This window comes from Rhamphochromis sp. 'chilingali' (genome assembly GCF_963969265.1).
Source record: "Rhamphochromis sp. 'chilingali' genome assembly, chromosome: 5".
In the NCBI taxonomy this organism is placed as follows: domain Eukaryota; kingdom Metazoa; phylum Chordata; class Actinopteri; order Cichliformes; family Cichlidae; genus Rhamphochromis; species Rhamphochromis sp. 'chilingali'.
Genome location: NC_137932.1, coordinates 37,239,188 through 37,308,212, shown reverse-complemented (window position 1 = coordinate 37,308,212; position 69,025 = coordinate 37,239,188). Strand labels below are relative to the sequence as shown.

General features: G+C 41.7%; 6 protein-coding genes across 16 annotated transcripts in view; 4 read left to right on the top strand and 2 right to left on the bottom strand.

The window, feature by feature from the left end:
- The window catches only part of LOC308397702 (uncharacterized protein), a 10,199-nt gene extending 4,740 nt beyond the window's left edge, over positions 1-5,459 (top strand). For all 3 annotated transcript variants that reach the window (XM_080883770.1, XM_080883771.1, XM_080883772.1), the window contains exons 3-5: positions 176-736; positions 1,279-1,492; positions 3,222-5,459. In XM_080883770.1, coding sequence (XP_080739896.1) covers positions 176-736; positions 1,279-1,492; positions 3,222-3,453 — 1,007 coding nt within the window. In that variant the 3' untranslated portion in view covers positions 3,454-5,459. The remainder of the gene's footprint in view (positions 1-175; positions 737-1,278; positions 1,493-3,221) is intronic.
- Positions 5,460-6,965: 1,506 nt separating this feature from the next.
- On the top strand, positions 6,966-14,177 carry ndufs7 (NADH:ubiquinone oxidoreductase core subunit S7). Its single transcript, XM_080883342.1, has 8 exons — positions 6,966-7,016; positions 7,860-7,896; positions 10,125-10,196; positions 10,295-10,415; positions 11,432-11,611; positions 11,922-11,968; positions 13,030-13,118; positions 13,792-14,177. The coding sequence occupies exons 1-8, from the start codon at positions 7,001-7,003 to the stop codon at positions 13,887-13,889; spliced, it is 660 nt and encodes a 219-aa protein (XP_080739468.1). The 5' UTR covers positions 6,966-7,000; the 3' UTR covers positions 13,890-14,177.
- A 5,155-nt stretch (positions 14,178-19,332) lies between these two features.
- Positions 19,333-22,523, bottom strand: gamt (guanidinoacetate N-methyltransferase). Of its 2 annotated transcripts, none has more exons than XM_080883690.1 (6): positions 22,075-22,523; positions 20,666-20,811; positions 20,482-20,545; positions 20,291-20,358; positions 19,954-20,064; positions 19,333-19,488 (listed from the first exon to the last, which is right to left on the bottom strand). In XM_080883690.1, the coding sequence occupies exons 1-6, from the start codon at positions 22,250-22,252 to the stop codon at positions 19,348-19,350; spliced, it is 708 nt and encodes a 235-aa protein (XP_080739816.1). In that variant the 5' UTR covers positions 22,253-22,523; the 3' UTR covers positions 19,333-19,347. The 2 variants fall into 2 exon arrangements, with proteins under 2 accessions (XP_080739816.1, XP_080739817.1); XM_080883691.1 differs by lacking the exon at positions 22,075-22,523 and adding an exon at positions 21,852-21,938.
- Positions 22,524-29,765: 7,242 nt separating this feature from the next.
- On the top strand, positions 29,766-47,766 carry dazap1 (DAZ associated protein 1). 5 transcript variants are annotated; one of them, XM_080882331.1, is made up of 13 exons: positions 29,766-29,922; positions 31,028-31,068; positions 32,741-32,907; positions 33,312-33,377; positions 34,518-34,625; positions 34,857-34,905; positions 38,627-38,709; positions 41,514-41,661; positions 41,848-41,880; positions 42,505-42,564; positions 43,047-43,211; positions 45,359-45,451; positions 46,883-47,766. In XM_080882331.1, the coding sequence occupies exons 1-13, from the start codon at positions 29,891-29,893 to the stop codon at positions 47,053-47,055; spliced, it is 1,218 nt and encodes a 405-aa protein (XP_080738457.1). In that variant the 5' UTR covers positions 29,766-29,890; the 3' UTR covers positions 47,056-47,766. The 5 variants fall into 5 exon arrangements, with proteins under 5 accessions (XP_080738457.1, XP_080738455.1, XP_080738456.1 ...); XM_080882329.1 differs by having other exon boundaries at positions 29,767-29,922; positions 34,521-34,625; positions 42,415-42,564; XM_080882330.1 differs by lacking the exon at positions 46,883-47,766 and adding an exon at positions 45,904-46,874 and having other exon boundaries at positions 29,767-29,922; positions 42,415-42,564.
- A 334-nt stretch (positions 47,767-48,100) lies between these two features.
- LOC308396503 (dipeptidyl peptidase 9-like) lies at positions 48,101-62,496 on the top strand. 3 transcript variants are annotated; one of them, XM_080881861.1, is made up of 21 exons: positions 48,101-48,263; positions 50,511-50,596; positions 51,636-51,880; positions 53,459-53,571; positions 54,737-54,910; positions 55,515-55,683; positions 56,049-56,159; positions 56,348-56,476; positions 56,629-56,690; positions 56,783-56,883; positions 56,993-57,170; positions 57,347-57,506; positions 57,710-57,789; positions 58,837-59,007; positions 59,360-59,495; positions 59,649-59,794; positions 60,072-60,218; positions 60,376-60,528; positions 60,970-61,112; positions 61,359-61,470; positions 61,591-62,496. In XM_080881861.1, exons 3-21 carry the CDS (start codon positions 51,658-51,660, stop codon positions 61,681-61,683), a joined length of 2,601 nt encoding a protein of 866 aa, XP_080737987.1. In that variant the 5' UTR covers positions 48,101-48,263; positions 50,511-50,596; positions 51,636-51,657; the 3' UTR covers positions 61,684-62,496. The 3 variants fall into 3 exon arrangements, with proteins under 3 accessions (XP_080737987.1, XP_080737986.1, XP_080737985.1); XM_080881860.1 differs by having other exon boundaries at positions 48,102-48,263; positions 50,511-50,601; XM_080881859.1 differs by lacking the exon at positions 48,101-48,263 and adding an exon at positions 50,174-50,362 and having other exon boundaries at positions 50,511-50,601.
- Positions 62,497-64,864: 2,368 nt separating this feature from the next.
- Positions 64,865-68,603, bottom strand: LOC308396875 (angiopoietin-related protein 4-like). Of its 2 annotated transcripts, XM_080882509.1 has the most exons (5): positions 68,112-68,603; positions 66,289-66,826; positions 65,948-66,055; positions 65,768-65,855; positions 64,865-65,372 (listed from the first exon to the last, which is right to left on the bottom strand). In XM_080882509.1, the coding sequence occupies exons 2-5, from the start codon at positions 66,727-66,729 to the stop codon at positions 65,194-65,196; spliced, it is 816 nt and encodes a 271-aa protein (XP_080738635.1). In that variant the 5' UTR covers positions 66,730-66,826; positions 68,112-68,603; the 3' UTR covers positions 64,865-65,193. The 2 variants fall into 2 exon arrangements, with proteins under 2 accessions (XP_080738635.1, XP_080738634.1); XM_080882508.1 differs by having other exon boundaries at positions 66,289-68,603.
- Between the last annotated feature and the right edge of the window lie 422 nt (positions 68,604-69,025).

Sequence of the window (69,025 nt, the reverse complement as noted above, 5' to 3'; positions counted from 1 at the left end):
GTTCAACCACGTAAACTAGAGGTGCCACTAATTGCTAATCTTGTAAGAACAGTTTATATGAGTATTTCGACTCTGCTTTGTATTTTGAAAGTAAGAAAGTGAATGATTGATTGGAGTAAGTCTGCAGCTGATTGCTTTTGATGTTTTTTTTTTAAATGTGCTCTGATTCGAACAGGCTCTGCTCCTTGCCACCAGCAGTCTGGCGTCATTCTCCCACAAGAGCCTCGAGCGCATCGTGGGGAGGAGGGGGAGCTGGATCAAACTCTTTCCAGTCCTATCATCACGGCGCGCAATTTGGACGCCGCCACGGAAAACTGCGTCGGCCCTCCAACCCCGGCCTCTCAGGGAGACATTCCCAACGGCACAGACGCACCGAGATGGAGTCCAGAATCCACCAATCTGGACTGCACTGTGGACGAGGGTCGGCCTCTGATAGGGCCGCCGCCGGAGAGCGTGGAGCTGGCTGTGTGGAGCTCCGAGGGCCGGGGAGAGACTTGCGTGGCTGCGCGGGAGGCTTCGGATCGGGGGCAATGCCGCTGCTGCCAGTGCACATGCTGTCAGAGCAGCCGAGTCCCCGCTTTCTTCTCGGTGCTGGCCTCGCTTCTGTGTGCGTCCGGGATCCTCTATGCACTCTATTTCTACGTGCCCATCAAACCCCCTGACTTCCCTGACGTAACCAGCCGCATCGTTTTCACCTTGTGCTGCTGTGTGGTGGCCGCTGTCCCCATCCTGCTCGGTATGCGTCTCACAAACACACACACCTGCACGCTGACATTCAAAAACAGCCATGTGAGAGCCTTGAATGAAAGATAATGATTAAGAAAGGATTTGGTTTGTCTGGCTGCTTTGTCTTGGAATGCTTCAGTGTCTCCTGTCCTCTTTAATTTCATGCGCTTTCAGCCTCAGTAGCAGCAGACGTCTCCCAGGCCTCTGGGGAGAAGCATAATTTCCTTCTCCTTCACATAGCTTTAAATGGAAACTACAATAAGAGGCTGGCTGTGTCCTTCATCTCCCAGGCTGTGGCCTAATTGTTCGAGAACATTTTAATCACTTCCCAACCGAGAGTGACTCGGAATAAGAGGGCAGGTGGTAAAAAAAAAGGTCAGGCTGGTAGCTGTGAGGAGCATTTGCATGTGGGCCAGTCTACTGGCGTTTGCTTCACATTCAAATGATGGAATTGCAAAAACAAAGTGTGCTGTCAGGATGAGCGCGCTGTTTGCGGAAAGATGGCCCAGATTCAAGATGCTAACTGACTTATTGCTCCTTTATCCCTCGCAGCGATGCTCATGGGTGCAGCCTGCCAGTTCTGCAACGGCTCCTTCGATCTGCAGGAGTCGTTTCCCAGAAGAGGTGCGGTTCAGCAGCTTTTCGTCACCACATCCCTGGAGCAGTTACTCCTCTATGTCCTGAACCTTGTTGTTATGGCTGCGTTACTGCCTCAAGACCAGCTGAAGTTGGTGCCTATCCTGGTCATAATGTTCATCTTTGGAAGGTGAGGCTCAAAAGCGAGAAAGGTGGAAAGCTCCTGTGAGCCAGTGGGGTTGGTCCGACCTTACCGGATGCACGATTTGTTTTTCCTTTCTTCCCCTTCTGTGGTCACTCTCTTCCCCATTCTAGCCATTTGAATTACCCACTGTGGATGGGCCTGCTAGCTGCTGGCTTGTTGGAGGACTTTACATAAACGTCTCAGCAGCCTCCACGTCAGCTGAATTTCCATAATCCTTCTATCTGCGTAGCCGGAGTGCTACACAAATAAGGACCAATAAATCCGCCTAAAAGTCAGGTCTAGAATAACTCCAAACTGTTACACACAGATCACTTTGTTCCCAGCAAAGAACTCTGACATTTTAAGATGAGACCGTGATGTCCCCACGGAGAGTTAACCCTGTAACGCCACGTGTATCATATTTGACTTTTTGAGACCTCTACATCACCAGTAACACATTTTTAAGTAATAAATAGTGGATTTGGCAAATACGATATAAATTAAAACCCATATATGGAGATTAATATTTAATATCTTATTTTTTTATTTGGCAGAAAAGTCGATAAAGACAGGCTTTATTGAATATTACACCTGCAACAACCTAAGAGTTTCTAGCCATGCTGGCAGCCAGGCTTTCCTGTGAGCCCAGTGTTGTCATCAGTGTGCAAACGTGCTAATTAGTGACACTTTTTTCTGCTTCACAGACCAGAATTGAGAAAAGTCCAGAGTTAGTACACTGAATAGGAAGAGTGCAAAATGCCAACCCCATGTTGAAACTAGACAGAGGTAAAGGGGACCAAGACCAAAAGGTTAATGACTTTTTGTTACAGTTGCAAAAATAAAAAGGAAACCCATTTTGAGCCAGCACTTTAAGGAAAGGTTATTGAAAGATGTTTCAGTGATCAGTAGTTCACGCAAAAGTGTGACAACCACACACGTTTTCTCCAAAAGGAGTTTATCCTCTGTGCACCATAAATGACTGCGATGGCGTTGAGATAGTTACTTTAGTCCAAAGCGATGCACTGACAGGCTGACACTGCCGTTTGTAGAGCCACGCCACTGACAGGGCTAAAAATGAACACAACCACTGTCATTAACAAACCCAAAGAGAAGCTCTGGCTCTGCGTCACAGAGCGGTGCAGAGCTCAGACTGCGAGCCTCAAAATTTGCCAGTTTTACAAAGTGAAGTTGGTTTGTGCATCTGATTTATCAACCCTCTTATTAGATATTAGTTAGGCCTCATTTGTGACCTCCTGAAGTTTTGTCTCCTTTACTTTGGTCTCTAAGATCTGAGTGAAATGCAGCATCTGTCTCTTAACCTGCTCATTTAAACAGCCCGTCGCTGACTGCGTCTGCACTGCTGTTTGATGCTGGACGGGTATTACTCAGTTGGTTTTTAAAGCTGAGCAGCTGTCTGCTGTGGCCAGTAAAAAACGAGAGTACAAAAAACCCCAGTAAAACTGTGGTTTCGAAAGTTGCTATAAACTGCTGAGAGCTGTTTGTGTTATTGCACCCACTCCCAAAAAAAGGTCAATTTATGAGCCTACAAATCGATTGTAGCAACATTTATTGCAGTGCAGTGAAAGGCGTATATGTATTTTGGGAGACTTTATTTAAAAATATGGAGTTATTAAACATGTCTGGCAGACTGAGCTTAGCCGATTGGAGGTAACGCTGGTGGGGAAGCTGTGAGTGTCTGATTTCCTGTTTGATGTTTTCTTTTCGTGCTCCTCAGGCTTGTTTACTGGGTCGCCCTGAACACGTGCGTCTCCTGGCGAGGCTTCGGCTCCGGCCTGAGCGTCTTCCCACTCCTCGCCATGGTGGCTCTTAATCTGTTCCTTGTGTACATGCTCCATCTCAGAGAGCCACTTTTTGGCTCTCAGGACGTCCTCTATAATCAGGTCACCCCCTCTTCCTGGTCATCACAGAGCCCGAGTGCCACACCAGACATCCTGGACGCTCAGTGAAGAGGCGAGCTGCCTGCTTCCTTCTCCGAGAGGAGGAGATTTTTCCAAAAATAGCCCATTCCTGTGGTCTGCAGTTCAGCACAGCTACCCGTGCTGCCACTGCAACCTCCAACTCTGTGACGGCTTGACTTGTGTTTTCTTGCTCCTCCCTATACACAACCTTTTATGTGGATTCATGCTTATTATCTGAAATGCAAGAGCTCCGCCTGCTAGTGGCTGGGGACGCCTTTGAACAATGCTGTAGTCATAAAACATTTGTCCTTTTAAGCTATTCCTGTGCCTACATTTAATGTTTTGAACTCTAAATACTTAAAAGCTATATATACATACATATATATGGCTGGATTTGGTTTGACCGAAACACGAGCAAAGCAGCTGCAGTTGTCAGACTTTATTATTATTTGACAAAGTTTGTACATGATGAAGACAGAATAAAAGCCATTTTGTAAAAAACAAAAAAAAACAAAAAAAACCAAATGAAAAAATGTCTTCCCGTTGTTGGTTTTCCATTGACCGCTCTTTGCTTTTGCCTTGGCTGGGCGTCTATTCCTGGAGAGACGGCGGCGCGCGTTTTCAGAGCTGGGACTGTCATTATGTGATAATAACGTGCTCCATCTCCACCCTGCTGGCGTCCTCGCTGCTGCTGATGAACTTGCTCGGTTTGTGGCACCAAAACGGGGCCAAAACAAAAACGAGATGAGACGCAGTGCGTTTCGTCTGACAACTGACACTCAACTGAAGAATACCCAGGGATCCAGATTACTATAATTACAGCAGTGTTGACCCGAGGTATTCACTGAATCTGAATGCATATTTTTCACCGTCAAATCCAGAGATTTATTTGAGTTTTCCAAATAGCAGTAAAGATTGAACCACACTCACGCACGTTACAAACAACCAGCACACAGGTTTGTCAGCGTCAGACTAAATAACCGGCTCTAAAGGTATCTGAGCACAGAGCACGGTGAGAGGGGAACACAGACGTTTTGATGCGTTTCAGAGTGAATGCCTGAAATTACTTTACAAATGACTGTTTATTAAAAGACCTTTAATTTCCTTTCTTATAAATTAATGTGCAAACGTCTTGAGCCACCACTCTTTTGTTTTTCTTCAAAATATTTTGCTTCCAAGCAGCCAGACTGTCTGGTCATTTTTCAAAGTGATAAAAAGGCACCTAACTCAGCAGATGAACCTGCATTGTTTAAATGTAACACTTGGCAAAGAAATTGTATCTTAGTAGCAGAATGTTACAATAACTCATAATTTGTTCCAGTTTCTTTAGTTGAATCCACAAAAAAATCCAAAGAAAGTAACATTTTTGCCATAACAAAGTGAATCCCAAAGAGCCACGAGCCAGAAACTGGGCATGGTGAGCAGAAACAGGACAAATGGGGGACTAAAGAAGAAGTCATGTCCATCTACTGACCATCAGGCGTGGTCTCAGTGGGAGGATGGACCATTCTTAAGAAAGGGAAACGGGAAGAAAAGGCAGTGGTATGTCAAAGTATGTCAACTCTATGGAATCAGAAAACAGAACGAAAGAAAGTCGACATCCAAAGAAGAGCTTTGAGAAGTCTGGAGAAATATTCCAGAAGAAAGAAAGTTTGCCTGAGAGTTCGGACTGTGTTGAAGAATAAGTCAAATCAACCATGTACAGTGGTACAGTACAGAGTGAAATGAGACAACACCAAATAGAATTGTACAAACTGTTTTCTGTCTTCTGTATTTCCATGCATGTTTGCAGATGTTTCACCTATTTCCCATTTTCCGAGCAAAATACAAAGAAATTAGCTCAAGACTTTTGCACAGGACTGTATATAACATCAAATTTGGGGATTTCCTCAACATGTTTCCAAACAACTTTGAATAAACTTCATCTGTTACAAACTTCCTGCAAGCTGCTTTGAGAGTCAGCTGAAGTTCTGGATTTTTTTGGCAAGCAAAGTAATTCAAGTTTGAGCTTCTTTTTTCACACTCATAGTAAAATAAATTGGAGATTAATCGACGATCTGCTTGCTGCGCTGCTTCTCGTCTGTTCTGCTTTCATTTCATTTGAGATAAATTATTTTAAATCTGCACATAAAGATGTTAGATTAGCTTCCCATTCATCATCTCCATCCTCCTCCTGATGGAACCAAGAGGAAACAAACCATCACTCTAGGTCAGCAAATGAACAGAATATTAACCATTTAAACACTTTTAGACATTTAAATCTGTTTACAGAGATGGATCAGGAGATTAATGAAACACAGGTTAGACCGTGCAGGACCTCTCGCTCTCTGCTATCAAACTGAAACCACAGACTGCTGCTTTCAGCCGTTGAGCAGCTCCAATAATAAGTCAGGCGCTCCTGCAGTGTTTGATGTTATTGTGCTCTCATGCTGGTGCGAACCTTTGGCATGGCTGTGCTCTGTTTTCATGGTGCAACACTCACATGAATGGAGACAATAAGTTCAACTTCATCTGTGATCGTAAAGTAATAAAAAAAAGAGTCAACACGGACATATTTTAAATATGATCAAGCACACACACAATCATATGTGTTAGTGCAGCAGATATAAATCAGCCCTGGTAACATGACAGCGTTATTCGAGTGTGATAAATTTGATTTAATAAATGTATTTGTTATGACAACATGCTCCTGAATGCAGCTCAACCAGTAGAGCCAGGCTGTTCCTGCTGCTGCTCTGATTACCTGACATGTAAGTGAAAGTCAAAGCTCTGTTAATGCACTCTAATAATCTCCAAAGTAAGAGTAGCCACAACCCCACTGGTGTTTTTCACGATTTCTGAAGTACAGTGTAGTTGGCCAGTAATGAAACAGAAATGTGTTGTGTGGTTTTGCTCTAAAAAATAGATAAAATAATAAATAAATTAAATAAAATGGAAATGTTTTATTGACTAATGACATAAATTATGTCCCTCAAACGGTTTACTTTTTGTTTCCTCTGCACAGAAACTTAAGTTGCACCTCAAACTGTGGGGTGGGCCCCAGTGATGGGACATGGAGCCACTGTGGGTGGGATGTAACTGATAAAATCCTGCATCAAATGTGGGGCATTTCAGAAAACGTGTGAGGCTCAGTGAGTTAACCTCAGTCTGAATGTGTCACGGTGACAGTATCTGTGGATACTCTTTAGCATCGCAGAGGTTTTTACAAATGCATACATACACATATACATGAGAAACCACAGTCATAAATCACCCTTGGAGACGTTCAAGTCTGTCAGTAGCAATGTGCCTCCACTGGAGGCGCCAAACAGCTACCTAAAGACTCAATAACTGTGATCAGTCTATTTAATAATATATAGACATCTAGACACGAAAATTCAGTATTTCTAAAAGTCAAAGTCCAAAAATGTTCCCCCAGTATTGTATTAGTACTTTTAGGGATTATTGTTTGTCTGTTATTTTGGTTTTTGATTATGATTCTCTGAGGATTTGAGCTGGTTTAAAGTGCGCAGCTCGAATATGTAGCAGTAGCGCCCTCAGCAGCTCGCGCTCTGACACGACAAGAGCCCGTTTGACGTAACCAGAACCTCCAAAGATGGCGGCGTTGGTAGGTGAGTGATGTTTTGACTGAAACTACACGCTTTTCTGTAGTCGTTGGTGTCTTTTTATACTCATGCTGCTCTGAGTATTTTAAAAATGAGCCCAGGGGAGTGAACTGCACAGCGACTTGGCTGCGTTTGACGGCCGGTTTGTAACTTTTAAGGAAAGCGCCGCTGACCTTGCTCTGTCTGTGTTAGCATAACGGCTAGCCATGTTAGCGTGCAGCAGTCACATTAAACAGGTATTAAAACAGGCTTTGACAAATGTCGTGTTTAAACCACCCAGACTGCTGTTATTTTAGTTTACTAACGACTGCTTCCATACTGGATTAAAGCTGGTGCCTCCCAGTGCAAGACGACAGGTTCGAAGTGCTGATCATGGAACCAGACTTGGTGTAAAAACTTTACAATTTTAGGATTGTCACCCGAGTTTGCGATCACCACAGCTTGAGAAGCACAAGTTAAAGACTTTTTGAAAAGAGGCAGAAATTTACTACTTTTCGGCTTTGATTTGATATGTTACAGACAGCAAGAAAACTAATACATTTCTATTCCTAGATCCCCCCCGAAACCATAAAGTTATAATAACTTTTAAGTGTTACACTTTGTTTCTGGTGGATTGTCAACAGCTGGGTGCTGACATTACTTTAAGTGAACAGATGTTGCAGTGTAGTTTGGCATGCAGAGAAAGTGTTTTTCGTGTGCAGACATGGTGCTGCTCCTATAGCTTGCAAAAATCCTTCTTTGCATAGTTTGAGCAAAGGCCCCATTTATACACCTCTAGCTCTTGCACTCTCTCTAGTTGTTAAAGTTTCTTCACCTTGTGTAATAATGCGTTCTGTATTTATTTTGCAGCACCTCGCCTGGCCATATTTGGCTCTTTTTCAACAAGGTAAGAACCTTCTAATCTGGTTCCTTGTATTGAAACCGATGCTAATCTGGCCTTGTCCTGCTTACAGCTGTTACAGCATCACACTTCATAAGAGGTTCTCTTTATACTTGTGTACAAATGCATTCTGTATGCGGTCATCTTAAAAACAAATAACAAAAGGTAGTCACACACATAGAGTAGACCAGGGCTGTGCAGAGAGGTTTAAAGGGGCGGGTGCTCAAAGTTAAAAAGGGGCACATTGAACCAGGCTGAATAACAACACACATTCATCAAGAATCTAATATGGGAGGGCAGGGCTGTGTTGATCTGAGACTGTAGACATTAAAAAGTCCATAGGAGAGATGGTAGCTGATTAAACAAGTGTCATGAGATAATAACAAAATGCAAAGATTGGTGACAGCACTTGGAACCATAAGGCAACAAAAAAACTGTGAGAAATAATTTAGGCTCTGCCTGTGAATCACTCTTTGCTTCTCTTCTTCCTTCCATCCCATCATTTCATATATCACTCTCCACTTGCTGTCTATCTGAGAACAAGGCACAACTTGCTATTGCAATAAACTATAATTTAATTATCCACACCTAACAACTCTTGCACTTAATCTATAATAAAATGATGACAGAAAAATGTTATAGCCCTGCCTTTAGTAGCCTCACACAGCTCCTGCTGTTTCCTCCTCATGTCCTTACCAGGCATGTCTGGACAATGTTATATCATGAGTAATAATTTAAAATAATCCATATACATAAAACACACACATGCACGCACACACAGTGACATTTTAGACCTTCTTCAGAATACTGTATATACTATGGGCATCACGGTGCTGATCCAGAATCCTTACATTATTATTTATTACTAGAGCTACAATAATAAAGCAATGAGGAGGGGGAAGTAATAAATATGAAGTAATGTATTTATGACGATTCCATTTGTTTCACTATCCACTCTGTGCAGGGGCAAAGCTTATTACATTTTTAAACTGTAAAGATACAATAATTTTACTGCTGTAAAATCCAAATTTTGTCTTATTTAAAATATAAATCTAATATAATCTGCTTCTTAATGTATGTTTTTTAAAATACAGCGTGTGTTTTTTAATATATTATAATTATAATAATGCATAATTATGTGGACATGCATATTAGATCGTTTTTTAGTGAAATATAATCCCTCCAGAAAGGCAGGAAAAGCCCGGAAACTTACTTTAAAACTAAATATGTTCCCTAAAACGGTGACAGAGCTACAGACCCATGACAGCCTTACACAGGTAGCCAGCAGCTATGACCAGCACTACTTGTGCAGTTAATAAAAGGACAGGTAATGTTTGTCGCGCTGTTGCACACACAGCACGCTCGTTTGTTTCAGTTCGTCAGTTGCAACAAGACAGTTTACCAACGTGTACGTAATAAGCTAATACTCCTGTGTGCTACACACTACAGTGTACGCTGTACACCTACTTACTGGTTTTGTTGCATCAGTCTGTGTCTCTGAGTAAACTTGTGTTTCTCCTACAGCTCCGGACAACAAAAAATGCGCGTGTTCTTTATGAGCTCGTTCCCGGCTCATAACCAGCGCGTTCTGCCGTCAAGGGCGATCATTGGTTAAATGTGATCATGTGACTGATGCAAGCCAGATCCTTTTACGTATTTAGCAAAACTGTGATTAATAGTTAAATATTATTGTTGAGGGGCACAGACAGGAGTCCGCACGCACACACACATTAAAAATAAATAAATAAAATTTTAGTTGCCTCAACCAAAGGGCACCTTGGGCACCCATCAGGAAAGGGGCGGGTGCTCAAGCCCCTCTAGCCCCCCCCCCCCCCCTCTGCGCGTGCCTGGAGTAGACCCGATTTTACTTCTCAACGTTCTGAATTTGTTATTGGAGAAAATAACAAGATGAAGCAACCTCCAGAAAAAAACAAAGACTGAAACATTTGCTGTTAGGTTTTATTCCTCCACACTGGCAAGCAGCAGCAGCCGGCCTGCGAGTTAATCCTTTAAAGCACCACCAGGTTTTGAAGGCTCAGGCAAAATTGCCATCGCATCGCCCTCAAAGAAATCCCCCCCATCTGTCCGTCACCCGGTACCATCAAATGATGATAGCATTTCAAATGTTGTCTTTTTGTGAAGCTGAGAGCTTTTGTGGTGCATTATTTTATTGTTAGGAGTGGCTTTAACATTTAACATCCCGCTATGTCTAACTGTTACTTCTGTCCCCGCAGGCCCATTTCAGTTTTTGCTCTTCAGCACAAGAGCCTGCACAGCACTGCTAAAAATGATAACAACAGCACAAGGTGAGTTTATGAGAGAGATTCTGTGGTAACAGATACATTCAAACTAATGCGCATGGTAAAACTCTACTCTCTCTCATTCCCTCCTCCTGCTGCTGCAGCGTGGTGCCGGCTAGAGAGAAAAGCACGGCGGTGGCTGTAGCCAAACCGACGTCTGCAGCCAGCAGCAAGGGCGAGTATGTGATCACCAAGCTGGACGACCTGGTTAACTGGGCTCGCAGGGTGAGTAGATGAGAAACCGTGAGCTGTGTTAACATGCTCATGAGTATGTGCGCTGTGTTTTCATTACATGCCAAATGGAGAACAAAGCAGTCTGATATAAAGTACACATCTAGAAATAAAACCAAGTTCTCTGTCAGCATGTGATGTGACCCCACCATCAGCTGAAGAACGTTGTAAATGTGACACTGTAACTGGGGTATTATGGATCTTAACCCCCTGGGGTCGACTACTTCTGATTTTCTGTTTATATTTCACCTTTAAAAACTATTGAGCTTGTCTTGTTTGATATCATTCGTCTCAGTACAACCTCGGTTTTCTCTGTTCAGTTATTTTCTTATTTTCAGTGACCTTATTGTTTTGCCACACAAAATCAAACAAATGACTAGAATACTACACACTAACCATTCACTCCAAACACACTCAAAACTCACTATCAATATTGCTCTTGCTTTCTGCCGTCACTCCCCAAACTTTCCCCTCTTTCTAAGCAACCGAATGCCACGTGTTGTCATATAATTTAGTTTGGTTGATGTGGTGCATTTTCCCACCAATAGGAAAGGGGGTGTCCTTTTTTTTTTTTTCTTTTGTCTTTGTTCGAGGGCTGTCCTTTTTTCTTGATGCAACATCTGTTACAACAGTATTCAGGAGAAAGTATGGTGCAAGTTGTTTATCATAACTCTGTTGTTTTTTTTCTGGGTTATCAACAGAGTTTAAAAACTAGTATACAGTTTGAAGTCCAGGCTTTCAAAACGAGTTGAAACAGAGACTCAGCGAGGCTGCATCTTGCTGCTATTTCATCTTAAATCAGTTACGTGATTTAGACACTACAGCGTGACTATGGGGGTTAAAGGGCCAAAAGTAACTTGCAGACTTGTTGCTGTCACGTTAACATAATGCACATACAGAGCTAAGTACAGATTGAGACAGTAAACGTCCTCAAAAACTTGATAACCCTGTGAACGTTGCGGCCTATTGCCCAGAAACTGCACAAACGATAACTGCTGTTTCCTCCTCAGAGCTCTCTGTGGCCCATGACCTTTGGCCTGGCTTGCTGTGCGGTGGAAATGATGCACATGGCGGCTCCCCGTTACGACATGGACCGTTTTGGAGTCGTATTCAGAGCCAGTCCCCGGCAGGCAGATGTCATGATCGTGGCAGGAACGTTGACCAATAAGATGGCTCCAGCCCTGCGCAAGGTGAGAAAAGGGCCTCCACTAATCATCATCATCACTTTCACCTAACTGCAGTTTAACTGTTTAGCTGAAGTGTGAGGTTTGACTTGGGTTTGGGAATTGAAGGAGAAACAAAAAATGTGTTTTCACTCACAGCTTGTAGACATAGTCAGTGCTGTCTGTCTGCAGGATAGCTGAGCAAACGCTGGCTGGATTATGAGCAGCCTGCCGGTGGATTGAGTGACTGGCATGAAGCCGCCTCCAGCTGAATCTACAGATTAGACTTAGTTAGACATTATATAAGAGTGTCTGAACCGCTTCTTCTTCCCAACAGGTGTATGACCAGATGCCTGAGCCCAGATATGTCATTTCCATGGGAAGGTAAGTCCTGAAGAGATCTCCTCTAATCTTTTTATTCCAACCACTGATCAAGTCGTTCCTTTTTTTTTTTTTTTTTTTTTTTGGTGGGGGGGGGGGGGGCAGTTAAAGAAATATTAGGCTTCTGTGATAAAGAGACAGGATCAAAGTGCTGAAGCTGCTCGTTCCAACCTATGAAATTTTGAGTTGCAATTTATTCACTTTTGATTTAACGATAAACGATGTTTAGAAGCTGGTGTGTGCACCCATCTTTTCAGTCTTACAAAGACAAATAATCTGGCACGTTTGTAATTTTTACTCTTGCACACTCTTAAATTGTGATGTCGTAGAGTCAGACCCTCACTGCAACACTAGCAGGCTGAGGTGGGTGGGGGGAAAAAAGATTTGAGGATCCCGACATCTTCGGATCATCACAATGAGCTTTTTAATGATCAGCTCTGCTAGGAATGAGAGAAGAAGCATAAAAGCAGCTGTCTTAGCAGAGGTTTTATTTTAATTGCAAAGAAAGAGGCAAAAAAGTTGCAGCAAAATCAGAGTAAAGGAAGTCAAAAGACTAATAAAGCACTAAAGAACTGAAGAAGTGATTGAAAAGAAATAAAATTAACCACCTAACAACACTTTGTCAACCAGGTAAAACTAAGCCTGTCCCAGGTAGTGAAATGAGTACTTCGTGTAAGTACAAACACTAATTACAACAACAGGATTATCGCTATAATCAAAGGAGAGAGATGATTTATGTAAATAAAGCAAACATGAGTGTGGTGGAAAAGCTGGAGTGGGCTTGTCTCCACTCAGTGTTCAGACAGCAGCTGGGAAGCAGACTGAGCTGCATTCTGAGGCTCAGCCAATCACACAATCAGAGATTGCAGAGGAAAAGGTCGAGCACAATCAAAGCAACGCTGGGTTTTAGGACACAACACATCTGTGTCATTAGGAACCCATAATTTGGCTGAACGTGAAACTCGGCAGTGTCTTTATTACTGCTGTGACGTTGACGTGAAATGTTGCTGCTGTGGTGTAACGTTTAAAGAGAGCTGATTGGATTTTTTTCTTTTCTTTTCCAGCTGTGCTAACGGAGGAGGCTACTACCACTATTCTTACGCTGTCGTCAGAGGCTGTGACCGAATCGTACCGGTGGACATTTATGTTCCAGGTAGAGTTTATTACAGAGAAAGGATAAAATTTGCACATTTTCTTATTAATGAAAGTGGAAAATGTAGTCTAGACACCCAGTTAGTGGAGAGATATTTGTGGATTGCCATTTCTGTAGTCTGGTTATTAAGAATTACCAAATTAAGGGTTTCTGCTACCATATTGCAAGCCTCTTCAATCTGTGACCTTTTCCATCTTCATATATTTTCTGCTGGAGTGGAGCTGAACTGGCAATCAGTTAGATTTGAGCCAATAAACCAAGTCAACCTTTATGAAAACGCCTGTAGGCCTCCAGTGGCTGACCTCACTCGTGCTTCTGCTGCTGAATGATAGATTAAGATTTTGCAAAGAGATGTTGTTCTCACATTTGTTGGTGTGTTCAGTCTGTGGTCTTGTGTTCCCCATCCACACTAGTCCAGATCAACATCTTTTTCATAGTAATAATTTATAAACACGGCAGCCTGGAGTCTGCTGGCTGGGGAAGGGGAGAGAAGCACTCGTACTTGATCTGTAGCTGCAGTATGAAAACTAGTAATTGTGTCATCAGCAGTAATCAAATATAGATGTTTGATTGTTTTAAATAGGAGATGACTGCGCAGTGCTAATGTCATTGTGCAGTAATGTGGCCTCGTGTTTCTGTTGAAATATGCATTATCAGTACCTTTGCCTTGCAGGTTGCCCGCCCACTGCAGAGGCTCTTCTCTACGGGACTTTACAGCTGCAGAAGAAAATCAAGCGTGAGAAGAAATTAAAGATCTGGTACAGGAAGTGAACAATCTGTATATGTGTGTGCGTCTGTTTGTAAACACTGTATTCTGGTTGCATTTGGAGCGCTGCTCCTCCTCAATGTAGAGCTGCAGGAACGAACTTCATTAAAGTCTTTGTTGTAATTTACAGACGGCACACGCTGTGTATTTAAATTACAGCTTTAAATTGAATTCATGTCTTCAAGTAGCCATCAGAAAAACTGTATATCTCATCAGTCATTCATGAAAATAGAATATGAGTGGCATATTTCAGAATCTTAAGTGTTATTTTCAATAAACTGAGCTTACGTGAAGTCCCATGCCAGCTGTTGTCATTTCTGATGCTGTGAACGCCGGAGCCGAGTCTCGGCCACCAGGGGGCTCCTGTGATCGCCAGCCCTGACCTTCACTGGTGTTTGTGGACGTTCTGCAGTGGTTGGAATCAAAATGCACTTTTATTGTGTGCTGATTGTTTCGCTCTGAGTTTGGTCTTTTAAAACACACACAAAGGAGTAAAAAGGTTAGTGTATGTTTGCATGTACTGCTAAAATGGAATAGGCTGACATTAACGCTAGAGCACTAATTTGCAGTTTTGTAACACTATCACTAATATCAGGTATATTTGAACCCTTATAACCCTTTTAACCCTTATGTGCATTAAATATTTTAATGTATATATTAAAATACATGTCTAGCTGAATTACTCTTATTTTATTTTGCCTCTACAACATCTCATAAACTGAAGAAAGGTAACCTATAAAATGGCTCTAAAGCTAAAACAAAGAGAATTACGTGGGTGAAAATCGCCTATCATAGGTGTCCTAAATTTTTTCCTAAAAATTCAAACATGAATTCACTTTATGGTTATCTACCGTGCAGCCATGACAGCCAAGTGTGAGTCACAATATAACCTGAAATGCATGTTTTTAAACTCTGGGAGGAAACCCAACAACCTGGTTGTTGAGACCGCTCTACCACTGTGCAATCAAAACACAAGTATGCAGACATTCTTTACTGTGACTTCAGGATCTTTGTTTTATGTTCTTCTGTTAATCTGATTGTTTCAATTCCACAAAAGTAAAATAAAACAGGTTACATGTTTATGAGCAGTGGTTTTTTTTTTTTTGTGTGTGTAACGTATACCAAAATAATGAAGCTCAATAAAAGGCAGCAGGATGCTCAACCATTTAAAAACATTTCTGCAGGTTGTGTTGTTTAGTCTCACTGAGCTGAAACACGTTGTAGTCCACGGGTTCATCTGATATTTAGTTATTAAGTCATCAACAGTTACAGCAGCACAAAACAAAACTAAAATTTCAGGAAGCTCTGAAATAAATATCCTCAACAGTTGAATTGCTATACTAGCCTTGATATATTACAGGGGGTGATCATGTGTAAAGCTCTTGAGCAGGTTACTTATTTTGCTGCCAGGGAGCCAGACTTTTTGTCATTTTTAAAGTGGTCTTGAGCAATAGCTCTCCAAAGGTTTCCAAAGGTCTTTTAAAGATTTTCTTTGGACTTTGGCTTTTTTATTCATCTCCAGTTCAGTCCTTGTAGACAACTCTTTTGAGGAATGTTTTTTGTTATCGATTAAGCCTCTTAACACTGACCTATGAATCATTCAAACATAAAAAAGGCACCTAACTCGAGGGATGAACCCACATTGTGTCTAAACAAAACAGCAAAGAAATGATTTTAAATTAAATTGTGTTTTTGTAAGGTGACCTTGAGGGTCTGAAAGGCGCCTATAAATAAAATGTATTATTATTATTATTAAATCTTGAAACACCTATCCTACAGATTTTGCAAAAATGCATAGACTCCATTAGATGTTGGATGGCTGGAAACTTTCATCAACTAAATGAGGAGAAGACTGAAGTTCTTGTTTGTGCTCCTAAAAATGTTGTTATGGAAAACTTGGGTCCACTTGCTACATTTGCAAAACCGTCTATCAGGATCCTTGGTGTTAGTATTGACTCAGCTCTGACTTTGGATGCCCATGTAAAATCTCTGGTTCGCTCCTGTTTTTATCACTTGAGAAACATTGCTAAGCTGAGTCCCATTGTGTCGCGCTCCGAATTAGAAATTGTCATTCATGCATTTGCTTCATCTCGTCTGGACTATTGTAATTCTTTGTTTACTTGTTTATGTAAAGCCTCTTTGGAGAGTCTGCAAGTTGTTCAGAACGCTGCTGCAAAGCTTCTGACCAAGTCCTCCAAGTTTTCCCATGTCACACCCCTGCTGATTCAGCTGCACTGGCTCCCCGTTAAATTCAGAATCCAGTTTAAGGTTTTGACCTTGACTTTCAGGGCTCTGCATGGACAAGCACCAACATATATAAGTGAACTTTTACATCCATACATTCCCAGCAGGTCCCTGAGGTCATGTGACCAGGGCTTGCTTGCTGTCCAACACACGAGGCTGAAAACAAAAGGCGACAAAGCTTTTGTAACTGTGGCCCCCAGATTGTGGAACTCTCTCCCCTTGAGCCTGAGATCTGTGGACTCAGTGGTCGCTTTTAAAAAAACAGCTAAAAACTCATCTTTTTAAACTTGCTTTTGGTTGATTTTGATTTTTAGGTTTTAGCTTCTGTGAAGCACTTTGTGATTTTTATCTTGAAAGGTGCTATATAAATAAAGTTTTACTTACTTACTTGAATATTTTGAGGAAACTGGACGAGTGGAAAATGAAAGAAGTGACGGGCCGAAAAAACTGCATCTGAAAGTCATCTTCTTAAGAAATGGGGTAAAAAATCCAGAAAAGACCTGACACAAGAGCTGAGGGATGCATCTGGACCTTCAGTTGATCCAGCTACTGTTCGATCAAGTCTCTTCAGAAATGGTCTCAGTGGGAGGGTGGCTGTCAGGAAGCTGTTTTTAAGGAAGGGAAAAGGGAGAAAAGGCTGAGACCTGCCGAGTTACACAAGAGTGAAGATCAGTGTCAACACGGCTGATGGAGTGATTAATGTACATTTCAAATATCTGGTTCAATTCCTTCTCACTGCGAGAGGTTAGTTTGGACAGGGTTTTAACCATTTTTATTTTGAATGCAATACCATCTGAAAAGTATCTGATTAGCTACAGCTTCAGTTTTCAACATGCCAAAGATCCCAAACACACTGCCAATGCAATAAAAGCATGCCTGGATAGAAAAATGCACGAAGAACCCAATCAGTCATGGATTGGCTTAAACCTAACCCTGGCCTGGACCTCATCATTACTGAAGCATTGTTGGATCATCTTGACAGAGAACAGAACTACGAGCCGCTAACATCCAGAGAAGAGCTTTGAATGTCCTTTGGACTATGGCACATATTTCCCATTTTCCAAACAAAATATAAAGAAAGAAGAGGTGGCTCGAGACTTTTGCACAGCATTGTACCACAAATGCATGCATGTAACTAGCATTTGTTTGCTCCCCTTTAACTACTGGCAACTATAATAAGCAGATTTACTTTAGTGCATGTGCACTGATTCATTTCTTATATATCACTTAAGTTTCAGTCCTCATGTGTAGTTTGTGCCCTCTTGGGTGTAAGGTCTGGTTTTTTTGCTTCTTCATTTTGCACACGAGCACACTTGCAAAAATACAAGTCCTGATTCAGATCTGCCAGCTGCTGTAGTTTCCCACCTGACTGCCGCTTGGTGTTGCATCATCACATCCGTCTAATGATTAATGAGTCTGCGCCAGGTGGTAACTTATTTCCACATGTTCAAATAACGTGCACAGTTATCTGAGACCATAAATGAAAACATAGTGTGCAGTGTACTCTGTGGTAACCTCGATGAACTTTTTGACAGCTGATACCTTGTTTTAAACAATTGTCTTTCATTATGTAGACGGATGTTAACACGTGCAGTTACTAGAAATATGTCACTTTTAAGCAGGTGATTTTTATGGGATTGTCGTTGTTTCAGTCTTTTTGCCTTTTCTTGTGAACATGCATGATATTCAACAACGGGTCGTTTTATTGCTTACATGTTGTTAGTGTCTGGTTGGACTCCTTTTTTGCTTGCAGAACTGCTTTTATTCTTCGTGGCATAGATTAAACAAGGTCCTGGAAACATCCCTCAGAGATTCTGGTCCATAATGACAAACCAGCATCGCACGGGTGCTGCAGGTGAATCTCCTGTTCTACCACATCCCAAAGGTGCTCTGTTTATTGAGATCTGGTGACTGTGGAAGCCACTTGATTACAGTGAACTTATGTTCAAGAAAGCAGTTTGAGATGATCTGAGTTTGTGACACGGTGTGTTATCTTACTGCAAGCAGCCATCAGACGATTAGTACACTGTGCTAACTGACACAGTCAGCAACAATACTCAGGCAGGCTGTGTTTAAACAATGCTAAGTTGGTACTATGGTGCCCAAAGCGTGCCAAGAACATATCCCCCTCACACCAAAACACCACCAGCAGGCTGAACTGTGGATACGAGGCAAGATGGATTCATGGTTTCATGGACCGTTTACGCCAGGGTCTCACCCTACCATCCAAAAGTCTCAGAGGTGGTCTTGCATATCTTAGTTTGTAACTCATGGTTACTTGATTTACTGTTGTCTTCCTATCAGCTCAAAGCAGTCTGACCTTTCTCCTTTGAGCGCTCACTTCAACAAGGCAACCATAGAGATGGCTGCGTGGGGAAAATCTCAGCAGTTCCTGAAACACTCTGAAACGTTCAGTCACCTTTCTCCCTCATTCTGATGCTCAGTTTGAACTTCGGCATGTTGTCTTGACCATGTCTATATGTCTAAGTGCACCAGAGCAGCTGCCATGTCAGTAGTGATTAGATATCAGCATTTAACGAGCAAGTGACCAGGTGTTCCTAACAAAGTGGCCAATGAGTGCATACATACAGTATAACTTCTGAAATACTACTGGAAACTTTTGCACCGATTTGGCATTATAAAGACAGATTTCACATAAATATAAGTTTACAGACTTTTCATGGTGGACACTTTTGTGAAACTCATTACAAAGCATGTCTTTGAACATGCAGTGATATATTCGCTGGTCTGAAACTGGGCTACGCATGGTGTGAGATGCTGTGTGATTAAAGACCTGAAACAGGTGAGTCTCAGTGGGGTGTAAATGTAACTCTGCCGTTGTCTCACGTTTGTTACAGAAATATATTTGTAGCTAGGTGATTGTGCAGACCCCCAAAACTGGAGCTAAAAACGACGCTGTGCTCCAGAAGTCGTTTGAAATGTTATATTAAAACCAACCAGGGAGACAAACTCATGACAAAGTAATTACAAGGATGTGTAAAGGAGTGGAGTTGGATGGAGTTTATTGAAAAAATATATATATATATATATATATATATATATATATATATATATATATATATATATATATATATATATATATATATATATATATATATATATATATATATGGCAGAGGTCAGAGGAAAAGGCACGTTAGAGAAAAAAAAAAAAAAAAAAAAAAAAAAAAAAAAAAAGCTACACTGGTGTCTTTATACTTTATTCTTTTACAACAGTGGGAGTGATCATCTTGCGGAAGGAATAGTATTTGCATTCACTGGGTGGTTCAATGTCCATGGTGGTGGTGCTAATCTTCTCCTTCTTGAAGCCTGCTTCGACCAGATGAGGCACCTGGGTCTCCTGGAAATCATTAACGGGAGGGGAGAGAGACGGTCAGCGTGAGGCGTCTCACGGCGTTATCGGCCTCTAAAGAACGCTCCTGTTTATCATTAACCTTCCAGAGATTGCCTCAACCAATCCAGGTGCTGTGCTACACTGACGAATTAATCGAGTCCTAGACTCACAGGCCTGAGACGTGTTTATGAGTGGACCAACCGGTTCAATCTTCAGCTGATGTGCATTTAAAATTAAAATCACATTTTATGAATCAATAATTTATCATTTGTAAATCGTGTTGAAATTACACGCATCTGTTTTTTTATGTGCTCGTCCTCCTTTTGCAACATAGCGCTTGCAGATACTTTGACAGCAACAACGTTCCCGGTTCTGCACTGCTCGTTTTAAGCATATAATGCATTAGAAACTGATAGGCAACGCAATTATATCTCATTAAATGTCAGTATGTCTATTAGCAACTGCACCAACCTCAAACATTTTCTCAATGTTGTCGTATTTAGTCTTGAGCAGCTCGCCCCAGGAGGTCAGGTTGCAGTAGGTGAGGACACCACCGGGTTTCAGCAGCCTGTGAGCATGACCCTATAGAAGACACACACACAAAAAAAAAACCAAAAAAAAAAAACCCTCAGCCCTTCCTTGTGTGTAAGCATACAAGGCTATATGACCAAAGGCCTCTCCACACTACAGATGAACTGATCTCTTCAAACATAGGTCATTCAAATTGTTCTACTTTCTTTACTTTATTCCTTGTGTGTAACTTACTGTAAGTATTTACAAGTACACACAGGTAGGTTCAACTACCTACCTTGATGAAATCAAACTGGTGAGTGTGCCACGTCTCCTCTGACAGAGGGTATGTGTCATACAGGATACCTGAGAGAGGAGGACAGTGTGTTAGCAGCAGGTCAATCACACTTTTTAATGCATTTTTATCCTTTAACAAAAACAAAATATAACTCTTAAATATGAAAACAGCTTAAGCTTCATCTGTCTCACCATCAAAGTGGTTATCTGGCAGAGTGGGGACAACATTTTCCCAGAGGCCCTTCAGAGGGACGACCTGCAGCAACATTAATCAGCATGTAAGGCCAGGAACAGTAAAATTTACTATAAGCTAGTCCTGCATGCAGGTAGATCAGCTGATGTCTTAGTGTCCTATCGATTCATCAGACCTACTGACCTTGTGTGGCTGAGCCTTTGCCCAGTTCTCCAGGCGGCCAAAGACTCCATCGTTGCACTCGATGATCCAGTGCTCCTCAATGGGGAAAGACTCGAGTTTGGTGGCAGCGATGGCCATGCCGAAACCAATCTCCAGCACCCGACCGCCTACCAAAACATTCAAAACAGAAACAAAAGATGTTGCTAAAGATTCAGCAACTTGGCTGTCAAAGTATTTCTGCATAACTGCACAGATGTGCTGTCAAAATGTCTTTTCCAGCTAAGCTAGGTTAGGGGGAAGCCATTATCATATTACCGTTTTTCTTACATGTGGTATCTTTACAGGACACGTCTGTGATAATTCTAGTACTGAAGTTGATTTTCATGATAACACTCAGACTTGTGGCTGAACAGAAAGGCCAAAGGGTTTAATTTCCTTTCAGAGTGGAATATAAATAGATGTGGGCTGAAGCCTTTTAGTTATTGCCTGACCCTTTCATAGGAGATTTTTTTTTGTATTTTTGAAGATCTATCAGAGGAGCTGAGTGTTATTTTCACACTTTTCAATGTATTCGTTTTTGTGTAGTCCCAGAACAATGTGTGCAGATGAGGTAAAAATATCTAAAAAAATATTAATAAAACTTAGTGAAAGTGAATGAAAAGTATCTGGGCTGTGCAAGATAAGATTTTTACTTGTATTGACAGGTGAAAACATAAGAAGCGCTACTGTTCCACGTACAGGTAAAGTCATTTTGTAAAACAAGTGGTAAAGTTACAGTGTAAATGTAAAACAACCCCAGTCTAACAACGCTGTGCAATGTGCAATGGAAGTCACACTGATTAAAGCATGCATTCATTAGAAGAACAATTTGAATCACCTAAACAAATAATAACACTTTCAAGTGTGAGAAAGTTGTGCAATTTTGCAAAATTCTGCAGACTGCTGTGTGCACATGTTGTCTGTGAGGTCATGTGGATCAGTCTATTTTCACATATAGCTAAAAGCGGATGACCCCCCCAGACTGATTTCTTGGCTCTGTCCCTGGAGTGAAGTAACAGCTGTTGTAGTACTCACCAGTACTGACCACACTGCCACATGTGCTCACAAGATCAGTAACCGTAAATGAAGAGAAAAGCTCTAATATGTGTGAAAACTCCATTCAAACTAAGTAACATGTATGTATAGTTGAAAAATAATATCAACATACATTTCCCCCTGTTTGGTTTTCTCCCACGTGATGTCATGATTTTTCATTCATCTGACCACAGTTTGTTTTCATATAGTATCCTTTGGACGTACAAATAGTACGTGTGTGCCTGCTGCGCCGACTCCATACGGTGCCTTCTGACTCCATTATCGGACAAACCGCATGACGCAGAGTACAGTGTCCGACAAAGGACAAGCCACTTCATACAAGTAACCGCTTTTACCTTTTGAGGCAGCAACAGTGGCCAGGGAGTGCATATACGGCGTCTCCCAGCGCTCCATTACAGGCTTTCCCATGATCTCCAGGTGCGTGTCGGCTTCATTGTAGCCCGCGCTAGCGTCGTGCCAGGTGGCCTTGCAGTCCTCTCCCTTTGAGAATATGGGCTGAGCAGAGGTGGTCATTTTGTTTTGATGCAGTTCGGCTCTGGTGAACGGTTTGACAGGCCGGGTCTCCACACAGAAGGAGGGGAAGGCGGGAGGTCGCGGTTTATATCTGGGTTAAAGTGCTGACTCGACGGGAGTTTGAGAGTTTGGAGTGCGCACACACAAGAGCTCCCAAGATCCTCTGACAACAAGATGTTTCACTCACTGGGAAATAAACCTAAGGCCTGGGGGCCAGAATCGGTCCAACAGGGACTCCCTTTGGCCACCGGCTTTGGAAACTGCAAATGAGGACATATATTTTGGACTTCTTTTTTTTTCTTATAACGTTTACAGCTTTTTCTGCTGATCAAGATCCACCAAGGTAGGGGTGTCCAACTCCAGGCCTCCAGGGCCGGTGTCCTGCAGGTTTTAGATCTCACCCTGGGTCTACACCTGAATCATTACCAGGCCTCTGGAGAACTGCAAGACATGTTGAGGAGGTAATTTAGCCATTTGAATCAGCTGTGTTGGATCAAGGACGCATCTAAAAACTGCAGGACACTTGCCCTCGAGGCCTGCAGTTGGGGACACCTGCACCAGGGTATCCATACCACACCAAAGTAATTAAGTCGTAGATAAACAAATGATAGAGATATTTTTTGTTTTTCTTTATCATTTTAGAAATGCATGTTTTTCACAGTGGATCCAAAATGGAAAAAATAGCACTTTATCTTCAAATTAAGAAAACCCTTCTGTTTTACAATTACAGTCAGGACCAAGGGTGTCCAACTCGAGGGCCGGTGTCCTGCAGGTTTTAGATGTCACCCTGGGTCAACACACCTGAATCAAATGGTTAGTTTATTACCAGGCCTCTGTAGAACGCCAAGACATGTTGAGGAGGTTATTTGGCCATTTAAATCAGCTCTGTTGGATCAAGGATACATCAAAAACCTGCAGGACACCGGCCTTTGAGGCCTTGAGTTGGACATCCTGGTCTAGACAATAAGCTAGCAGAAGTTTTTCTGTAATTTGACACATGAATTTCTTAGAATTTAAGTTCAAAGAGCCATGCTGATGGATTTATTTGTTATTTACTACAGCAGCATTGTAGAAAAACTGAGACGTACTACTGAAACTCATCTTTGTTTTCTCATATTAACATGTCTATCTAAATGTGTAGTTAAACTAACCCCTAGAACCGGATTTCCTTTTCTGAAACCTCAGCATGTCTCAGTTTGAATATACAGATTTATTTACACATACTGGAAGCTTTTTGGTTTCAGTTTGTAATTCAAGTAGTACTGAGTAGTGTTTGGGGTTGAACAGGCTTTGTTTGAATGCAAGTTAACAGTCCATGCTGAGGGGAAAAGCACTTGTAGAAATACAATCTCGAAACCTTCCCCCATAATCTGGGGATTATTTAGTTTGTAGTCACAGTTTTTTTTTCTGTACATGTAAATAATGACTAATACATGAAAGTGCAATCCCTACTCTAAACAGGTTACTATAAATTTTATAGTAATGTAAGTTACCAGAAATTACAGTACGATTGGGTTTTTTTTGTTTACAATAAAATTGACAGCAGCATTGACACGCACCATTTGAGCAAAGGAAATAGAAATAATAAATGTCATAAAACAAGGTTTTGATGCAGCGCTTTTCCACCACACTCAGCCAGGCAGATATTGTGATATTGTTATTCAGCAGCACACACTTAACATTAAATCTAATTTCCAAAAGCAGCGATAAACCTGTGGGATCCCTTGGATCTAGAATTATCAGCAGAGTGAGAGGTGTTTGTTTTGCTCTGCTCTCTAAATGGACATGCTGAAGTTAACCATTGCCATTTGCTCTTAATCACAAATGCTGCACATTGGCTCCTGTTGCACAACATTGGAACAGTTCAGTCAAAGGGATAAGCAGATTAAAAGCCACTACTCTAAGAAGTAGTTAGGCCTTTACTCCTGCATTGCAAACAGTGTACTATTATAAATGTGAGCTTAATATTTGTTTCGCATCCTTCAAATGATCAAGTAAATACACTTCCCCAGATGTTTTGCCAGCTCTGCTCACAAACTCAAACACTGCAGGAGCTCTTTTTCAAATAGTACTCACATGTTGCCGTTGTGGGGCGATCATGGCTAAAGAGTTGGGAGTTCGCCTTGACCGTTATACATTTGATTGATTTGATTTTTATTGATTAGCATTCAAATATCTCAGTGAAAACAGAACAAAGATCTACCACAAAGCAAGAAAGCATGAGACAAGGCTAATCAAAAGGTATTGGCTGAAGCATTTGCTTATTACGCCAACCATAACACCACCAGTCAGTGCACCACCCTGAGGTGCACTGACAGAGGCGAGGCTGCCGGACACTGGTGCCACCAGGCCCTCTGACCACCACCACCAGTAGGCAACGGGTGAAGTGTCTTGCCCAAGGACACAACGACCAAGACTGTCCAAGTAGGGTCAGTGCACCCCAGGGTGGCTGTGTAGCTTGCCATCACCAGTGTGTGAATGTGTGTGTGAATGGGTGGATGACTGAATGTGTAAAGCGCTTTGGGGTCCTTAGGGACTAGTAAAGCGCTATACAAATACAGACCATTTACCATTCCACTGGAGCTTTGATGTTATGACTGACAGAATATTGTGTCCAAAACACAACTCCATATACGTTATGTATGTGTTATATACATTGTAAATTATATTATAGGAGTACGATGGTGTTATTGAGCTAACTAACAGTGACACATCATGCTGTGAAGGAGTATTACAGTAACAACAATAATAACAGTAATAACAATTTTATTGATAAATGTGGCAATTCAGCAGCTTCATGCAGTTCCTGTAATGTGAGTGTTTTCCATCTGAGTGAGTCTTAATCTTTGGATTTTGCACCTTTGGTCAAACAAAGATGTTTTTGGGGAGTGTGAAGAGCAGAGCAATCGACTGAAGATAGGTTGCAGCTGTAATAGCAATGGATTTATCATAAAACTCCTGATTAGCACAATGGGAATAACTTCAGGATCTTCATTCATTTGTTTCCCACCAAGGACTTCCATTTAACTTCAAGCTTATAAACCCTGTGTTAGCCAGCGTCACTACAGGCAGATGGTCTTCTTTTGGTCAGGCCCCTCTGCCCAGGTTGCTCATCATCCACTTCACTCCCATTAGGTGAGGCAGAGAGGGGCTGGCTCCTCGGTGAGAGTCATCACCACAGCATGTTTTCATCCACCTACCTCTCTTTCTCACACGAGGCACTTGATTTGTTCAGCCTTTGATATGTGAAACAATACAACATTACTCTTATTCTGCAGCACTAAAATGCAGTCATGTCATGGACCCACCAGAGAACTTTTCAGGAGATTTACCTCCAAAATGTCCCACTCTGGTTGGGTGGTGTAGGTACTGAATTGCAGTGAAGAGCGGATGTCAGTTAAGGTTGTTTTAAAACGTCATATTTTCACAGTCAATACAAACACGTTCATATCTTCAGATGAGAAATTTCTAACTGGTCCAGCGTTTTAAAATAGAACCTAAAGGGGAAGGTAGCTCTGATGCTAGGTCAGATTAAATCACAGCTGAAAGTTTAAAAAGCATCTCAAGAATCAGGCTGGTGTTGCTCTTTGTGTAACAAACGTTTATTAACACGTTTCTGTCTTACATCCTTTATTATTCATTAATAAAAACAGAAATCTTATGAAATCTAATCTTATAGGTCTTACTTATAAGATTAAACTTACGTTTTAAACTTTTCTATTAAATCTATTGTTGCTTTAAAAATTGTGCTATAAATTTAAAATCGACATGGACATAAATTACAGTTTTTCCAACCAAACATATGAAAGCAAAAAGTAGAAATTAACTACAAGATAATATTATTTAAAATGATTATGTGCATTTTAATACTTTTCCAGCTGTAACAAACTGTGGAAACCGCCCCTCTAGTGGCAGTGACAGTTACTGACAGGTATTTGACTATTGGCAGCAGGACTGATCAGAATGTGCCTTATTTTAATAAATGCAAAAATGAATAAATACATTAATTAACAAAATCCTACAAGCTTTGTATTATACTGCTATAGGCTTGGTGTGCTGGGGGACTTTGCATGATGCACTGAGCGTTTCTTATAAACTCACCTGTTTTCTCTCGCCATGTTTTCCAATGTCACTACAGCGTGCCGTTGAAGTTTTTCTACTCTGTCAAGCAGTTTGTGCTTTGTTCCTGTCGAAATAGGGAGATGCTCTGTAAGTTAAAGACTCTACAATATCACAGAGAGAACCCAAACAATCAGGCGACCTCCTGTGAGCAAAATACTTGGAAACAGAGGGAAGGAGAATCTCCCTTTTAACAGGAAGAAACCTGCACCAAAACCAGGCCCAGGGAGGGGCCTGGTTTTGGCCCCCGACTGGTCCTGATCCTGCCCCTCCCTGGGCAGGATCAGGACCAGTTGGAGGTGAGGGGAAGGCGACAGGACAAAAAATAAATAAATAAATGAACATATATATATATATATATATATATATATATATATATATATATATATATATATATATATATATATATATATATATATATATGCTTACATCTATCATGATAGTATCTCATAAATAATATCTCCATAGCAACGCTGTAATAACTCATGGTCAACCAGTGTCCCAGTGGCAGCAGTCAAAAGCAGGTTAGAGGCACAACTTCACAGCCAGTGGTAACCAACAAAAGCATTTACCCCTTCTTGCTTTTGCAGCACACAGCAGGAATGACTGTGAATCTTTTGCTTTGTTTTGTCTTGTTTTTTATTGTGAGAAAGAGGCAACAGCAGTGCAGGGCTTTACGGTATTATGGCAACTGTCAGAAATGAATGATGCAAGACTGACCTTCATGACAGCCTTTCCACAAAGACTGCAGTGCTGCAAAGCTGGTTATAGCTACTACTACAGATCAGTATTAACAAAAATGTAGCCACACTACAGACCAGGAAATATTGGACCTTTTAGGATTGAAAGATAAGGGCTGCAGTTACACAAGAGACCACTGACTTTGCATTTTATTGGCACTGCTTTGTGTACAAATAGACTTTTAATTTGTCTAACAAAACTCGTGATGATGACATGATGTGTTGTATTATCATCATTTTCCCCATTTAAGATCCTCTTCAAATGAGAAAAAACACAAACTATTCATAAATGCACGTGCAGAATGTAGCTGAACATTGTTCAAGTCACTCTGAGATTACTGACGACTAATAATTAGTGAGTACAGAGTGAGTATGCTTTCTGCATATCACCATCTCCTGCTCCTGGTCTTTTATAACTCCCTGTTAACATAACAGTACCCATTTCAAGCGAGCCAATTTCTTCTGAGAAACATGATCAGCTGTTTCCCCCCCACATGCAAAGCAATTTGAAAGAAAAATTGGCTTCAGTCCCAGCGGAGAGTGTGTTATAAATCTTGACATGCTGATTTGTAACCTCACTTTGTCCTCCAAAAAGGAAAGAGAGAGAGAGAGAGAGAGAGAGAGGATCTTCCAAGGACTGAGTGAGAAGGTGAATTTCTCTGACATTCACAGTTCCCACAAGAATTTTTAGGAAAGTTCAGGGAACACAACCACATGGGGGTATCTGCACACCTCTGTGTCTCTATTTTCATTGTTAATTAGTTCTTCAATTATTGAATGTTACAAGTTACACAATTTAATGCCTTCAATGAGAGTAAAGGAGGCAGCATGTGTATAAATTATGAGATGTACATGAAGTACTTTTATGTTTTATAGTGAAAGAGCTCGAGTTTTTTCTCTCCTGACAGTTTTTCCATTTAATCCGATATGACTTGGATGCAGATTTTGTTGATCCTTCAGAGAGTGTTAGAATAAATGTGCGATGGGGAGTTATACGATATACAGTCTGGCGTTCTCATAAAGCATATTTTTCTGTAATGATGCCCAGAAAATTAATGAGGTTCAAAATAATACGTTCAACAAAAACCTGATTTGTCTGATTGGTGGTTAATGATTGTAGTGGGAAAATGGTGTTATTACAGCACTGAATAATATCACCATGTCTACATACAACGAGGATATAAATACAGAGAGTTAGTTTATTTACAACCACACACAGGAGCACATAATACATTACTGAGGGTAGAATAAGTCTAATTTGCCAGAGTACTATTGGCAGCATAAGCACACTCTGTTCAGAACACAGAAGACTTCAATCATTAAAAAAAAAAAATTAATGGGCATTGTGCATGTAAAGTGTTATGTAATCACACATCACCCCTGACACTTGGATTTGCATTCCATGTTTAAACTGTCACTGCTGTCACTTGTGTGTGGTTTTATTTAAAGAGCCGTTGTCACGTCACCATCTGGTTATCAGGCACAAATATTGAAGTAAGGTCTGAATTTGCATAAAATTTGTTGTCTGCAAGGAGGAAAGTTGATTTTGGGCCTCTTCTTTGCTGTAACAGTGCTGGAGGCTGAGCTTACAGTTTTTAAAAACTAAAGCACTGTATGTAAATGTCTCGAGCCAACTTCCAAGGAGTCAGACTTTAATGTGGTCATAAGTAATAGGATTTCTGAGGGTTCGAAGTTTTTCTTTGGACATTGGTCACTTTATCACTTATTTCAGTCCAGTTCTCATATCTGACCATTTTTTGAACCACTCAACACTGTTCTATGGATCATTGAAGTGTAATGGGCACTTAACTCAGAGAACTGGTGTTGTGTCTACACATAATAGACAACTATCTTTAGGCACTTGTAATTAGCAACCTATCATAAAAACACAATTTGTTTCAATTGCTTTAGTTAAATCTAGCAAAAAAAAAAAAAAAAAAAAAATACATACAGTTTGATGGGCATAATTTTTTTTTGTCTGAGGCTAAAATAATGATTAAAGAACTGGATTGAAAATCAGTAACAACAAGTCTTACGTTTTTGTGTAGGCAGGAGTTCAGGAGGTGATTGTCTATAGCTATCTATAAAACATGGTGGATGCTCTCATGGCTTGAACTGCATTTCAGCCAGTGATGTTGGTGATTTTGTCAAAAGTGATGAAATAATGACGGCATCAGATTTTGATCCAATATGCAATAACATCTGTCTGATTGGCAAATGCTCAATTTTTCAGCATGACAATAGTCACAAACAGACTGCCAATGCCGTAAAAGCATACCTCGATAGAAAAACACTGTCATTCATGGATATTATTATTATTATTATTATTATTATTATTATTATTACATACGGATCTTTTGGTGGAGCTTTTACATTTGAATGAGCATAAATAAATAAATAAATAAATAAATAAATAAAAGAAAAAACATGGGGTATCAATCGTAAAGTTGACTTTCTGTTTGATTATCATTCGGTGCTGTGTCTTGCTAATGTTGCCCTTATCAGAGCATTTTAAGGCTGAGTAAACTAACTGTGAAATAAGAATCGTTGTTTAAAGCGTTTAGCTGCCCCCTCGGGGCTCATTAGAATTGACGGGTGAGTGGGTGCTGCTGGGTGTAATGTTCCTTTAAAGAGCGCTGCCCCCCGCAGCGTCGTCATTGCGCAGAGCAGTTTGAACCAAAAAGCGGAGTGACCTTCCTCCGCTCTCAGTCTGAGAGGGGCAGCACTGAAGCAATAAGCCGGTCACAGCTCCCGCGGTCCCCCCGCTTTAGCTTCAGAAATGAACAACAACTTAGTCGGAGATGAAGTCGGGTAAGATCGGTTTAACAGAGCCGTGCACGGCATCCATGCGGAACCGTGAATCTGTTTGTGACTTTCTGTTAGAGCGCTGTGTTGTCAAGCTGTCAGTTGACAGCTAACGTTAGCTAGCAGGCTAAGCTAGCCTGAGTAACTTAGCGAAGTCGCTAGCCTGAGGAAAGGCGGCCAAAAAAGTGAAAGTAGTCTTCAGAGTAGCTCAGCCTTTGGTGCCACAGCTCATGGAGAAATTTACCATGTTTGTGTGAAGTGCTACCACTTGTCAGACGAGTACACGGAATTGTAGTTAGTTATTTCTGTGTTGTTTTCGGTTAGCTCCAAGCAACTGAGCTAGTTGAGCTAACGCTTGCCAGCGAAGCGAAAGTCTCCGTTCCTGACTTCGTCGGTGCGAGGACATTTAGCGGGCACTGCTGGAGGATGGAGCATCCTCGTGTGTAGCCAGTCTTCACTTTTCCCACGGTCGTTACAATTGTCATTTGTGTGTTTCAGCAGTGATCCGAGGCACACATTAACGAACTCGCTAGCGCATTTGACAGAAGTACCGTTTGAACTGCCGCTAAACTTCCAGTTATGCAGGCATCATCCGAGTTCACTGGTCCGCATGCGGAGAGCCGAGCAACCGCTCGTTGCTCCGCTCATAGATGGAAATACGGATCTCAGCGTTGAAAGGTGATAGACACGGGCTGTCGTGGTTTCGGAACTCAGTTTGTGTTAGCCTGCTAGACGCCAGGGCTCTGTCCCGGGTAACTTACGTGGCAGGAGGTTTATAAAAAGCCCTTTATTGTCAAGGCCATTGCCTTGAATGTTAGAAGACCAAAGTGACATCCATAGCAAGGACTAGACCTCAACATGAGTCACACTAAACACGGACATTTTAACTGTAGCTGTACTGTGGATATAACCAGATGCTGCATTGGTAGCAGGCTTGCCTGATGTTGTGTAATAGCTGTGTTCCTGGCTGTTTAATCAGCTGTGCTTTCAGCCTGTGCAGGAGAGCTTTCATTTTTTTTAAATCATGCCTTTCATATGTGACTCCAGATTATCATTTAGTCTGGCTCAAAGTGATGATCAGTGCTCACTTAATGGTCACATCTCCTTTCAGGAAACTTTTTGTGGGTGGATTGGACTGGAGTACCACACAAGGTATGTCACACGGTTTCACCCATGAAGGCTTATTTATATAATTCAACCCTTTCTGCATTGCACTGTTCACGCTGCCTGGTTGTGTATCAGAAATTAGTTGTGAATGTAGCATATAGATCAGGTCAGGTCAAGTCAGTAGCAATACAGAGATGATTTCCAGAGATAATAATGAAATAAAATCTTGCTTTAATATCAGTATTATGATGATATACTGACAGTGACTAATGGGGCTTGCATTTAATTGATAACCTGTCACTGAGTCATGTGAAGACCTGTAGAGAAGTAGTTTCTCTTGAGGTTTCAGTAAATTTATCCTTATGATTGCTAAGAATATGTAGTTAATATTAATTACACATTTTTGACCCTTTAATGTCAAACCCTTCAAAACTCAATATCATGTAATTTTTATCTAATGAGCACCTGAAAGCGAGGTTTTGTAAAACATAACCTGCCAAGGTGGAATTGCTCATTCCTGTTTGTTATTATGAGCACTGTTTTGTTGTGTACCAAAGCATGTGTATCATTTTAATTAGTCCTTAGCCTTGAGTATCTAGAAGCAGACTATGTAACACTCACAGTAACCGTAATTACAGATAATAACAAGTTTTGCATGATATTATTGGTGTAGTGACTTTGTAATATGCATAGACTTGACAGCATACTAGGAACGTATAGTTAGTAGCAGCATTTATTAGATATTAAATCATGTCATTGAAATCTCTGTGGTCATTAATGTGCTTTGTCTGTTATAAAGAACAGGAATATAAAAAGTAGGCATAGTAACGCCTCACGCTTTACTATGATTTCATTCAAACTGTCATTTATGAGCCTTTAATTTTCATATTTCCAAGCAGATAGTGTAAGTGTCCCTGATGGTTTGCTTGTAGCAAGTGTCTCTCGGTATTATTGAATTTTTTGATATGCTGTAGTGACTTTTGATGTGCTTTTCACATCGCAATATAACTGATATATCCACGTGTGTGTATATATATATGAACGTCTCTGTTGGGTGTGTGTTTACACTGTCCTCTCATTCAGTCCGAGCCGGAGATTGTCTTGCTTGTTGAAAGCCCTGCACTGTCTCATGCTAGATTGGCCATTGTGTAACATTGCACGGGTGCTTGTCTGTGCTACCAGCACTGAACCACAGGGCTACGTAACTCTGAGCTTGTTTCTACGGTGATGCCTCAGGGCTTCTCAGCAATGAGAAAAAGCAATTACGGTAATGCTCTCCAATGTGACTCCTCATTTGTTCAAACTTGCACGCCTTGCTTGTCCTGCCTCCGTGGGCGTGTGCGGGCCTTACATTTGTTGGTTGTATATTTAGTGCAATGCAAGATGACAGTGGGTCAATGCTTCATTTGCTCTTGAGGAGTTTTAGTGTGTCACTTACTGTAACATTATGTTTTCGCATGGATAGCACAATACCAGATATTCTTCCATAACAATAAAGGTTCCTTAATACCTTTTGGTGTTGCCAGTATAATCCACAGAAAAATAATTTTTTCTCTCAGGTTTTGGTCCAAGTTGGAGTGTCACAGATATTTTTATGGTGTCCTTCAGCATAAAGAAGTCATCTAGTATTTAAACAATGACTGCACTTCCTTCTCTTCATGAGGAAAATTGCTGTGGCTCAATGCTTTTGCTTTGTTATCTTCTCTTCTCTTCTCAGAGACACTGAGAAACTACTTCTCACAGTATGGGGAAGTAGTAGATTGTGTCATCATGAAGGACAAAACTACAAATCAGTCGCGAGGCTTCGGCTTTGTTAAGTTCAAAGACCCCAATTGTGTACGGACAGTGCTGGAGACAAAGCCACATAATCTCGATGGAAGAAATGTAAGTATTTTAACAACAGAAGAGCAGATGGTTGAATCAAACGCAGTAATCTGCCGGCGCTTTCTGTGAGAAAACTGAGAAAAAAACCTTCATATTGTATTTCATCATCCACCAGTTAGAAGTTATTTAAGGGAGAGGACAGGTTTTCTTTAGGCCATACATGCCTGGAACCATTAGTACAGATGATGCACTTTGGAAAGACTGACATTAGTTTGCCCGACAAGATTTACCTGTTTAAATGAGTGAAATTGAAATAGGGATGGGTTTCTCCCACGTGCATCAAATCAGTTTCATTCACGTGAGATTTTTCTTGGTTTGCTGTGCTGATAGAAACAGTGCGGGGGGTGAGGAACATTTGAAGGTGCCTTTATTTTAGGCTAATGGAAAACTCTCTCTGTTGTTAGATTGACCCGAAGCCATGTACTCCCAGAGGAATGCAGCCTGAAAAGTCTCGAACCAAGGAGGGCTGGGTAAGAGGAATCTGATTTCTTCTGGGGATGCTAGGCTAGCTGTTTCTACTGGAATAAACCTGGAATAGACCCCAGCCTCTCCGTCCCCTCCTCTTCTGGAGGTTAGGCTATAGCTTGTTTTAATGAGGCGACCTTGAGCTTTTAAGTGTAAATTATATATATTTTTTCTTTAAAGTATAATAATTTTCTTTTTTCCCCCCATCGTGACAAAAACACAGCCTTTATTACTTTGAGGTCTGGATAACTCACAGAAACATTAAACAATCTGTGACTTCTGTCAGCTTCGATCTCTTACTGCAGGGACTGCAGCAATATCAGCCACTCTCTGGTACAGCTTCCACTTATTTGAAATTGAAGTATAGAATTGTGACATTTTAAAATGTTCCTGTATAACGACACTAAATTAAAATACAGCTGCATGATTGCATTAACTTTTTTTTTTTCTAGCCGTCTTATCTGAAATGTGATGTTCTTGTAATTGCCCTCACACATCGAGGTATTATTAAGGAGGGTTTGAACATGAGTTGGCTAATGTGGTGCATCGCTCTCAGCAACAAATTTTCTGAAAGGCAGAAATCTCCGCTCTTGCTCGGATAATTTGTGGGTCGATCAACGATGCTTATCAAACCCCTGCAGACCTATTATAGCCATTTTGTCCCTTTGGGCAGCGGGGACTTTAGTTTTGCTGTCAATATAACGTTTTCATAAGTTGCTTATTTGGCTGTAAGCAGACTGTATGTCAGAAGCTTTTAGAAATGCGGCTCTTTGCTTGCTGCTGCTGCTGGAGCCCCTTTCACTGGCTTTAAGTCATGCAGCTGGTACTGAATGTTTTACTAAGTAAACACAAGATGTAATTGTTAGAAATCATTGTTGTAAACAGCCTCTAGCCCTTACGGCATGAGTGCAGTGTACAGCAACGGCGAAACGCTTAGTGGTTGAGAATAAGTGGAAGAAGCCGTGTTCTCTGATCTGTGGAGACTAGTCTTTGCATTGACATGACATGTTAAGAATTATACCCCAGGGCAAGAGGAGAACCTAATTTCTTCTGCACTGTCTGAATAGATGATGGCTAACTGGTCCCTTCCCAGAGTGATCCTGTAAGAGACATTGAAATCCATACACTCCCTGTTTTTTTTTCAGAAGGGCAGCAAAGCTGATAGCAATAAATCAAAGAAGATATTTGTAGGTGGAATCCCCCATAACTGCGGCGAGCCTGAACTCAGGGACTATTTCAATAGATTCGGAGTGGTGAGTATTGCCAAGTGCATAATACAAGTCAGTTCATTATTGTCATTAAGAGTGCTTGAATGGATGTGACATTGAACAGGGTCAGTACTACAGCATAAAAATATATGGGGCGAGATGCGATAGGACGATTCATTATTTTTCCAAACTGAGCAAGAGTATTTAACTGGAATAAGAACGGACCCTTACCAGATTTCTAAAGCTGAGCCACTGTTTCCCTTTGTCCCATTCAAGGTCACAGAGGTGGTAATGATCTATGATGCGGAGAAGCAGAGGCCCCGAGGTAAAAGCTGATCCTGTCCTTTCCCTCCCCTCTCCATACCTTACCATATTAAATCTAATGACAAACTATTCTGCCCCCCCCCCCCCCAAAAAAAAAAAAAAAAAAAATCCCATTCAGCCCCAGCGATCTCGTTTAGTTAATGCACTGGAACGGGAATTTTGTTCATGGTAAATACAAGCATTAACTGGAACCCATACTAGGTTACTACAGTCAATATCAACCAGTTTTTATTATTGCTGTGGAAAAAAACACTGCCCGCTGAGGCTGCATTAAATTCCTCAAGATAAATGAAGGCAATAATTGTGCATTCGTATATGTATTTTTATAACATAATAACGCAAAACTTTAGCTCAACCTGTGTTGTACATTATCACAGTGGGAATATGTGAATTTTGCATAGGTTGTCTAGCAAACTGGTGTCATAAGAGCAAATTAACTGGCTATCATGAGCGTAACTAGTTCATTAGCATTTAGTGTAAGTGATGGCTTCACTTTTTCAAGTATGTAAACAATAGTTGGGTAAAATGAAGAAGTAAAATTAGGAAACTACTTTTTGGTGTAATTTTTCCTCTTGCTCGTATTCACTTCACTTTCAGTGTGAGAGATGGAAGCAAAGTCCACAGTCCTTGTTTATTTGGAGCTAACTTGAGTCTAAAAAAGTCAAACAAAGTTGGTATCTTTCAAAATCTGACACTGCAGTGACCTTTAAACTGGAACCGCTTAAGCAGAGATCTCTTCATAGTGAGTGTAACTAGGAGGACTAAAGACACTTAAGAACTGCTGAATATTTCAGTTTTTAAAAAAGAAAAACAAATACACCTTAAAACAAATATTGACACTAGATTTTTACGTATCAAACGTTTTGTTTGTTTTGTGGCTGTCGCTGTCTATAACCAATCAAATGTAACGTGATATTTAATTACCAGTTAACCTCCCCAGCATTATTTGGCCTTCAAAATGACATTGAAAAAATATGTTGTGCAGTTTTAATACAGCTTAGTCAAAATATTCCATTCCTAGTGCATTTTGTCATTTTCTTTACAAATAGCTGAAATAAAAGGTATAAAAACATATTCTTAAAAAAAGAAGAAGAAAACAACGCATACTAAGGATGCAAATTTGTCTTGAAAACCACAATTAATCACCATGAAGTAAAATGACTTATTTTATCTTTTTTATTTACTAAAACTGTTTCCACTAGTTATTAAAAATGATCTCGGAAACAAGCTAAGACTAACTAACTGAAAAAAAGACATTTTGCAGGAAAAATAGGTGCTCAAAAAAACACAGTACTTAATCACACTGTGCAACTGGCGTATTGAGAACACTTTGAGCGTGTGAAGGGGGGGTTTGTCCTTCAAAGAGGCTGGTTGCAGCCTGCTGTCTTGAGAACAATGGAATCATTTTAAACCCTTTTATTTTCCTTGGACTCCTCAAAACTTTCAGAGACCTAATTTTGAACTTCAGAAAGGACCTTTTATGTTTACCCACTTAAGTCATAAATGTATCATGAGTGTGTGACATGTGTCGACACTTTTAGCACGGATGGCCTCGCTGGGAATCAGACCCGTGCCACCGGACGCGATGGTGTCAGGCCCTGCCCACCGAGTTACAGTCACAGCTGCTTCATCTGCATTTGTCCTACATAGAAACGATGAAGCGGTCACTGATCCACAACACGCACCCCGCCTCTCCCTTCAGAACCCACTCTCTGTTCACTCTCTGTTGGGGAAAAACCCAGAATAGTTTGCCATTGGATTTTAACATGATCTATTGCACAAGTAACAACCATTACATAATCTTTAATAGTGTAAACCTTCTTTTACTAAAACCGTTAGATGCTGATCATTGGAATAAGTTTTCTTTACCTTTATTTAGAAGTAACTGATACTTGTATCTTAAATGGCATAGTATGTGTTTTCCCATACGTAGAAAGTTAAGTATTTTTGTAAGTAAGCCCTTTCTATTTTTTCTTTCTTCTGTCCCCCTTCTTCTTGTGAATGGTTTGAATGTGATTAACGGTGTCTCTTAAGATTTGTCTTTTCTCCTTTAGGTTACTGTGTATTGATGGGTAGCACAGAGGTACAGGCCAAACGTAAATGCAGCCAATTTATTTTATTTTATCCGTTTGTTTTATTTTTTTTCTTTTTAACTTGGTAAAAAATGAGGTGTACACAAAGCTGCATCTATGCTTGCCTGGACTTGACTGATGATTTCACTCTATTAAGCTTAAGAGCAATTTAAGGAAAGTCCTGTCGCAACAGTGTCTCACGGTTGTGATCACATGATGCTGCAGCATAATTATTATAAATAATAACCTTTTTCCCTACATATAATGAATTTTAGATGTAAAGATTTATATATATATAAGATGTAACACAGACTCTGTGTGGACCAATCTTGCTTAATTGTGACCCCAAAAGGTCAATATTGCCTTGGGAAAAAAGTCTAACTAATTACAACTTCAGTAATAATTTATCATTAAATATTTTCAATAATACAAATTTGTAATATAAAGTTTACTCTGATAAAAAATACTTGATTTCAGTAAATTTGTGTCATTTCTGCATTAAAAATACTTAAACTGTCACTTGAATATAACAAATCTTGGTAATTAGTAAGCCAATAATTTGAAAATGTCAAATTATGTTCTAGTTCTCCATCCAGATGGTCTGTAGTTTGTTAGCTGATATTTTAGGCTGGGTAAAATCCTTACCAATGACACCATATGTCAAAATCTTTAATGGGCCAACTTGGTTTTACATTTAGGTTGGGGAACGGGTCATCGACAGATGTTAATAATAGCAGTAGATCACGAGTCTTGGGAATGTTTGGCAGGGTACTAGAGGTCTCTGAAAATCTCAGTTGTCTTGTAGGACATTTAATTGGATTCAGGTTAGGTCCCCAAGTAGAGATGCACACCCAACCCAATTCTGCCACAGCGGAAAGTTAATCAGATTGAAAGTAGATCACTGCAGCACGCAGCAGCTTGTTGGCTCTGCAGGGTTTTGCCTCAGATCATCAGATGAAATAATTTCCCGAACAGCCGGCGTGGTCAAAAAGTTGTCGAACTTGTTGATGCACTTTGTGTATTCCCTTGATGAAACAAAACACACCCTGCTCATCAGTGCGGACGATCAGTTGTGGCCTATATCTTTGTGTTACCGTTGTGAGCAATATTTTAATTGTCCATTTTAGGCTTATCCTGGCTGACTCAAAAGTAAAATACTGAATTTGGGAAAGCTTGGAGAAAGCTTTAGGCATTCTACAGTTTGTGTTTCTCCATATTTTTTGTGATGCATTAACAATGGCTGTTGCGAGTGTGTGCTCCACAGCAATATACCACGGGACAGATCAAGGTGGGGTTTGGATGAAACAGCATGAAGTAATTAATTGTAATATTGGCTCAATTGGAATTCATCAGCTACACGTTTGACCTTTTTATGTGACATTTCACTTTAAATCAAACCTGTCACCCTTCATGTTTAACATTTAAGCACTCCATTATTAATCTTCACCAAAAGTTTCTCTGCACAGTAAAGTTTCCTTTAATTCCCCAGGCGTTAGTCTTGGATTTGTATTGTCTGCGATGTCATCCGAACCCCAGGAGCCTCTTGCTCAGTCTTGACGGATCCTCACTCTGCTGAAGCCCAATACTGTTCTTCATCTTGTGTTGTCACAACCCCCCTGCTACCTTGATTCACTCTTGGTCGTTGGCTAGGTTTTGGATTTATTACTTTCGAGGCCGAACAATCAGTGGACCAGGCTGTCAACATGCATTTTCACGACATCATGGGCAAAAAAGTGTGTAGTTGTAGTTTTATTTTACCCTTAAGATCAAACTGAGGCTTGGGCGACAGAGCAGGAACTGTACTGTGATGCTGCTTTATTGCTCAGAGCTAATTTTCTAGTGGCTTCCTATTTGTGAACGCAGCATCATACGGCTCAAAATTAAGTGTGTAATATCTTAAATTGATGTACGTAATATTTTTTTCATCACATTACATGCCTATCTCCCACTTATGCTTTCATAGTTTCTAAAAGCCCTCATCCTTCTCTTGCTGCTATTACAGTTTAAATTGTCGCCCAAGGCTTTGTTTAAACTGACCACTCCTTTAGGATGTCTAAACAAGTTAAATTGTATTCTACGAATTTCAATTACAGTAATTTTCTGGCTCTTGATGTGCTAAAATGGAAACCAAATGAATGAAATGCAAGGCTTTAAATCCAGCAGTCTTCTTGAGATTTTAACTCACCTAAAGGATTGGTCGAGTCACTTCTATTTTTGTTTCTTTGTTTCTTTTTTTCTTTGTTGTTTTCTTTTCTAATGTTTTGTTGGCAGGTCACTTACACGTCAACATGTTTTATTTTCTTTGTTTTTCTTTTTGAAAAGTTAAAAGCTCAACTCAGTGACCTCAGTTGAAGAATCTCCATACTGTGTCTGTCAATTCTTTAAATCTACCAAATGAAAGTCTGCCACTTCACAGTGTTTGCTTTAACTCGGCGCGTGAAGCAGATGGATGAGGTTTAGTGTACAGAGTCAGTTCAGATAGTGTCAGGTAGGCCGTCCGTCCGGTAAAGTAACAGTAAGTCTACTGTGTTGTAATATTTAAGCACAGCTCTTAACCCGCTGCCACACCTCTGATTGTACCATTGTACGGACAATCCAGCTGACACCTCACCTGAGTTACAACCAAACAAAAAGACATTGACTTGGGTTAAAATGGGACTTTATCCGCTCCCTAGGAAAACCACCCCGGAGAGGCAGTAAATGAAGACAGCCTCCTCCTTGCCCTCCATGCAAATAGTAATGAGTTGTGGGCATGAGAAAATGATCGCAGTACAGTTACATCCACTTATGCATATCCTGTTACTGCACATGTGGTTTTAGTGTTTCAAGGTCAGTCCATAGTAGCTGACACGTTGAAGATCTTTCATAACGTATGTTAAAATGATTTTGGAGAGACACACCTCTCTGTGTCTCCCTTCTTAGATGTTTTTCTCTGTCAAACTTGACTTGGAATAAGTACTCGAGGGAGAACGAACAGTGACAAGATGGCTGTAAAACGAACCGATCGCCACTCTGAATTGGATGTGACATTCAATAAAGACCTCAACTGGAGTCCTCAGTCCAAACCACAAATTAAATGATATTATTAACTACCAGTTAATTTTCTCCAGAAAATACCTAAGGCCAGGAAATTTGAAAGCTTCCCTGAAATGGATTTTATTATTTGCCAATTTAGAACGGCAACAGATTTTCATTCAGATGTCACTGATTATTACATGAAAAAGATGAGCTGAATCCAATTTTGCCAGCCCGACCTGTATACTCTCTGCTGGTACCCGCTCCCCTTGACTTTGCCCTCATTTCTTGTAGGATTGGGGGCTCAACTTAATCCATTGTTCTTGACTTGACATTACCTTACGCTGGGACTTGAGGGAGGCTGGGAGATATGAGTTACAAAATTAGAAATTGGAGCACATCAAACTGTGGAACAAATCCCAATTCTGCTGTTGGGGACTGTACAGAAGTCACGGTATCCATCACTCGTAGCTGAGATGCCCAAGGGAGAAAGTGCTCAGGTAACCGGCGGCGAGGCCACTCCCGGAAACATGTGCATGTAATTAGGTCGACAGAGAAGGAAGAGGGGAGGCTGGGGAAGGTGGTAACACCTTAAAGCAGGGAGGAATTTGCAATTCGTTTTCCTCCCGCAAGGTGACCCCAATAACTCAACCTCTCAGTCTATTTATGGTTGGCTCCCCCTTAGTCTCAGCCTGTTTCTTTGCTCTGGTTAAGTGCTGGCAGCTTTGCCTAGTTATAGACAGCGAAGTTTTGTTATTGGGTCAACACATTCATACTTGACTCAAGGTCACCCAATTTTTTTTATATATATTTATATATAATTAAAATTAAATCAAATGTGGCATTTAATTAACATCGTCTTTATCAAAAATGAAGAAACAACTTGTCAAATTTATGGACAATTGCTGGGATCCAGTTTGAAAACTGTTTTCTCACTTTTGACACAGTATGAAGATTCAGATTTAGATTGAATAAAAAAAAAAAAAGACTGTTCATTTGTAGTTTCTGCATGTTTACCTTATATTCTGTTAGAGCTGAGATACCGATCTACATCCATTCCCCCTTAAAACTTATACCAAAACAAAATACAAATGAAATTCTCTGTAAGCGTTAGCTGGAGAAAGGTAAGTCATGACCTTCCATTAGATGTCTTTATCTTTTATATAGGGTAGTTAATGACAAAGAAAAAGACAGACATCTATGTTTCTCAGGTACCTTTCAGATCTTGGATCATTGATTGGCTCTTTGATTTTCTTTTTTTCTTTTTTTTTCCTGGCCAGTGAAATTCCCGATTAACACAGAGTACCTGAGACACATAGCCATACAGCCCTTCTGGCTACACAGTAATATTAATTTATATATAGCTGGCCCACATAAATTAAATAAACATAAAGTAAAATATTTCAAACTGGCCCAAATTGCTGAGATTAAGTATCAGAGCTAGGACAGGTCTGTCTAGGTGAGGGGCTTCATGGACTTTTTACTGGTGTTGCCAAATGTGCCCTCCTTGTCCTTTGTCCAGGTGGAAGTAAAGAAGGCCGAACCTCGTGACAGCAAAGCTCCTGGCCAGCTTGGCCCTGGCCAGTGGGCGCCCAGGGGCATCTTGAGTGCAGCTAATGGTTGGACAGCACAGCCTGCTCAGGGCTGGCAACAGCCTTATGGGCCACAGGGTGAGTGGGAACAAGTCCCAGAGCAGAGCAAGAGAAGCTCACTGTTCAGAGGAAAATCCAATGTTTAATCCTCTGCTTAAACATTAGGTTTGTATGTATGTGTGACAGTTTGAATACTTAACTGTTATGTGAACATTTTATGTTTTCAGTCTAATCTTTTTTTTTTTTTCCTTCTCCTTCCTAAAGGAGTGTGGGTGTCAACTACCGGCCAGCCCATAGGTAGGTGTTAGTCCTCCACTTGACAACACAAAAACTGTCTTCTTTTTGTTATTTTTGTGGCTTTCTTGCATGTTGTGTAACTGTTAGACTGCAGATACATGTGTTTTTGCCATGTGATCATGTGCTTATCTCAAAACGCTTGTGTGACAGCACAGGGCTCGCACACGGTGTGGCCCATGGACCGATGACAGTTAACAGTACATGTTATCACTGATTCATTAAGGCTGAGGCTGCTGATAATTTGCTGCTCGAGACAGATGGCAGCATTGAATGGATTCCGGGCCTCCCTCTGCTATTGGTCAGGCTCGGCTTCATATCACCACCTCCGGGTCAACCTGCAGCGCTCGCTGCAGTGTCGACTCTGTGCTCGCTCGCAAGATCCTTCAGTTTCAGATAGTCGTCTGCTTCAGTCTTTAAACAACTTCTCTGTGCACACTTTTAATCAGAGAATCTGTTTGATGCAGTTCATATGTATCCTATTATTGTCAACTGTGCTCAAGTCTCATTAGTCTTTGTTATTCTGTGTTGGGGTAGGCGGGTATGGACCTCCGTTGCCAACAGGCCGGGGAACCCCCGCCCAGCCTCCGTCGCCTTTCAACGCATTCCTGGTCACGACCCCGGCAGGTGGCTTTGCTGCACCTCAGGGCTACCCTCAGCAGGGCTACAGCACCGCACCTCAGTTTGGTCAGTCGTACTAACTCAGTCACATTTTACTACTGTTGATTGGTAATGCTGTGTATATAAATAAGTTAATAGTTTGGAGGCCAGTAGACGGTGACTTTTATTTATTTTTAAAGCATTTGAAAAAAACATGTTTAGTGCAGCGTCACTGAAGAAAAGAGAAGAAAATTTGAAACAATGATTTAAGTCATTTTTGTAACAATCACAGTTTATATTTATGAAAGACATGTATTGGCCACACAGAGCTTTGGTTCTTATACCCCTTATGTGGTCTAGGTTTAGACTGTTAGACAGTGATATTAGGTGAATAAATGGTAGTTAGTGCCTTGACTAGAAGTGTTTTTTGTGAGGTGGTAATGGTGTCAGAAATCATCCACTTTTTTTCTCCTTTTTTGCACACAAATGGTATAAAATGCTAAAGCAACGCTAGAAAACGTTCTTTGGGGTGAAAAACAAATACAAATCATGATATGTCTTTCCAACAGGTTACAGTTTCGGCACACCACAAGCAGACCAGTATGCTCCACAGGTTCCTCCTCCACCCACGACTCCAGGAACTGCACCGCTGGGCTTTGCACCAGCCACCACACCGACTCAGGATTTGAGCAAAGCTCCCACCGGGCAGCCTGACTTCACTTATAGCCAGTATGGTAAGACGGGCTTTGTGCATAAAGAATGCCGCCTCTTTTCTCTCCCAGTTGATTTTTCTTCACCTCTCGGTCCTGCCCGTCTCCCTGGTTATTTTACTGGGTGCAGCTACAGCCTTTTTAGGTTCATGAGTATTCCCCTTAGACGAGCAGGAGCTTGCTGATGGTACCATTTAGCTTGAACGGCTACACATGCATACATGCTTTCTGCATAAATGAACCCCTCTGGCTCTGCCAAGAAGATCACTGCTGAAGTTTCGCCATACCCAGGAGTCCTCAGCAGTCATTTCAGTTGAGTGTTTCCGGCGGGCCCTGGATTGATAAAAGATTGGTAGGTCTTGGTAGGTTTGAATTAGATCATCCTGCCTTGCGATGTTTGTTTTTCCTGTTTTGTTTTGTTTTGTTTTTATTTTAAAAGGATTCCAAACTTGGCCTGAACGTGCAAACCATTTGATTTGATTTGGTTCAGGCACTCCTGCTTTTCAGTTAATCCCTTCGACCCTTCCTCCTCTTCCATGTTGATGACTTTGCTGGCTTCTTTTCCCAGACTTGGCACGATTCCCATAGAAGAGCACCAGCATGACAATATTATCTTATGAAACACTGTTTCTGGAATATGCCGTGTCCAATCTGCCAAGCCACCTATCAGATTTTTTTTCACCATGTTCATCATTGTTATTGCACTGGAGCTTTGCATGCTTGTCTGCAGAATGTGACCTTTTTCCACTCTGTGTTGTAAATGCATAGAGATATTGGAGTACTGGATTAGTCATTTTTGACTAATGTGTCTGTAGGTTGTACTTTGTGGTTTCTGTCTTTGTGGTCTTTGAACAGTGCTGTCGACCAGTCTAACAAAACCTTTAGATCGTGTCGGACCACAATAAATATTCGTCCTGGATCTCGACTGAGCTCTGAAACTGCTGCCACATTTCAGTCAGCATTCAGTGCCTTGAAAATGAGACAGTTCGCCAATCCACTTTAGTAGAAAACAATGATTTGTAGTTTGTATGATTTTAAGACTGTTAGGGGCCTGAATCACATGTTGTAAATGCACGATGGAGAACCGGCGATCACGCTGAGAGCACAAATGGAGGCCGGAAGTTTTCAGATGTGAAACAAAAGGCCGAGATAAAAACTAACCAGCATCCATGGAAAAGGAGCAGTCTTTGTCTTTGTTCAACACCGAGCCATTCACTTACATAACCACACAGGCAGATAACAGTCAGATGCTCATTCATAGCTTCCATCCAGTTTCTTGGCTGACTGGTGTTATTTTATTTTTTTATTATCATTATTATTATTCTGACTTGGCTTCCAGCTGCTTCCAACTGCTTAATCCCACATCTACAGCAGTCCTGCGATTGCTGCCAGTCATGACAGGTGCCCATCTTGTTCAGTGTTTTGTGCCTGTGCTTATCCTCCATCCAGCTTTTTTGCTTTTACTGTTCAGGCACTTTGTCTGCTTATCAGTTGGTAGAAACAGCAGAGCCTTGCGAAGGTTTTGTGAAATGAGCATAAAACACGGAGCTCAAAAGTGACGCAAGATTTAGATACTGGATAAGTTTGTGTGTAAAACTAGCAAATGGTTAGTTTGGCTTTTATTAAAGTGATGCTTGTCTTAAAAGCAGCAGTTGTCGAAATGCCCTTGAGTGCACTGCCAAGGTGCATTCGATTTCTAAGAGAACTGGGGTTATTCAAGTAACCAAACAAAGAGATGAAAAGTGCACACAGCAGTGACACAAAGACTCCAAGTGGCGTGTTGAAAGATGGGAAACAAGCCTAGAAATGTGTATCATGGTAGACCAATGGTTCTCTTTCTTGTTTCTAGCTGCTTCCTACCCGTATTTTCAGGCTTCTTACTTGTTTTGGTGGTTTTTTTTGTTGTTGTTTTTTTTAGAACAATGCACATTTCACAAAATTTTGCGAGACCAGGCTGGCATGATAAAGTCAGGTGTGCTAGCAGCTAGCTCACACATGTGTTTTGACTTGTAGGCGAAGCTGAAAAGAAATGCATCGCGGAGCATAGTGCAGACCCATTAAATAAGTATAAATGTACAGCTCTGTTAGCTCAGTAAGAGGGGGAACTATGTAAAGTAGTCGGCCAGCCGTATGTGGGTTCAGTCAACCTGGTCTCCTCATCTCCCTGATAGGCTTGGGTAACTACCCTCAGGACCCCTCTGCCTACGGACCAACGCGTCCTTCTCACAGTTATGGTCAGGATGAGCAGGGAGGATATAGTTCAGGTAGGTGCCAGCATCGTCTTCTCCAACCACAAAAGCAGCATTTGTTCAGTAATACAGTATTTAGAGCTGCAACTTGGTTCTGTGCCTCTTTTCTTTTGCTCTGTGTTGAGTATTTTGCATGTACATTTTGCATGTACATACAAATTACTATGTGTATTCTTGTATAGTAAAATCAAGCTATTGCAAGCCCCAAAGCTGAGTGGATTTGAAAGAAATTTAAATTTGGCAAGCTTAGCCGTAGGCCTGCCGTTTCCCTCAGCAGCTGTAGCTTTACTATACCAAGACTGACCACATCCTCCTTTTTTGTTCACTTTCTCAGTCTGCATTGCTTTGCTGGTTGTTAAAGGATGATCTAATTGTCAGAAAATGTGTTCATGGTTCAGTTATCTCTATGCATCAGCAGTCCATTCAACCATTGTTTCTTTTCCCCATGTACTGTCTCCACATTTTAGCTAAAGGGGTGAGAAAGGAAAGAAGATTTAAAGAAGGCCACGAAACCAGTAAATTTCAATTTCTCTCAGATTGTTCTGTCTCACGGTCCTGTTGGGATCACTCCTCGTTTTAGTTCTTTTCCTATGAAATTTTGTTGTATTTTCCAATTTTCACCATTTTCTTTCTCTCTTTTCAATTCAGTTATTCAGAACTATCTCTGAAATGCTTTGTTTTCTGTTTGTTTTTTGTTTTTTTTGGTGACACATTGATACCTTCACTCTTTTGTTGACTGGCTTTTACCAGGGTTGGAAAATAATCAGTCGCCATGAGCAGGTTTCAGCAGTGTGAGCAGTGCTTCTGTTTTTTGATAAGATTGGTTTCCTTCCCTGGGAGTCACTGTGGTTCCCTCGTGTGTTTGCAGGGAGATGGTGCCACCGCGTGCGTGTGCGTACGCGAGAGTGTGTGTGTAGGAGAACATCCCAAGTGTCTCAAACAATGTTTTCCTCAATGAAGCCATTTAAAAATGTCCCTTAAATTCAACTGAAATTTTCCTTTTACTGTTTGTTTGAACGCACACAGGTTTTGACATAAAAAGGCTCATTGAAGGATTACACAACTAGTTGGAAAAATCCACCATGAAACACTGAGAAAACTTAAATTTACTGTCAAGCAGTGCTTACTCTGTTTCTAAACCCCTGTTGTTGCTTGGTTAGAGCTGCACAAAACTGCTTCAAAGCTGCAAATGTAGCACCTGCACCAAGCAACACGCACAGCAGTGTGTCCTGTAATATTTGGAATATGGGAGCAGTGTGAGTACAATAAGAAGCAGTTGGTGTTAGATTTTTCCTTAAAGTACAAACTGTGAATATTTTACATTAAATTTATTCAGTAAAAGGATTTAAGGCATTAGCCTTCTATCGAAACACCATCCGGTGAACCTGACATTAACGTCACCCCCTCTGTCCTGTCTGCACCTGTCCTGTGTGTTGTTCACCTCAGGGTACGGTCAGGACCTGACAGCCTTCGGCCACAGCTTCGCAGACCCCAGCCAGCCGACAGCCTCGTATGGTGCACCGACAGCACAGCCCGCCGCTGCTCCCCAGCCTGCCGCCAGCGCATTCGGCAGAGGGCAGAACCACAACGTACAGGGCTTCCACCCGTATCGACGCTGACCACCACCACCATCACCCCTTCCCAGGCAGGACCGCTGTGTAAAGTTCAAAAATAAACAAAAAATAAGAAGTCAGGGAAATCTGTGTTCTTGCTAAAATGCAAAACTGGAGTTCTGGATGTTCTTTAGGAATGTTGAATGCACACAGTTTGTGAAACAGGGATTCCAGTAAATTTAAAAGGGTATTTTTTGTCTTTTTTTAAAATTATTTTATTTTATTTTTTCGTTTTGCATAAATTAAAAAAAACATTCAGCAGAAAGAAGCTTTTATTCCCCACCCCCAACCCATGTTTTATAGTAGAAATAAACTACTTTGCAATAATTTTGTCTGGTCAAACACTAGCACAGAGACTATATGTAAAGAGACTTGCCTATGAATATGTATATTTATGGTGGACACAAATGAAAACAGGGTCTCAAGTTTCCTCAGCTTTAAATTATAGGGAAAATGTTTTTATTTTTCATTTGGTGAATTTTGTTTACTTTCTGAGCCTTTAAAGTTTGTTTAAAATGGAGATTATGAATATATATATTATACACAAACTGTGCAATTTTTTAAAAAGGAAAAAAAATTTTGTACTATAAATGTACACTTTGCTTGTTTTTTTATTTAAAGATGTAGACTTCCCTCAGGTGGCTGTTTTGGGTGCATTTTTGCACTTATGCAAAAAGTAAAGATGAAAAATTATTACAAAAATAAACGTTTTAAGGATAAAATCATTCTCGCTGATCTCAGTTGTGTTTCTATCTGGTGTTTTTTTTTTTTTTTTTTTTTAAAGGAGGAGGAGGAGGAGGAGGTGGTGGTGGGGGGGGGTAAAACAATTGAAAAAGGACTGATGTAAGTATCTTTTGATTGTTTTTAAATGAAGGGGTCACATTTGGCTATTGTCACATTGACAAGGAAGCAAATCATTTTGGGTTCTTCGAAATTAAAATAGCAGGTTCAAGTTTGAAATATTGCCCAGTAAAAAAGGAAAAATACACGCTGAAAGACACGAAAAACAAACGGATCGAGTATATCCGGGTTAAAGGTAGTAATTTTCTAACGTTGCTCGGGTTTGATTCACAGTCTATTTCCGCGTTGCTATCGTTTTAGCATCAAGCTACCTGGTCTCTGAAAAGTAGTTAACTCTAATTAATCACGACTTTTCAACACAGACGTCTATTCGACAAAAGGAGATACAGCTTCAAGGTCTCCGGGCAGAAAGTGTAAGATGGAAGCGAGTGGTTACATTTTGTTTTGCTTTGTTTCTTACGTTTTCTGTTTTGTGCTCTTCTGGTTTACCCAATAGCTAGCTTGCTCGTTTCTGTTCTGTTTAATGGGTGGCTAACATGTTAGCTCCCAACAGCGCATCACAGCCACAGTGAGTTTTGTTATTGGATATAATATATATATGCATATAATTATTGGATGGTTAGGCTTTGCAAAGTTTGGCGCTTAGGACACACTCTGCCAGAAGTTTTCTGTTAGCCTGTTATTAGCTTAGACCTTTTAAGTTTACTAGCATAAGTGTCAGCCTGGGCAGAAATAGTGAAACTGAGTCGCTGTTTCTAACGCGAATCTGCGTTTTTATGGTGTCAGTGAAACATAAAAATGTACAGATGTAGAGGACACGGATGTCAAAAATGAAACGCGAGGTTCTCACGGTGTCTTTTGTGGAGTCAAATGAGTCTAATCTACATTTAAGCTAGCAGTCAGAAGTTAAATACAGTGACACAACACTTTCTTGATGCCCTGACAGGTGTTGGGGAATATTCAGTAACATTTTAGCCTGAGGACTGTAAACGTGTAATTGGTATTTTAAGCACCTCATTGTCTCCATTTATCAGGCACTAAAGTTTTTTGGGTTTTTTTTAACCATATGTAATACATGTTTACATCATCAAGCTATGTTATTTTTTTTTGACTTGTATACTCTCACTGGACATTTATTTAGGTACACCGGGCTAGTTGGACTCCCTTTTGCCTTCAAGACTACCTAAAATCTTTATGGTATAGACTCAACAAGGTGTTGGAAATACTTCTCAGATATTATTGGTCCATATTGACATGACTGAAATTGTCAGCTGCACATCCATGATGCAAGTCTTTCACCACATCCCAAAAGCACTCTATTGGAGATCTGTGACTGTGGAGGCCATTTGAGTACAGTGAACTCATGTTCAAGAAACCAATATGAGATAATTAGAAGTTTGTGACACAGTGCATTATCCTGGTAGAGCAGGTACACTGATGGACATGCTCAGCGACAGCACTGAGGTAGGCTGTGGTGTTTAAACAATGGTCAAATAGTACCAAATTGGCCCTAAATGTGCCAAGGAAAAATCTGCCACACCATTAGGCTACCACCAGCAAGAGGCATTGCTACAAGGCATGAAGGATTGATGCTTTCTTCCACAGTCAAGAATCATCGGACCAGGCAATGTTTTTCCAATATTATGTTGTGCAATTTTGTTGCGCTCATTTAAATTCAAGCCTCAGTTTCCTATTCTTAGCTGACAGGAGTGGTAAATGTGTGGTCTTCTACTGCTGTAGTCCTTCTGCTTCAAGGGGTTGTGAATCCAGAAATGCTCTACTGCACTATAACCTTTGTTTGTTTTTGTTTGTTTGTTTTTTGAGTTCCCGTTGCCTTCGTTTATGAAACAGTCTGGTCCTTCTCCTCTGACCTCTGACACAGAGAATTGCTGCTCATTGGATATCTTCTCTTTTTTTAGATCATTCTCTGGTAACCCCCAGTTGAGGTTGTGTGGGGATTTTCCACACAGGAGGAAAATCCCAGTAGATCACCAATATCTGAAATCGTCACACCAGCCTGTTTGACACCAGTAACCATGCTATGTTCAGAGTCACTTAAATCCCCTTTCTTCCACATTCTGATGGTCTGAGTTGCTGCCATGTTATTGGCTGATTAGTGTCAACAAGCAGTTTAACAAGTGTACCTGAAAAGGTGTCCAGTGACTGTATATCATTCTTACTATTCCCAGTGTGGCAAAATCCCTGAAGTTGGCTAACTTCTGGAAAAATACTGCCGTGTGTGCTGTACACTATGTTAAGGATCCAGGCAGCAGAACAGCCTACAGTGCTGCAGTAAAATGCGGAGTTGCAGTGTGAAATTTGCCACACTTATGACACAGACGCTGTAGTGCTCGAGTCATGCAGCTGAGTCACACTCGGTGAGGCTTCACATGAGAAATGCTCAGCTGGAATATGGCAAGCTGAAGAACAGCAGCTTCTCCATGAAGAAGTGCAGAGATGTGGGAGAAGAGCGGGGCCTCAACCCCAGTAACAGTTTCACTGTTCATAGCCTGTGAGCTTAGCTTAGCTTATGGATTGCTGTCGTTTCTGTTTGCTTCTGTTATTAGACCGAGTTAGACGAGCTGTCGCCATGCTGTTGAATTTCTGTGATCTGGAAAGAAAGTTTCCCAGTTTTTATTCGGTTGCCTGGTGTTTTACAGGGTGTCAGGTCTGGTTCAGTCTGGTTGAACAGTTAATGCACAGAGTAAAGAGGCCGAAAATTGAAGACAAAACAGAAGACGGCGAGGTAAGGTAGGTGAAGCTATCTGACTGTCATTTGGTTTGAATTTTCAGCTCAGTCAAATCATTTTGTAACCATTTTCACAGGTTTAATGAACAAAAAGTTTAAAATAGCTTAAAACTAGTATTAAGATTAACATGTTCATCATTAGAATAGAAGTATTTTCTGACTAATTTAATTAGCTTTGTAGATATTTCATCACAGACTGAATTATCTCACAAGCTAAAATACTGACCTGCTGGTGGGGTAAATGGACCAGTAAACACCAAAGTCTTTAACATCGGTGCTGAATTTCATGCCAATTAATAGCAGCATTTGTTGACTTTAAAAGATCTCTTAGAGGATTTATTTCAACTGCTTAAACCATGGGTGTCAAACATAAGGCCTGGGGGCTAAAATCGGCCTGGCAAAGCGATCCAGTCCAGCCCCCTGGTTAGCTTTGGAAGACGTGAAGCAGTCCGTAGTTGTTTAACTTTACTGTAGGTTTTGCATCTGATTAGGATTTTCATTCATGTAATCATTATCACCCAAGTATCACACAGGCTGCTTGGACTTATGTAATTTGGGCTGTAAAATTACAAAATTATTCAAATCATTCAGGAGAAGTTGGGAAGCATACATGATAAAATCTAGGAGGAGCCAAATTTTCTGTCTGTGTTCAGGCAGCAGTGCCTTGTGAATGTTTTACTCCACCATGATTTCCCAAATAACCCCGATACTCTCTTCTTCTCCTGAATTTTGTCTCTAGTACAAGCGGTAGCAGAGTTATGGTCGTTTAAAGAACGGGCCCGTAGAAATTACATTTATTTTTCTTACATTGAGATTATTCAGGGATTAAATGCTTAGTTTAATATCTTTAGAAAGGGGAGTTTTAGTGATCTGGCCCACTTACAATCAAAGGGGTCTGTGTAGGGCCCATGATGTAAGGTGAATTTCACATCTGTGGTTTAGAGTGTTTCATATATTTAGGAGCCTAATGGTTTTGTTTTATTTGTGGGCTGAGCGTAGGCAGATCACACTAATCGTTATAAATGTCTGTCGACAGTGTGAGAGCAGCACTGGCAGGCATGACCGGGGTGGACGAGCTCTCAGACAGCACAGAGGTGGTGGAGATGGAGGACGTGAATTCCACCCAGTTCCAGGTGGAGAAACATACGTGGGATGGCCTGCGGAAGATCATCCACAACAGCCGCAAAAACACCGGCGTGGTTATCAACAAGGCACCGCACGACTTCCAGTTCATCCAGAAAGACGAGAGCAGCCCGCACTCTCACCGCATCTACTACCTTGGTGAGCGGCGGTTACTGAAACCTGAGGTCTGACACATGAATGGCTGAAATAACATGTCATTTTCTACAAGCGCTGTAAGAAGCCCGAGCTCACAGAGGCATTTTTTAGCGGCCGTGACTTGTTGGCTTGCAGATTCAGTGGCTTCCGTTCAGTCTCTTTGAAAGGTAGCACACGTCTGTGAAAAATCTGTGGATGCAGCTGGTGAGTCAGAGCTGCCAGCCTGCACCTGTTTTCGAGCTCATTTGATTTCCACAGAGCTGCACTGGCTTTAGTGTGTGCTGGAAAAAAATGTGGAACAACATTTTGCATTGTGGACATATTTCTGCTTTTTTCCCCCCCCTCGTCTTGCAGCTGTAGCACACAGGATTCTTGTAAAATGGCTGCTAGTTTTTGTTGCTCTGAGTTTTACATTTTGATACCTGGCTATAGTAAGCTGTGTAATGTTGACTAATTTAGTCAGCTATAACTGCTAACCATAGCTGATGGTTTGGTTATTTTGTCCGTTATAACCAGTCAGACCTTAACAGTTACCGCCTGGTCTGAATGCTCTTTTTATATTTAGACCTTCACTGTGACCAGAAGTGTGTGGTACATGTTGATCTCATGCCTATTTTTTTTATCTTCGTGGTGTATTTATGCTGCATTGGCCATCATCCTTTAATTGCTGTTTGCCTCCCCTGACTGTCATTTAGCTGAAGTTACATAGTTTTGCTGTAGAGCCTTCCCAAACTGATTTAATAGATTTGTTGTTCAGTCTCAAATATAGCTAGCCGCACAAAAAACAAACCAAAAACACCTACCTCATGCTTTTAAAATAGCTTCTTACCCATGTTTTATTCCTTCCTTTCTGTGAACTGCATAGTTGGATTATTAGAACATTTTATAGCACACAAATGTGTTGTCTTTGTCAAACATCTGTGATGGCAAACATCAGCTGCCATTTTTCTTTTTTTTTTTATGCAGCCACAAGACAGCTGCACACAAAAAGCAAACTGTGCACTTACATGGACAAACCTTTTTGAAGAGTGATCATGTAAGACAAGACAGTAAGGGTCTTGTCTTGTTATTATTATCCTGTCTCCCTCCCCTCACCTCCAACCGGTCGCAGCAGATGGCGGACCCTCCCTTAGCCTTCACTGTGGGTGTTTTTCCTCCCCACTGTCACCAAGTGCTTGCTTAAAGGGGTCATCTGATTGTTGGGGTGTTCTCTGTATTGTTGTAGGGTCTTTACCTTACAATATAAAACACTTTGAGGTGACTGTTGTTGTGATTTGGTGCTATATAAATAAAACTGAATTGAATTCAGTCTTAAACCTGTCTCTGTTTAAGACCTTACTGCAGGCACAGGGGAAGACGTGCTGTGAATTGCCTCAGGGCGGAATTGAACCTGGGCCTTTGCATTAGCCCTATGGCCCAAGGGTTGCCTGCTCATCTTGGCACTCTGTGCGGTATGTTCCTCAGTAAGAAGCTTGTGTAAGCCAACACTACTGCTGCGAATGCCGGCCGAACCAGAGCGCCTACAAAAAGACCAGCTCGCCTTGCTTCGTCTGATGCCTTCTGTGGTATGTTTCCTGACAGGAATGCCTTACGCCAGCAGGGAAAATGCGTTACTCTACTCAGACATTCCCAAGAAGATCCGCAAAGATGCCCTGTTGGTTTTGTCTTGGAAACCAATGCTGGATCACTTTCAGGTGAGGAAGAATTTTTAGTCCTCATCTTGCTGTCCAATCGGATGTTTTGACATTCGTTTCAGACGTGTTTTTGTGCACCGTCATTTGAACAGTGCATTTATTTAATAACATTGGCATTCTTTAACAAAATATAAAACACTGTTGAGCAGAATGAAGTAGAAGGTGCAAAAGAGCCAAAAGGTAATGTCCCCAAATGAGGATGCAGGGTCGCAGGAGGTTAAAGGGACTTACTGATTTTTTTGCCTTTTATTTACAGTGATGATTTTAAAGTTTGTACTTGGTAAAACGTTTAAGAATTACAGGTGAATTTATATAAAAATATTTCTTAAAAGTTGAGAGCAAAGACTGTCTGACCTCATAAACACCATTAACTTGCATAAAACTTTACAGTGTGAATGCATGGAAGCTTCATGTCAGGCTCAAGTCAAGCACCAACCAGGTGAATCCACTGATCCGCTGGGTTTGACCGTGCACCTTCTCAGTTAGCAGCAAGTGCAGCCAGAAAGCAGAGGGATGGTCACTGGTGTCACAGGGCCAGCTACAACTGAGGGAATGTGCAGCGGAATTTACATTTGATTAAAAAACGGTCATAATATAATGAATGAGTCTGACTACAGCTGTATGTTGCTGTTGTCAGCTGAGGGAATGCTGGATGAAACGGACTCTTTATCAGACGGCGTCTGGTCTGAGAAGCTGTGTAAAGGACCTGTGAAATATTAATGTGATGTGTTTTTTAATTTCCCCTGAATAAAACTATAGACCTGGAAATGTGTTTGATATTTCCCCTTTAGGACCATTTAATTATTTAGAGGTTTATTGTGAGCCATTTCCTAAATAATTGCACTTCTCCTTATGGAGCTTAAAACTGCTGTTGTAAATCTTCTCCTGAAGACAAATTAACTCGAACACTCAGGTCACATGAGACCACATGATTGATGTTAATTGCTATCCAGCTGGTCTGCACTGATTTCACAAACAAAGCGTGTTCCTGCTGAAGCGAGAGAACAGCTTTTATTTCCTGGTCCTCAGAGATGCTCTCTGTAATTTAGAAATTTGGTCATGTTTTGTTTGTATGTTTTTGTTTTTCCACGGCGTGAACGACTTTCTTTGACCTTGACTTTGGTCACTGTCACGTTGTGTGTTCTCTTGTCACTCCTGACCTCAGGCCAGCCCTCACCACGGAGGCTTCTCTCGGGAAGAAGAGCTGCTGCGAGAGAGGAAGCGTTTGGGGGTGTCTGGCATCACCTCCTATGACTACCACCGACCCAGCGGCCTCTTCCTGTTCCAGGCCAACAGCAGCCTGTACTACTGCCGTGATGGTGGGAACAGCAGCTTCATTGTGAGTTAAAGGCCAGTTAAGTAGGACTCTCACTGCTGCAGAGCACAGGCTGAAAATTACAGACCCGATGAGGCTAGTTGGGAAAGACATCTGATTTTTGTGCATCACTAAATATAAAAAGTTGAAGTCTCCCTTCACTCCATGTATCTTGAAGTTTTCTCCATCCCCCTCAACCCTGCAAAGCATCAGCAGGGATCAAATAAATCCATGATAATAGACAGATCGATACTTTACTTTTCCCCAAGCGGAAATTCAAATATCCAGCATCTTTATTTAAAAAAAACCAAAAAACATCCCTCTGGCCAAAAATACAAAATCATCTAATTAAATAATGTTAGTAATAGTGATAAAAATACAATATAAACAGGAAAAAAGTCCTATTCCAGTGGGGACAAGTTGAGATGTGCCCTTCTCCACCACAGTCTTAAGTCCAACCTCCGGCTTTACCCCCGACACACAGCAGCATAAAAGAAAGCACTGGCCACCACAGTGTGATTAAAATATATGCAGCATCTCCTCACACACACACCAAAAGACCTCAGCTGCCACAGGAAGAAGAGGTGGCTCTGCATCTTATAATTAATGTTTTCTTTTTCTTCCCCAGACTTCTCCGATGAATCCCACAGAGATTACGAGCCAGAATTCAGGCACACGTATGGACCCCAAGATCTGCCCCGGTGACCCCAGCTTCATCGGGTTCATCAACAACAATGACATTTGGGTGACTAGTATTGAGACGGGGGAAGAGAAGAGACTCACCTTCTGCCACAAAGGTGTGAACTGTGACATTTATCAAGTTCCCTTCAACTTTTTCCTTTCTTGTAGTTGAAATGGTTCCCTTAAACCAACTAAATAGACTCAAAAGCATCTTTAATTCATCCTTTTCTCTCTTTCTTTGTTTATGGTATGTTTGGGACTGTGAGACAGTCGTTTATATTAGTTATTAAATAAGTCGTTGTTAGTTGTGGTGCATGAAGCCAGTGATGGCACCAGATATTTACAGAAGCATAACAGCGGCTGTTCAAGTCAGCCACAGCACCGTAAACTTAAATTGGAGGTCAAACCCTGGTAGGGATGGAACAGGTTGCCTAATGTAAGCTCACTCTCGTGTTTTGTCTCTCGGGTGTTTTTATTGTAGGTATCGATAACCCCAAAGAGGATCCTAAATCTGCCGGCGTAGCCACTTTTGTCACCCAGGAAGAGTTTGATCGCTTCACTGGATACTGGTGGTGTCCGGCTGCTCAAGAAGGTGAGTACATTGATTTCGTAGTTATCATTCATTAGAAAATGACTCACAATATTTATTAATACAGTTTTTGTGAGCCCGGTCGCTTCGTCATGAAATTATTTCTACAAGCTTTCATGTTCAGTTTCTTCCAAAGACCTTTAAATAATCCTCACAGCTGCTTACTTTTCTGGCTGTTCTCATTGGTTTAGAGGCAGACGGCGGGAAAACTCTACAGATTCTCTACGAGGAGGTGGATGAGTCTGAGGTAGAGATCATCCACGTTCCGTCTCCGGCTTTGGAAGAGCGCAAGACAGATGTGTACAGATACCCACACGCAGGTATCAAATCAGCAGAAACTTACACAAAAGTTCTACATATACTTCTACATGGCTTAACTCCTAATGCTGGGTGTAGCCTGTGTTTATACATGTGCTCCTGTAAAATGTTTGCTTATATTTTGGTACATAAATCAGCTTACTTTCTTTTTCAGGCAGCAAAAATCCTGATATCACCCTCAAAATAGCAGAAATACGAACAGACAGTCAAGGCAAAGTGAGTGCTCATTCAGAGTTCAGTGGGTTTCCCCCCGACAGTGAACGCAGCACTGATGTGAGCTGGTCTGATTGGTGTTTTTCTCTCTTCAGATTGTCAGCACACAGGAAAAGGAGCTACCTGTTCCCTTCACCAGCCTGTTCCCACGTACAGAGTACATTACCAGAGCCGGATGGTCTAAAGACGGGCGATTGTAAGCCAGAAAATAATAAATAGTTAAAAACAGGAAGCCCAGAAGTAAACTTGTCAGTAGAGGGCACATGTTCTCGTTGCATCACAGCTCTCCTGTGTTTGTGTGTCAGCGCGTGGGCGGTGATGATGGACCGACGGCAGCAGAATCTCCAGCTGGTCCTGCTGCCTCCTGAACTCTTCATCCCAGCGCATCAGGACGAAGCCAAAAGACAGGAGAGCCTGGAGGCCCTCGGAGACTCGGTCCACCCTTTCATCGTTTACCAAGAGACCAGCGACATCTGGATCAATGTGAGCACCAGCAGCACGTCTTTAGCGAGCCTGGTTGTTTCTCAGATTAGTTTCCCCTCATGTTTCAATCAGCCCGAGTGGCACAGAGGCAGATGTTTGCTGTGAAGTTTACAATATACAATATAATCCTACTCTGGACTTGGATCAAAAACATTTTGTTTGCCTTTCCTACACAGGTCCATGACATCTTCCATCCTTTCATCCAAACCACTGAGGACGAGATCACATTCATCACAGTAAACGAGTCCAAAACTGGCTTCTGCCACCTGTATAAGATCACCTCAGTGTTACAGCGGGGCAGCCATCACTGGGCCAAAGGCTACACGCACTCTGAAGGTAGCACCACGTGCAGACACACACTAACTCATCTGTACTGTTCATGCAGAACATCTTTGACATGGTTTTAAGTGAGATTTATTTATTTTATGAACAATTCTGTATTCCTGGGATGTTTCTGGGTTTGTAACATAGTTTTACTGTGTTGTTCTTACCGTGCCACTCACACGACCTGTGTGACACATTTGCTCCTCTGTCATCAGATGATTTCAAGTGTCCAGTCAAAGAGGAGGTGATGGTGACCAGCGGGGAGTGGGAGGTGCTGGCCAATCATGGCGCAAAGGTAAAGCCCTGTACATGGGTTCCCACATTCACAGCAGCCACTTAAAACTATAGTTTTATACAAAATAACTTGTGCTGAGTACATAGAGTAGAGGTAGGCAATGTAGTGTCACTATTATATATTAATGTGATATATAATCAATGATATAGAATAAAAATACTGAAGGTTTTATAAGTGCAAGTAAATGAAGGGCATTTTCCTTCTTTTACAATGAGCTGCTGTCATTGACGACACACAGCCTAATTTGAAACAAGGTACCAGCAGCATTAATGTAACAGTAGTGACACAGCATACGTCACATGTAAGCACATAAGTAGTCGGTTAATTAAGCGCTGTGAGCAGAGTTGGTCGTCTTTATGTTTTTTTGCTCCTGTAACTGTTATGTCGCATCTTCTTCTACTGCTGCTGCTCTCTGCTCTGTTTCAGGGTCGCCAGAGTGGATCATCTTCCTCCATCTCATCCTATCCCTAGCATTCTCCTCCATCGCACCAATGATACACCAAACCTCTGTCTGTCTGTTCTTCCTCTTTTCCTCCAGCCTGGCAGCTCCATATTCAGCATCTTCTGTCTAATTGATCCACTCTCTCTGCACACACACAAAGCCATCCCAGCCTCGCCTCTCATACTTGTCTCCAAAATCACCCCCTGATCGAGCTCAGCCGATTTACTCATTTCTAATCTTGTCCATCCTGGTCACTCCGAACACAAATCCTCTTGTCGCCTTGTCAGCCGCACCGTCTCCAAACCTCGTAAACCTTCCCTTTCACTCTTGCTCTCCCTTCTGTCACCTCGACACTCGGGCCTGCTCCACCCTGCCTGTGCTCTCTTCCTCACCTCTCTTGTACTGTTGCATCAGCATGTATCTGAATATGAGAGTAATATTTCTACATTTTGCTTAAAAAAGACTAATAACACACAGACTCTCATGCAGATTAGAACAACCTAATAAAGGAGATACTTACTTACTGTTTGGTGTCATAGCTCAGCTGTCTTTTTGTTTGTGTGTAAACAAAATGTTCCAACAGTGTTGTTTTCTTGTTTGTGCAGCGTTCATCCAGCCCTCAGATTTGGGTGGATGAGGCAGCCAAGCTGGTTTACTTTCAGGGAACCAAAGACTCTCCTCTGGAGCATCACCTCTACGTGGTGAGCTACGACTCGCCGGGTGAAATCGTCCGACTCACCAAACCTGGCTTCTCCCACAGCTGCTCTGTGAGCCAGGTACCTGAATACACACTCGTGTTCCTCGCCAAATCTCCTCTGACCTTTCTACACCTGTCAACTGATTTTACTTTTTTAAAATCTAAGAGTACAAGCAGTTACTGTCTCATCGTTCCTTTTTTGCTGTTTCCTGTAGAAATTTTCACAAATTATGTATCGCCTGCTTTTTCCTGTTTTATCATTTGAATAGCTCTCTTAAGTGAGCGAGGCTTTAACAGTATTCAATAGTTTAATGCACATGAGAGAGCATGACCCAATGCAGTAAACTTCACATTCAGATATGTGTATGAAGTGTTTGTGTACACCTTGGCGATGCTTTCTAACTCTGCCTCATCTGTTTTCTTTCACACAGACCTTTGACATGTTTATCAGCCATTACAGCAGCCTGACCACTGCACCGTGTGTCCACATTTACAAGCTGAATGGCTCAGACAGCGACCCTCTGCACAAAGAGCCCCAGTTTTGGGCGAGCATGATGGAATCTTCTGGTACTGAATTCCCCTTAAAATCAAACAGATTTTTACACTTTTATCAGATGGTTTGACACCCTTGCCTCCCTGTTTGTTTAGTTTTCCTGTTCTGCTCATTAAAGATGGACAACAACTTAAAGATTTTGTTTTGGGGTTTTTTGTCGTCTCCAGCTTTCCCACTTGACGGCACACCTCCAGAGATCTTTAGCTTCACGGGCAAGTCGGGTTTCGAGCTGTACGGCATGCTGTACAAACCGGAGAAGCTAGTCCCCGGGAGGAAGCACCCCACCGTCGTCTTTGTCTATGGTGGTCCTCAGGTTTGCCCTCCAACTCCCACCCCATTCATAGGGCCAGATTTACTAAACGAGTCAAAATGGTGTGTGAGTGCAGTTAGCAATAAACTGCCTGTTGCAGATGCTAGTAAATCAGTTTGCACGCTTCATTTATATGACCTGATCCTTAATTTCTTTTCAACGTTAACAAAGGAACTCCACAAAAATGCTCACAACTTATCCAGAAAGTATTCACAGCACTTCATTTGTTCCACATTTTGTCATGTCACAGTGACATAAACACAAGTTTATTTTCTTCCAGGTGCAATTAGTGAACAATTCTTATAAAGGGGTGAAGTACCTGCGGCTGAGCACGCTGGCCTCTTTGGGCTACGTTGTGCTTGTTATCGATGGGCGGGGCTCCTGCCAGCGAGGCCTCAAGTTTGAAGGAGCTGTGAAGGACAGAATGGTAAATGTCTCGAGACAAACGTGTACGGGTTAAAGATGAAGATGCTCCCTCCAAACTCTCCTAGGTTTCCTAAAATTCAGGAACACATTAGCCTCTTTTCTTAGTTTTCTTCTGTAGAAACAAAACAGCCAAGTTCAATCTTTTCTCCTCTGTCCAGGGTCAGGTGGAGATTGAAGACCAGGTGGAGGGTTTGCACTACATCGCAGACAAGTACAAGTTTGTAGACCTGAGTCGCGTCGCCATCCACGGCTGGTCGTACGGCGGCTTCCTGTCCCTCATGGGCCTCATCCACAGACCCGACATCTTTAAGGTGAAAAAACATTTACTGTCAGATTTAGATCAGCCAACAAGCCAAAAACTAGAAGTTTGATGTGTCAGTTCAGTTTTTCCTCTTTGCTCCAGGAAACAGAAATACCCATTAAAAAATGTAAACACACATTTGTAAAACTCTCTCTTTGTTGTTTAATTAAAAAAATAGGTCTCCATCACCTGATAAATAACTCTTTAAAGCCCTAAGAGTAAATTATTTGTTCCATCAGATACATTTACCGTATCTTTTCTAAGGATGTGAGCGTTACAAAAATAAAAAAGCTGTATGGATGTTGATAATCCTGGTGCTTTAGGCAGTTTCTATAATTACATTTCATGCAGAGTGATTGCCGCCTCTGTTAGAGAACAGACCTGGAACTTCACTTTCAGTGAAAGGCAGAAATGATGACGCCGTCTCCCGTGTGATCTCTTTGTTGGTTAGGTTGCTATCGCGGGCGCTCCGGTGACGTTGTGGATGGCCTATGACACCGGCTACACGGAGCGATATTTGGACACCCCCGAAAAAAACCAGAGGGGATACGAAGCTTGTTCTGTCGCTCTGCACGTCGACAAGCTTCCCAATGAGTGAGAAACAGTTACTGCTTTAGTGCATTTATGACACATTATTATTCAGTTATTGTATGTTGCTGCATCCATCAGGCAGCTGAGACTATAATGCACTATTACCTCTGGCAGTACCATATTATACTTTGAGTTATTCATAAAATTCTGTATGAAGCAGCACAGGAAGAGACTCGCTATTCGGTGTTTGATTTCTCCGAGTGGTGCAACACATCAGTGTTTTATATGCCCTCTCTGTGATTAATACAGGCCCAACAGGTTGCTGATCCTGCATGGATTCTTAGACGAGAACGTGCACTTTTTCCACACTAACTTCCTCGTGTCTCAACTCATCCGAGCAGGGAAACCGTACAGCCTGCAGGTATGGCCGCTGACTGATGTCTCGCGGGGTTAAAACATGCGCACTGTTTAACGATGAGACCGGCACGTTTGAAGAAGCGGCAGCTTTGAAACGCTTGTTTGTTGTTTCTGTTTTTTCCAGGTTTACCCCAACGAACGACACAGCATCAGATGTCCAGAGTCTGGAGAGCATTATGAGATTACACTGCTGCACTTCCTCCAGCAGAACCTCTGATAAAGCCTTTTGACGCAGCAACCTTCCCTCCTCGCTTCCTGTCCTTCCTCCCCTTTTCTCCTCTTTCACATTCCTCCATTTGTCCACCTCCGCGTCGCCTCCTAGATTTTTATAATCTGTTGAATGCAAGCTATGCCAAATCTCATCACACCTTGACAGATATCTGTCTTAAAGGCACTTCAGCATTTTAGCATCAATAAATCATTACAGGGATCATATGCAGATGTCAGTACGATGGGCAGGTACTGCCCGGCACTGAGGAGACCTCTTGTAGCCTTCAGGCTGACGGAGGCTTTGGGGAGAGAACGATCGGTTGCTTTGAGCCACAAAACAAGCAGGGGGCGCTATTCGCCAGAAAGAAATGTAGCTTTGGGGTTTGTAGTCACAGTGGAGTGAGAGAGTGTCACAGTAATGATGATTGATGCTGAACATGCTGCACCAACACAATCAATTCATCAGCAATGCAAAAAGTGCATAAATGGACCTGCAGTGCCCAGTTTTTGAACCTGGTTTGTCTATTTTTTTTCTTTTTGGTGCCTTTTTTTTTTTTTTTTTTTTAAAGTTCTGCTTTTCTGGGTATCAACTGACAGAGATATCACTTTCCCCCCATGTGAATAAACACTGATGTGAAGCTAGTAAATGTAAAGCTCTGAAAGAGCAAACAAAACAGCGCTTAACCCTCCTTGTCACACACTTTGTAGTCTTTTTGTGCTTTGAGATTTCTTTCTCATGTGCTGTCAGAGATGATTTTTGTGTGGCATGCCAAGCCAAATGCCACATTTTTATTGTGTATTAATAAAATTTATACTTTTATTGTTATCTAATCATTCATAATGGGAATGCGTAGCGACCCTTCACTGCTTCCCTCAGTCACGTGCTTTAACTTTTCTCTGGAGCTTCTTTTTCTTCTGCTGCTGAGGACTTTTGCACAGTACATGTTTGCCTTGGTGCCGACAAGCTGACCTGCATGATGACTGGCAGAGCCGTTGGCAATCTGAGGTGCCTTGCAAGAGTTTAAGAGCGCCCGCTCACATCACCCATATCAGGGAACCTGTTAGAGTACCTCAAGTGTCTGATGAACATCTGTAAGATGAGCTGCCATGACATGGTATCTGTACATGGTTAAATGTACTCTCAGATATTGAAGAAATAAACAGAAGTGAACAATCTTTTCCAAACTCTTCTCACCAGATTAAATGTGTTTTTAAAGGAGTTTCGTTGATCGTTTAGTGCAAAATTGAATTTATAGAATATACTCGTATAAAAATTTGTTAAAAACAGCTCCAGCACTCGCCACTTAAAGTGCTGCTGAAATAATTTTTGCTGACTGAGTGATTACGAGATCTGCCCAGCTTTCATCAGATAGACAGGCAGAACCTCAACACTCCCACAGTTACACACACACACACAGGAGCTGCCTCAGTCATCCTATTATACTGTGATCAGTGTGGCTAACAGCTGTCAACTCATATCCACACCTACGTTAGGACTGTTGCTTTCAACCAGAGCACCACCTTGGCACTCCATAGCACCATTTTAACTATATTGTATTAAAAAAAGTCATCACACAAAGCAGAGTGAATATTATTTAAGGCAGTTCATTATTAAACTTAGGATGCAATTATTAAAATGGACTAAAAACACTTAAAACAGTAACTTAAACAGTGCATTGGGTATTTTTAAGTAAACTGAATTTAAATGTGTTCATGAAGACCTAATGCAGGACAGCTTCATTATTACAGAGCTGCAGAGTGATTTAGCTTACTTTCCAATTCTGTAATAATTAGATAATACTCTGATAAGAAAAATAAATCTTTAAAAGGTCATTGTTCAGTCTCCCAGGTGACAGGATTGTCAATATTAACTCTCTGGCCACTTTATTAGGGACACCTATTACTGCAAATATCTAACCAGCCAATCACATGGCATCAACCTAATCCATTTAGGCATGTAGGCATGGTCAAGGCAACCCAGTGATGTTCGAAGTGAGCATGAGAACGGTGACTTTAAGTGATTTTGCACATGGTTGTTGGTGCTTGGTCTGAGTATTACTCGACCTTCTCTGGGGTTTACAGAAAATGGCCTGAAAAGGAGCAAAATATCGAGTGAGCAGCAGTTCTCTGGGAGAAAATATCTTGTTGCTTTGATATCAGAGGTAAGAGGAGAATAGCCAGACTGCTGCGAGCTGATATGAAGGCAACAGTGACTCCAGATAACCACTTGTTACTGGGAAGGTATACAGATGAGCACCTCTGGATGCACGTGTCGGACACGTGCTGAAGCTAATGGGCTACAGGAAACTGGGGCTTTGGGTCACACCAGCTCACACAAATTGGACAACAAAGGATTGATGAAATGTTGCCCGGTCTGACATTTGGGTGGTGGTCACAGTTTGCACTAAACAGCATGAAAACATGGATCCATCCCAACTTGTATCAGCGGTTCAGGCTGCTGCTGTAATGGTGAGGGGAATATTCTTCCTTAGTATCAACTGGGCCCTGTTTAAACACCACAGCCTACCTGAGTCTTGTGTCCGATCATGTCCCTTTATGACCACACTGCTTCCAGCAGGATAACACACTGTGACACAAAGCTGAGGTCATCGCAAACTTGTTTCTTGATCATGACACTAAATACGCTGAACTCAAATAACCTCAACAGTCCCCAGATCTCATTCCAATCCCACATCTGTTGTGATGTTGCTGAACTGGAAATTTACACCATGGATGTGCAACTAACAAGCAGTAACTGTGTGATGCTGCCAGGACAACATGGACCAAATCTCTGAGGAATGGTTTCAGCAGCTTGTTGAATTTGAGCCGTTCTGAAGGAAATCTGGTGTCCAACCTGCTTCTAGCAATGTGTAAAGTGGCCAAATCTTTGCTCCCACCTCTAGGTGGCATAAAAACTTGTGTAGCTCCAATTGTTTGGCCTCAATTCAATTTGGCTTCAACTTCACTTTTATAGTCGGGTTTAAATGCAGTTTAATAGCTGCTCATTTGTGGAGCCAAGTTTCACTGCATACAGACACACACAATGACAGAAATGAATGCCTCATAAGTGAATAATTCTATTTGTTTATCACACTGAAATATAAAATAAAGAGCAAAGTCTAGACTGTCTTCCTGGAGTCATGTCATTCAGCCTCTTCAACCACAAACAAAGAGCCAGGACGTCCTGGTAAGGTAAACTTAAAAGTTTTATTTCCATCCACTTCATATAAAATATTCAAAGTTTTGTACAAATCTATAAAATAAGAAACTTCACATTATTTAAGTACAAAACAAAACAAATGGATAAATCCCTTACAAAGGGAATAAAGTTACACCCGTCAATATGACTGAACATGTCCAATGAGACAATGAGTTATAGCATGGCATAGCATCCATGTGTCTGACCCTGCAGTGAATCAGCAGAGAGCAATGATGTGCGTGTAAACACTCAGTCTGGTTTCAGTCCTTCAGTAGTTCAGCGTTTAAGTTAAAGTCATTCTCTCTTTAGCGCTCTGCTTTAATGGTTTGGGGATGGCGGTGTCATTTTTAGATGACCGGCGTTCAGAGAGTTGCTCTCTTGCTCTGTGGCCGTGGAGAAGGATGCCGCCTGCTTCTTGAGCTGCTCCCTCCTGCTTCTCCTGTCTCTGCTGGCTCGCTGCCCACGTAGGAGGAGATCATCACCGTCTCCGGTCAAACCTGAGAGGAAGAGAAGAGTGATGAGTTTGAGGCTGCACTTTGCATTTCTGCTCACAGTTTGGCGTCCGTTATTAATCTTTGGGAAACTTTCTCTGCCTTGGAAATAAAAGTATGTGCAGTCAACATGTTTTTAAAGCTGCTGCCCTCCTTTTCCTTGATCTTTGGACTGTGCTCGCACAGATCTGCCAACAAGTCAGCGCTATAAACTCAGGCGCAAAGGTGAACTTCTTATGTCACTTGTTATGATTCATATGTAGTTCATGCGTGTCTGCGCTCAAGGCTGCCGGTTTTGTTTAAAAGAGACTTGATGTCTGAAAGTGCTCTGAGGGTCTAAACTCTTCTGAAAGCAGCACAGACACACGCACGGCTTTAAACTTCAATAGCACAAATCTTACCTGATTCTGTGTGGATCTGCTGAGCCTCGCCCCTCAGTGCCATCTCTTCGTGTTTCCTCCTGTGCGCCTTTACTCTCTTATGCGAAATCTGCAGGACACAGAAACTTCTCGTTAAAGTTTTTTGCTTTAACGTCTCAGGTGCTGGGGAACGGGTGAATTCGTGGATGTGGTGCGGCTCACCTTGTTCTGCAGTGCTTGTAGTTGCAGACTCTGCTTCTCCAGTTTGTCTTGCTGCAGCTTGAGTTTCTCCTCCAGCTGGTCCACGCGTTTGTCCTGAGCCAGCAGCAGCTGGATACAACAGGGAGAAACATCATCAGCTTTATGCAACGTACAACATCCACCGGTCTGCGATGGGAGGTGCTTAAATTTGGAATGAACTATTATTTAAAGAGAGAACTCTTAGTGGCTGCCGCTAAAAGGTTTAAAGGGGCTATTCAGGTCTATTAAAATGGGCGTGCACTGCTCTCATGTGTCTACCTGGTTAAAGAGCAGCTACAAAAGCCCTCTTTCCCCCTTCTCACCTGGATCACTGGGACTCCTGAGTGACCGCTGTCGTTGCTGTCCAGCATCCTTTCTGTAAGCGCTCCCTGCAGCCAGTCCATCCTGGAGTTTAAATCCGCTGTCTGCTTCTTCACCTCCTCAGCCAGCTCCGCCAGCCTCTGACTCTCCTCCGGTCCCTCACTTCTGGCCTTCAGAGCTTCATCTTGCTCCCGCTGTTTCCTCTCCAGCTCGGCCACCGTGCCGTTGAAGGTCTTCAGTTTGGTGTTGATGTCGCTCATCTGGACTTTGGCCTTGTCCACGTGCTCCTTGAGCCCCAGGCCGAGCTGGAGGAGGCCGTGGGCCACCACGTTCACATCGTCCCACGAGGCCTGTTTCTCCCGGCCCCTCCTGTCAGTGGGGAAACCAACTGCTGCGTGCACCAAAATGGTCACGAGGAGGATGAGAAGTTGAGGCATCTTCATCTTTGTAGGTCCGATCTGGTGTCAGTGCTGCGTCTGAAATCTGTCTCTGTCTGTTGTGTGTGCTGCTCACTGAGAGGCACTGAGGCTTTTTATAGCTCTGGTAGGAGAGGAGGAGGAAGAGGGGGCGGGGAAAGTCTCACAGTGAGCAACATGATGCAACGAGGGCCTGAATTTCTGGTTATACACTCACTGATGCAGAAAAATGACATGTTTACAGTTTTAGTTTTGAGGCTTAGTTTAGTCTTATGCTGATGATGTCATATTTTTGCCTCTTATTCCCACTCTGTTGGTTTCATTTGCTACAAAAACACTTTGACTCCCCGCTGTTCTCACTGCTGATTCGTTTACAAATCAACTATTTGTTTTATTATTTCTGTAACATCTGAATAAGTGCAGATAATTTCCAACAGCTCAGGGCTATAAAATGTTCCCTTGAAATGACCCACAGATGCATGTGCCATTAAAAGCAGTTATTTCTTTTTCTTTTGATGGCTGTTTTATTAAATCTTAAAAGTCCTTTAAAGTCCCTATTTTCACATCTGATTGGCTTTTAAGCTGTCCCTAAAACAGTTTCACCCAAAAACCAATGATTCCTTTTGGATTTTTTCACGTTTAAGACTAAAGCCCTGATAGCTGAGCTTAATGACCTCAGTGGGTGAAGACAGCCAGTTGCTGAATCAGGAATGCTGGTGAACAACAGAGGCTGAGGAGTCACTGTGAGAAGTAGGGGAAAGTTCAAGCCTTCGGGCCCTTTTACACACTCGTTCCCGACAACAGAAACCCCGCTCACGCAGACATGAGGAACGTGATGCTGATGTCCTGCCAGGCGCTCAGACTCACACACGCACGTGTCAGCGGCTCACGGCTCCTGTTTCACATTTAATCACACATTAGGCTCAGATACTGTACTTCTCTCAAAGCGCTAAGCAGCCATCCGAGAAATATGATGAAATGCACATGTCCAAATGTTTCTACACTCACTGTATGTTAAGGTATCACTGGATTAGAGTAAACTTGGGAGGTTTCATGCTGCGGGGAAGAGAAAGGCTGGAAAATGTAATGACAGCGAGTATTGTAGAGGGATAAGAGAGTCAGCCAACAACAAACAACTACACGTTTAACTAAAAGGTCAGTGTGGTTAATGTTTGACTGGAGTCACTAAGTAACAATATGTTGTTATGGTGGAAAATTAATACTGAAAAAAATTACTTGCATGTAAAAGTGAAAGAAACCCTCGCTCTGACTCAGAAGAGCAAACTTGCATTTCCACTGTACATTCTGTCCAATCATAAAAAAGACGCGTTTCTCCTTTAGCCTCTTTTAAACCCTTAAAATTGTTGTTTATCCACATGTGTCATTATGCAGAGGTGCACTTCTCGTACCAGCAGGATTTGAGTTTTTACATGATGAACCTCTGCAGGGAGCAGGGTACTTCCTGGATGCTGGACACCCGGTGCACGTAGGCCTCCCTCCCGCTGCAGGCTGCTGTTCTGCACGTATCCTCCGAACCCGCTGCACTCAGCTTACGTGAACCAGACCATTGTCCTCAGTCGGATGCACAGGCGGGTCTCCGTCCTTACTCAGCTCTATCCGAACACTATGTTCGCATTAAACATGAGGCTGTGCTGCTTGCATGTAGCTCATGTCCCGTGAGGAGATAAATGTGACCCTGCGTGATGCAGGGAGCTGCAGGAGGGTCAGCACAGCCAGCAGACACAGGAGGAGGACCTGCGTAAACTGGGAACCAGTTTTTCCAGTCAGTCTGTGCTTCACTTTGGAATGACTCACTCAGCGTTTTGGGAACTAAAACAGACTGTATACAAAAGAGGCCAAGCTTTCCGACTTCTGTTAGTTAGCAGGCAATCATCTGTAAAAATGAAAGTACTTGAAGCCTCGCACATTTGTATTTTGGCCACCACCACGTTAGTTTCTTGAAGCCAGAAGTTACAAGTAACGGACTAATAAGCTACTCACTCACCCAAACTCAAGAACAAGCTTCTGTACCACACAGCGACTCCTGATATCAGTCAGATAATCCATTCAAACGCTCCAGAAGGCTCCAGTAGCAGACACCTGACAGTCATCATGGTTACGCCCCTGACTTTGTTTTCCAGGTGGATGAGTTATAAAATAATAGGTATAACCACAGAGACCAAAACTGTGTTTTGTACCAGGAGGTAAATGTGCTTTTTAGTGCTGTTACATTTAATGTTTCAACACGGGAGATGACTCGCTTTGAAATGCAATTCAAAGGCTGCACCTCGATTTAAGCCGCATGTGGTGTTCCTTTCATGTC

Excerpts from the sequence above, each read along its gene's own strand:
- ndufs7 (XM_080883342.1), top strand. Across the intron at positions 10,197-10,294 it reads AATGATAACAACAGCACAAG|CGTGGTGCCGGCTAGAGAGA; the intron begins GTGAGTTTATGA and ends CTGCTGCTGCAG. Across the intron at positions 13,119-13,791 it reads GGTGGACATTTATGTTCCAG|GTTGCCCGCCCACTGCAGAG; the intron begins GTAGAGTTTATT and ends TTTGCCTTGCAG.
- gamt (XM_080883690.1), bottom strand. The coding sequence starts at position 22,252 with ATGACCACCTCTGCTCAGCCCATATTCTCAAAGGGAGAGGACTGCAAG. Across the intron at positions 20,812-22,074 it reads CACTGTTGCTGCCTCAAAAG|GCGGTCGGGTGCTGGAGATT; the intron begins GTAAAAGCGGTT and ends ATGTTTTGGTAG. Across the intron at positions 20,065-20,290 it reads ACCAGTTTGATTTCATCAAG|GGTCATGCTCACAGGCTGCT; the intron begins GTAGGTAGTTGA and ends TGTCTTCTATAG.
- dazap1 (XM_080882328.1), top strand. The coding sequence starts at position 29,891 with ATGAACAACAACTTAGTCGGAGATGAAGTCGG. Across the intron at positions 31,069-32,740 it reads GGACTGGAGTACCACACAAG|AGACACTGAGAAACTACTTC; the intron begins GTATGTCACACG and ends TTCTCTTCTCAG. Across the intron at positions 38,710-41,513 it reads ACGACATCATGGGCAAAAAA|GTGGAAGTAAAGAAGGCCGA; the intron begins GTGTGTAGTTGT and ends TCCTTTGTCCAG.
- LOC308396503 (XM_080881859.1), top strand. The coding sequence starts at position 50,308 with ATGTGGGAGAAGAGCGGGGCCTCAACCCCAGTAACAGTTTCACTGTTC. Across the intron at positions 50,363-50,510 it reads AGTTTCACTGTTCATAGCCT|GGTGTCAGGTCTGGTTCAGT; the intron begins GTGAGCTTAGCT and ends GGTGTTTTACAG. Across the intron at positions 57,507-57,709 it reads AGGCTACACGCACTCTGAAG|ATGATTTCAAGTGTCCAGTC; the intron begins GTAGCACCACGT and ends CTCTGTCATCAG.
- LOC308396875 (XM_080882508.1), bottom strand. The coding sequence starts at position 66,729 with ATGAAGATGCCTCAACTTCTCATCCTCCTCGTGACCATTTTGGTGCAC. Across the intron at positions 66,056-66,288 it reads CAGGAGTCCCAGTGATCCAG|CTGCTGCTGGCTCAGGACAA; the intron begins GTGAGAAGGGGG and ends TGTTGTATCCAG. Across the intron at positions 65,856-65,947 it reads TACAAGCACTGCAGAACAAG|ATTTCGCATAAGAGAGTAAA; the intron begins GTGAGCCGCACC and ends TGTGTCCTGCAG.